The sequence below is a fragment of the Gracilinanus agilis genome, chromosome 5 (assembly GCF_016433145.1).
Source record: "Gracilinanus agilis isolate LMUSP501 chromosome 5, AgileGrace, whole genome shotgun sequence".
Classification (NCBI taxonomy): domain Eukaryota; kingdom Metazoa; phylum Chordata; class Mammalia; order Didelphimorphia; family Didelphidae; genus Gracilinanus; species Gracilinanus agilis.
Window position 1 is genome coordinate 270,912,536 of NC_058134.1, and position 72,089 is coordinate 270,984,624.

The 72,089-nt window shown below is 38.6% G+C and overlaps 2 protein-coding genes across 2 annotated transcripts in view; one reads left to right on the plus strand and one right to left on the minus strand.

Moving 5' to 3' along the window:
* GRIP1 (glutamate receptor interacting protein 1) overlaps positions 1–13,500 on the plus strand; it is a 491,773-nt gene extending 478,273 nt beyond the window's left edge. The window contains exons 19-20 of the mRNA XM_044679204.1: positions 8,718–8,864; positions 13,264–13,500. Coding sequence (XP_044535139.1) covers positions 8,718–8,864; positions 13,264–13,500 — 384 coding nt within the window. The remainder of the gene's footprint in view (positions 1–8,717; positions 8,865–13,263) is intronic.
* A 4,847-nt stretch (positions 13,501–18,347) lies between these two features.
* HELB (DNA helicase B) lies at positions 18,348–60,412 on the minus strand. The gene is made up of 12 exons (XM_044679205.1): positions 60,247–60,412; positions 55,867–56,039; positions 51,155–52,027; positions 46,798–46,999; positions 40,118–40,259; positions 36,091–36,245; positions 34,231–34,315; positions 33,852–33,911; positions 32,516–32,738; positions 31,611–31,745; positions 23,793–24,284; positions 18,348–18,452 (listed from the first exon to the last, which is right to left on the minus strand). Exons 1-12 carry the CDS (start codon positions 60,410–60,412, stop codon positions 18,348–18,350), a joined length of 2,811 nt encoding a protein of 936 aa, XP_044535140.1.
* Between the last annotated feature and the right edge of the window lie 11,677 nt (positions 60,413–72,089).

A 72,089-nucleotide genomic window follows, 5' to 3' on the forward strand; every position in this document is an offset into this window, starting at 1 on the left:
CTTATTCATATGATACAGTAGAAAAAGACGTGTATTCCAAGACATTACTTAGCTTTTGATCCTTGAGAAAGTTACTTTAACGCTTTGGGATTTAATTATTTAATCTGCAAAATAGAATGCAAACTCCTTCGTGGCAGGAATTGTTTCATTTTCTCTGTAATCCTAGCATCTAGACAGTTTTGGACAAATTGGAGGGGATACAAAGATAAAAATGAAGCAGTTCCTGCTTTCAAGAAGCTTATCTTCTCCCAAGCTTATATTTGGGGGGGAAACAGTGAAGAGTACAACCTCCAGAATGAGAGGATCTAGCTTCCACCTCGAATGTTTCCTACTTGGCTGACTTTAGGCAAGCCATTTAAATTATCCAGACCTCAGTTTCCTCCTCTTGAAAATGGGGGAGATTGAACTAGATCTCCTCTCAGCTCCCAATCTACAATACTGTGGTTCCACTCTCAGGATAACTGGGCCAGAGCTACCCAGCACTTGAGCTGAGCTTTACAAAGAGGAAATTCCATGGTGGACATAAGGCTGAACTAAACAAAAAGCCTTTTATTTATTTCTCCCTGGTTGACATTCTAATGCAATGCTGATGGGCCATGTGGACCTTTCGTCTCACATTCTCAATGCAATTTAGGTAACTTACTAAACATCACCTTTTTTTTAACCCTGACCTCTTAGAATCAGTACTGTGTATTGGTTCTAAGGCAGAAGAGCGGTAAGGGCTAGATAGTGAGGGGTAAGTGACTTGCCCAGGCTCACACAGCAGGGAAGTGTCTGAAGCCACATTTGAACCCAGGACCTCCCATCTCCAGACCTGGTTCTCAATCCACTGAGCCATCTAGCTGCCCCCTCAACTTCATCTTTAAAACATCCATTTTTCTAGGTGAAATTTCTCCAAACTGTGAATCAGAGATGGTTGAACAGTACAACCAGGTTTTTGATTTCCTACTCCAGAAACATTACACTTGGAGGGGCAGCTGGGTATCTCAGTGGATTGAGAGTCAGGCCTAGAGACGGGAGGTCCTAGGTTCAAATCCAGCTTCAGACACTTCCCAGCTTGACCCCCATTTGCCCACCCTTACCACTCTCTTCCACCTAGGAGCCAATACACAGAAGTTAAGGGTTTAAAAAATAAAAAATAACAAGCACTTGGGTCATTGTGCTCTAAGGTTTACAAAATACTTCACTGTTATCGAATTTGAACCTTACAACAACCCTCTGAGATGCTGTAATTTCTCCATTTTACAGATGAGGAGACTTGAGGCTGGCTTGCCACACAACCAGTAGTCTGAAGTGGATTTTGACCTCAGATGTCCCTGATTGCTGGTCCTACACTTTATCCACTTTCCCACCTAAATACCACCAGTGTGCTCCAATTAGAAAGCAAGCTCTGAATCTAGCACAGGGCAGACATTCCACATGTAGTTTCACAGTCAGGGGAAAAAGCCCGTTTCCTTTGGGGAAAGGGACATTACTGATTCAAATCAGATTTAACCTTTTTCATTTTTAGGTTTTCTCAGGTTAGCATCTGTTTTCAGTAGAGATTTTTTCTCTTTGGGGTCAAATCTTCTCTGTAGCATGTAAGAGTGGTTCATAAATAAGAAGCTCCTAAACCAGCCTGTGTCAAATCAGGCAAGTCCACCATTCAATTCTATTAAGCAGCTACTCTACACTTAGTCTCACCCTAAGATCAGCAAATAATAAGCATTTAATTAAGGACATCCTATGTGCCAGGCACTGGGTAAGCACTATTTTAAAACATGGCCTCATTTGAGCCTTACAACAGCCCTGGGAGCTGTCTGTGCTGTTATCTTGATTTTTACAGCTAGAAAAACTAAGCACACAAAGGTTAAGTGACTGACTCACACAATTAGTGTCTGTGGCTAGATTTGAACCCAGGTCTTCCTGACTCCTGCTTTAGCACTCTTATCCGCTGTATCAGCAGCTGCCTAGGAATAACACGATTGTAGGAGGTTCCTGAGCGGTGCCTGTGTTTGAGAACCAGAGACCCAGTCATGGATCACAGTGTACAGGACGGGGCATGATCCCCAATGAAAATGGAAAGAGTATTGGCTATACTGCAAAGGGCTTTGAAATCTTCACACAGAGGTTCCCATTGATTTGATCGGAGTCCCAGGCTTTACAAGAAGGCTAAACTGACAGACCACTAGAGAAGACAGGAGAGTAAAGGGTAAGAGTGGGTGGAATCAGAAGGGACAGTCAGAGAGGAAGATCCCTCAGCAATCAGGATGGTGTCCACTGTACATGCTGACTTGTCAGTCCATTGACAACATCCTTTCCCTTTTTTTTTTTTTAAACCCTTACCTTCTGCCCTAGGATTGGTGCTGTCAATCTGAAGGCAGAAGAGTGGTAAGGGCTAGGCAACTGGGGTCAAATGACTTGCCTGGGGTCACCCTGCTAGGGACTGTATCTTTTCTAATAAAGTAAGTCTGGGCTCATTTTATTGATATCTTTCAAGTCATTTGTCTATACCTTCTGGATCATGATTTCCACCCCCTTCTTGCAAATTTGATGAATTTGTTGTTGCTGAGAGGTTGTATAAATCTGGTTGTTGTTTAGTAAAACCAACACCAAAAAGGCAAAGCAGGTAATCATTGACAGTTCTGACATCAACATTTGTTTCAATCACGGTCAAACCTTTTTTTTTAGAGCATAGAGCATATCTGTTTCTGGATAAGATTCACTCCTCTGAATATCTTTTGTGATCAAGTTAAACATTAAAACCAGCCTCATCATCCTATAGATCAGCAGGGTTCTCTTCAAAAACATTACCCTTGAGACCATCAAAGACAACTTTCATTCCTCGAGTCCTGTTGGCAAGCTTCTTATGCAACATACTGAACTTAGTTGTGCTTTGACATCGTACTAATCCTTCTTTGAAAATAGAGCCTACATCTTTCTTCTTGGCTCACTTTCTCACTCATTTTGTCTCATTACTGTCAACCACAACTGTCTCTTGGAAAATGAAAAGAAATGAGAAATTAATAGCTAGGTAAATTGAACCCACAGCATTTCCTTTATTTGCTTTACTAGTAATCTTGTCAGAAAAGGAAATAAGGTTAATTGGGCATGGTATGGCCATTGTCTAGAATCAACACTTCCTTATCTGCTTTTTCTTTAATGATCCATTCTAGAATTGTTCCCATCCTTTAAAAAATTAATACAATTGCTTTGTAGACTTTCTTCTCCCTTGTTTTTAAAATGAGGACATTTGCCCTTCTCAAATCTTATGGCACCATCAGGCTTGTCTGTTTTCTGTGATTTTTCAGGTATCACCAAGAGTGGTTTAGCAGTCACACTGACCAAGTTTTTCAAGGCCTGAGTATATAGTTCATTGGAGACAAGGACTTTAATTCATCAAGGGCAGCAAGATGCTCTTTCCGTATTTATCTTGGGTATCAACTACCTGTTAAGTTGTTTTTGTTGAGTCATTTCTGGTGAAGAGAGTGTATTTTTAACAGAAAACAGAAACAGGACAAAAATCAAGGAACTCTACCTTCTCTCCACTGTCAATTATCTCTTCCACTCAAGACAAAGTCCCTATCTTTCTCTAATCTTCATTTTTCTTCCAATATAGCTGAAAGAAACAAAATGGTTTTTTTTTTTTTTTGGTTTTTTTACTGTCCTTAGCTTCAGGAAGCCCATGCATCAATTATTCAGGGCTTTAGCATTCCCTGACTTTTTTTATACCAAGATATACTTTATTCACTCTCATTCAGCCTTGCTCTCTTCTTCTAATCATTTCATTTTAAAATCTAAGTGAATTCACAATAATTCTTGTTAAATTCAATTTTCTTTTCTCACTGGAGCTGTTTTCCTTTGTGTCTTCAGAATGTAATTCCTGAATTCTTCCCATCTATCTTTCCTGAGATCCCTGGAAACCTGCTTTCCCAAAATCTAGAGTACATATCAGCCTATAACTGGATTTCTTCTAGTTCTAGTAACTTCTAGTCTTACTCCTTCCCCAAGTTCTCACCATTCCTATGCCAACAAACCATTTCCTACACTGTTTTTTTTTTGTTGTTGCTTTTTTTTTTTTTAATAAAACCCTTACCTCCCATCTTTGAATCAATACTGTGTATTGGTTCCAAGGCAGAAGAGCAGTAAGTGGGGGCAGATGGGTGGCTCAGTGGATTGAGAAGCCAGGCCTAGAGATGGGAGGTCCTAGGTTCAAATCTGGCCTCAGACACTTCCTAGCTGTGAGACTCTGGGCAAGTCACTTGACCCCCATTGCCTACCCTTACCACTCTTCTGCCTTGGAACCAATACACAGTATTGATTCCAAGATGGAAGGTAAGGGTTTAAAAAAAAAAAAAAGAAGAGCAGTAAGAGCTAGGCAGTGGGTGTTAAATGACTTGCCCAGAGTCACACAGCAAGAAGTGTCTAAGGCCAGCTTTGAACCTAGGACCTCCCATCTCTAGGCCTGGCTCTCAATCCATTGAGCCACTCAGCTGCCCCACCACTCCCCTCATTTTCTACACTGTTAATAAGAATCAGATGCAGAATAGAATATTCCCTTGTTGGATCTTTTGCTTTTGGAAGGATACAAAAAAAAGTTATTAGCAAAGAGCAAACTTCTAAGATATTTCTGCATAAAATCTTCCATCACTCCTATACCATGCCTATGCCCAAGTATGTGCTGTTTCCCAAATTCCTCATTTCTCTTTCTGTCTATTTGTAGTATCCTCCAATCAGAAAATCACTTGTATCTCTCCATCATACTTCCCCCTTCTAGTTACTCACACGAGAGTACCTTTCTAATATGCAGTGATACTACAATTATTCTTTTTCTTCTGAAAAAAGCATTCCCATCCAGAACCATGTTCTGTGGTCATGGATTTCATCTCATCAAGTTGGCCACCTTGTGAAGGGAACTTCAGATTCTCTTATTCATACAGACACCAATTTGAAGCCATTGGTTATGCTTTTGAACCTTTTAAGGATTTTGTATTTTGTAAATACATTCATTTCAGCAACTATTCTCCTGGTTTTGAAGCTACTCTCTATCGTAATACAGGTAATACAGCTAGGTCCTACTCAGTGTGACTAATGAACCCTCCCAAGTGGTCACATGAATCCAAATTCATATTATTTGGAATTATGTAAAATAATGGCAATTGCTTCTAGCCTAATGGAAATAGGCCATGTAAATCTGAATAATGTGAAAACTTTAGGGGAATAATTGTTTGTACTAATTGAGTCCTAGTTGTATGGTTGTATATGCACGTATGATTGCCATCCTTTTTTTTTTAAAGCTCCATTGATTACATCTGTAAGGCACTTGGCAATCGTGATTTTACTAGGCATTGTCATATGTATTCCTCCTCTGGTCAGGAATCTTTCATCTCTCTTGTAAATCACGGTCCAGAAATCCAAATCCCATTCTTAAACACAACTGTCTTACCCAAATTTATTTTTCTCTTGCACATTTCTTTTCCTCCAGTGGGCAATAGTTAAGAACACACACCTTGTGTCCTGGTGGTCTTCAGTTCTTTGTCCAAGTCTTCATAATTATTGGCAATTTAGTTCTCTTTTCAAAGTGTCGTTTGTACCCAAGGAAATCATCACAAATGAGGAATTGTTATCCATTCTGTTAAATTCCATAAATCTTGAGATATTCTCTGTTATGTCTTGGATACATATACTATACAAACAACCTAATACCTAGTTTGGGAGATGTGTCCAAATCCCCCACACAGTCATCATCACCCACAAAAATCTCATTAGTGCTACCATGGTTCTCCAGAATTCTCTGGTGACATTGGACTTATGTATCATTGATGGTAGGCTATAAATGTATATTCCCTAAGGTCAATCCTTAAGCATTAGAGGAGTTCTAAAACTTTTTCGTGTCCTGGATCCCTTCTCTGAAAAAATGTTTTTAAATGCATAAAATGAAACCAAGAGAAGGAAGCAAATTATGTTGAAACTGTTGTCAAAATGTTTTTCAAAAAAAAATTCAAGAACCCAAGAACTCCTGCATGAAACCACCTCAGATGCTATTGTCATAACTAGTTTACTAATGATGTTTGAAGGTCCTTGCATATAAGTTTAAAAAGAAAACCTAACATCAATCTTGAACATGCATAATATTGCTCAATTGCTATCCATCCCTCAAAACTGGAAGGCTGGCACCCTCCCATGCAGACAAGAATCTAGCCTACCACTGATTCACTAGCAAAGAAGTTGTTCGACATTCATTTCAAAAGGATTCTGCCTCTCACCATTGCCAGAAAGCAGCAGGAAACAGTATGGAAAGCAGCTGGCCTTTTCTTTCCTCACCATGGCTGCCTCAGTCCCCTGCAAGGCTGCAGCTGCGTCCCTTGTCCCAGTTTACCATGTTTGTAAATGAATTTGAGATGCAATGGAAGCTGATGTTCCTTCAAGGGAAGTTTTTCCTCTTGGGCTTAAGAAATGAAACTGAAAAGACAAAACTCTTAAACTTCTCCTTCCCTTCAATAATCTAGAATAGCACATAAAACTAATGTCTTCTTGTCTGGCAAAATGGAAGATGGTGACCCAAGTGGTACCTTAGAATGAATGAGCATAGGTCAAAAAAAGATAGTGTAAGAAAACCATTATCATCGCTGAACAGATGGCTTCACCTTCTTCCTTATGGCTACGGCATCAAAGAGACTTAGCTCAACCTTTGATAGACTATCATAGCTGAGAAGCTATGACACTTGGATGGCTGCTGTTTATTTACTGTCTCAAGAAAATAAATGTAATCGCTCTCATCAAACCAGGTCAGAGGACTCCTAACATTCGGGCTACCTTGTTAGTTAGTAAGCTTATTAAGCATCTCCTAAGTGCCAGGCACTGAGCTAAGACATGGGAATACACAGAAAGGCAAAAGGCAATTCCTGCCTTCAAGGAGATCTCAGTCTAATGGAGGAGATAATAATCAAACTATGTATAAACTATATCTATATGTATATAGACAAGCTTGTTTTATATATACATATTTAGGATAAATATGATATAATTAAGACTGAAAGCTCTAGGCTTAAGAGAGTTTGAAAAAAGCTTCCCATAGAAGGTGGGAATTTGGTTGGGACCTAAGGGAATGCAATGAGGCAGAGATGAGAAAGGAGATGATGCAGATGGGCAGTGGAACTGCCCAGAGTCAGAAGATAAAATATCTTGTTCATGGAACAGCAGGGAGGTCAGTGTTCCTGGATCAAAGAGGAGGTGGTAGGGTGGGGAGTGAGGATAAATAAGAATACTAAAAAGGTAGGGGGTGTGGGGTGGCTAGGTTATAAAGGACTTTGAACACCAAAGGATTTTGTATTTGAACATGGAGGAAATGGAGAGCCATTGGAATTTATTGAACATGGAGTAAAATGTTGGAAACATCACTGGTGGCTGAATGGAAGACGTAGGTTTTTGCAATAATCTAGTCATGAAGTGAAGAGGATCTATATCAGGGTGGTGTCAAATGAAAGGGGGGTGGGCAACTGGGGCCTATAGAAAGAAATGATCAGAAGCAGTGGGTCAGGATCCACTTGGATCTTCCAAATCCATCACTCCTTTGCCTGTGGATAAAATTCACATTTGGTGGAAAGAGAGAGAGAGAGAGTCAGAGAGACAAGAGAGAGACAGAGAGTGTGTCTATAAACACACACTACTATCCTTCCTGGTTAGATGAGGGGTGTTCAATGAAAGGATCAGTGAGGCCAAAGAAACTTTAGATGTTTATTTTGGAAGAAGGCTTGTTGGAAAGGCGTGAAGTTCTACTGTAGATCTCAAAAATAAAAGGGCAGGTAACATGGACCAGTTAGATTTGTTTTAACTTGCCTTCAAAAGGCAGAACTAAACACAATGGATGGAAGTTGTAGAGAGAAAAATTTTTCCAGCATAAGGGAAAATATTCTAACAGTTAGATCTCAGTGCATTTCCCGTCACCAGGTATGTTCAAGCATAGGACAAATGACAATCAGGGATCTAACAGAGAGGATCCATCCCCGTTCACATGTGGGTTGGACTTTTGAGGACTGAGGTTTCCAGTCCTAAAATCTTCTGACTTTCGCTCTAAAACACTTGTCAGTGAATGTTCTGATTCTGTAACCATGGAGCAATACAAACAAATATGGGACTAGAAATGTAATATTCTTGTAACTGTTCCCACATTGGGTGTAGGGAGATAAAGAGAAGGGTTTTTTTTTTGTTTTGTTTTTTATGTCATCACTCTTGACAAAGAGGCTCAGTTTTAAGGGCAGTATCTTGCACTGGAGGGAATGCTTCAGTATGGACTCCCCTAAAAACACATTTGGCAAGACTCGTTTATGTGTCTCTTCATTTAGAACTATTTTACTGAATGCTAATGATTTGTATAAGATACTATTATTCCTTCTTCTGTAAGCTTGAGCAGTTTTGGTGATAATTAAAACTGTTAAAAATAAAACAGGTTTGGCATTGACAGAAAGGTAAAAACCAACCCATTGAGCAGGTGACTAAATTTTTAAGTTGGATACAGCTAACCTCCGGATATTTTTTCTGGAAAAGAAATAAAGTTTTATGGTACCCAACAAAATATACTCAACTCCATAGTAGGTTGTTCTCTGAGAGGAAGGAGAGCTTTCTAATTGTACTTAACATTGTTAAGAATAATTTAAAGAAGGGTCTTTGTATTTTTGAAGCTTTGGAAGCAAAGACTTGTTCTAGGAAATTATTTTTACAGTGTAACATTTTTACAGGTAACCTTGTACAAGGACTGTGACATGGAAGACTTTGGGTTCAGCGTATCAGATGGATTGCTGGAAAAAGGAGTATATGTTAAAAATATTCGCCCCACTGGACCAGGAGACCTAGGTGGCTTAAAACCATATGACAGGCTCTTACAGGTAAAGCCAAATGTGCATTTCCAACCATGCATGTCTAACATGGCACATATGATTAATTTTAAAAGACCAAATGGGCATATTTAGAAGCTGAGAGTGGTGGTCTAGTTGCCTGGTAGAGGGTGATACCACTGATGAGAACTTTTTAGCTCTATTCTTTTCCCCCTCTCTAAGGCCCCTTCCAGATCTAAATGTTCTGAATCCTTCTAACCAGATCTTCTCTCCAAACCTTCATCATCATGACTCTTGAATCATTTTGTCACAATCTCAAAACCTGACTTTACAAGGTGATCTCCTAATGTCAAGAGGAAGGTGGAAGTACTGAATGCCAATAATTTATTCTACTGTAAAAATTATTTTAAAGAAGAAAAGTACAAGAATAATGTTAGTACCTTCTGTAATAGGATCTATCTCAGTAAAGACTTATGCCCTTTAAAAAATATTCAGTGGAATTTATTCATTTCACAAGACTTTTGACTCCTAAGAATTACACTTTCCAGAGAAGCAAGTTAGAGTTGAACTTTTGGAACTAGGCAGGTAAGAGCAATGGTCTAGAGCAGTGATGGGCAAACTACAACCTGTGGGCCAGATGCAGCCCCCTAAAATGTTCTATCCAGGGGAACGACATTATTCCTAATCTGAAGAATACAATGAGTAGGATACAATACAATGAAACTTTGAAAGAGTTGCCTTAGAAACAGACTGACAGATGAGCATTTCCTTTCCTTTGGGCCCCTCTTTAAAAAGTTTGCCCATCACTGGTCTAGAGTGATACGGAACCCAAATTCCCTTTCTTCCTGGATCAACTGAATATTTCCCAAAGGCCCATGACATTCAAGGTAGCTGCAATTATGCCCACTTTATAAAGAGAAAGTCTGCAGGATCCCTCATCCTGTTAATAAGCAGTCTTTCTTTACTGTCAGCCTGGATGTTTCTTATTTGAACTCACCCCCCCCCCCCAAATTATCTTGAAAAACAAACTGTAGGGTAAATGGCCCTTCTTTTGCAATAGGTATTTTCACCTGGGTAACTATTAGGGCCTGATTAGTTCCACCCCAAGTCACAGAGGGTCCAGATAATAGTTTACTGACAGTGTATTCCTTCCTCTCCTAAAAGGAGTGACTCTTTTAAAGTAACAGCACTAACCTAATGGTATTCCCCAAACTTATGAATCGATAACAAAATAATCACTAGCATTCAAAGACAGAGCCTCCTGTTAATCTGGTGGAGTTCAATATAAACATAATATCCTATTCTAGAATGAATTCTAGATTATATTCCCTAGGACTTTCTATTCCTGGAAATTTGATATGAATGCGTTGCCTTGGGAATATTCCCAAATTTCCTTTATCAATGAGACAGTTATTTCACATTGACTTTGCCCCAGGCTTCTGCCCTCCTACACTCAATAAAGATAATCTCTAAAACATCCCTTTTCCATATGTGCTTTTCCAGATAATTGAATAATATGGATAAATCTACCACCCTGAACAATTCCCAACCCAAATGTGCAGTGTATATATATCATCCTATTTCAGATCCCCTAGAGTCCCTCCAACACCATTTTGTCCTTGATCTTGGCCATATATATTGGGCACATATAACCCAAAGTGCTGTTTTTTTCAAAGCTTTTTTCAGAAGTTTCCCTGATGACATCTAAAGGCAATTTCCTTTCTAAGCATCCCTTAAATATTCACAAAGCACTTTTGGATGCTGCCAAGGACCCCTAAGAGCATCTAAGTGATTGAAAATAAAATGCCATGATAGTTCAAATATCTGGCCAAAATATTTCAGTCTCCACAGGAACCATTTCAAACTTTTTCTAACCTCGAACTTCCTATATCACCACTGTTTCCTTCATTCTAAGATGATCATCCAGGCTAAATTAGCTCTCTTCATATTCCCATTTCTAAGAAAGAGATGTCCTTGCTCTTTTCCAAGACAAATCTACCCATTCCTATTTTTTCTAGGATAACACCACCATCCCTTTTTTGTTTTGCTTCCATCCTTCTCTACTGTCAACATAGGTTCTATGAACTTGGTTTTTAAAAATTATTATTTTGATAACTATATTTACAAATAATCAATTTCCTTTGAAATATGTATTTTTTAATGCGTTTGAAAACATTATTCTGAGAAAGAAATATTCTCTGGGCTTCACCAAGATAAAAAAAAAGTTAAGAACTCTTGTCCTAGAGGGACTAGGAAGCTCAGAGGCTAGATTGCCAATCTGGCAAGTCATTTAATTCCAATGACCTAACCCTTATACTTAGTATCAATTCATAGCAGAAGGTAAGGGTTTAAAAAACAAAAAACAAAAACCTGTCCTAAAACTTCTATACTATATTCCCTTCCCAACCACTTTGAAAAAAAAAGGAACATAGCCTTTTCTTCACTATAGCCTCCTATGTGACTTTCACCCCTAATAGCTCAATTCCAGAAGCCTTTATCAAGTATCAGGTACAAGGTATTAGAAACTGAAAAGCATCAAGCAAGCCCCTAAGATTAGGATTATAGTTTATGAGGCAGGAGACAATACAAAAGAAGTAAATGAAAGGTAATTTAGGGATGAAAGAAGCATCAGCAGCCAAGTGGACTCAGAAAAAGTTTTCTTGTACGTTTCACCTAACAAGAACTTTTAAAAAGCTAGTAAAAGAAGGGGCGACATTCTAAGTGTAGGGGGAGAACCAGACTCTATAAAGGCTCAGAATGATAAATGAGTTCAGGGCAGAACAACTAAGATTTGGGAGGGTTTGAAGGAGAATGATTGAAAAGTCTGGAAGGAAAACCTTTTTCAAGAGTTCATAATAACCAAGTGAGTTTATATTTTATCCTCAGGGCAATAGGAATGATTAAAGAGTCTGAACAGGAAAATCAGTTGTTCAAACCTGTGCTTTAATTTTTTTTTTTTTAATATTGGAAGCTGTGCAGAGGATAGATTGGAAAGGAAGGGGAGTAACTTGAGCTAGGAAAAACAATTGTGAGATTACTGCAGTTGGCCAGGTGAGAGGTGATGAGGGCTGCCATTTGAGAAGAGAACAGGATAGATGGGGAAAATAGCATGGAGGTAGAACCCACAAATTTGGTAACTGGGACAGCCAAAGAAGAGAAGAGCTGAGGTCGTAAACTTCGGTAATGGGAAGAATGATGGTGTCAACAGAAAGCAAGAAATTTGGAGGAGAGACAGGAAGATCATGAGTGCTATCTTGGACCTAGTGAATGCAAACCACCCATGAGACATCTGGATGGAAAAGTTTAGCAGAAACCTGAGGATGTAAGACTGGCATTCAGGGGGATAAGAAGTACTGAATATAATTTTGGTAATCATTTGAGATGATTACCAATGAAAAGCCAATGAAATCAAGAGAGAAAGTGAGAGGGAAAAGTATCCAGGACAGAGCCATGGAAAACACTAAAGGTTATATAGGTTAGGACACAGATGAGAATCCAGCTGAGCCGAGCAAGAAAGAGCAACCAAACAGATAGGAGAAACAGGAGATAGCACTATTACATAGAAAGCAAGAAAAGAGTTTAGTCAATCATTCCATCAGTCAACAAATAATATATGCCAATTAGGAATTGGTCTAGGGACTGAGGCTACAAGTACAAAGGCTGCTACTCCTACTCACGATGAGCTTAATATATACAGCATAAATATAAAGTTAATAAATACACCTTCTAAATACAAAGTAATTTGGAAGGGAGGGCACTAGCAGTTGGGAGAGGGTTAGGAAAGGCTTCACACAGAAGACAACATCCAAGCTACATCTTAAAAGAACTCTGGAGGGCAGCGAGGTGGCTTAGTGAGTAGAGGGAAGGTCTTTGGTTCAAATCTAGGCTCAGACACACTTCCTTGCTTTGTGACCACGGACAAGTCACTTAATCCCATTGCCTAAGCTCTTACTACTCTTCTACCTTGGAACCAATACACAGTATTGATTCTAGGATGGAAGGTAAGATTTTTTTTTTTTTAAAGAAGAATTCTGAGAAGCAGGTCAGGAGGGAATATATTCCAAGCATGAGGGACAGCCAGTACAAAACCATGGAGACAGGAGATGAAGTGGGAGGGGAGCAGAGAGAGAAGGCCAGTTTGTCTAGATTGCTGTGATGTGTCTACAGAGATAAAAGCTGATGAGATTTTTTTAAAAGATAAGAAATGAGAAACAACCACTAGACTTGACAATTAAGAGATTGCTAGTACCTTGGAAGGGGGTACTTACCACCACTTGTAACACCTTCTGTCTTCAGACTTTCTCCTTTTTTTACTCATTGCACTGCTTTCTTCTGTCTCCACATTTTAAAAATAACTTCTGGTTTCATCTCAAAGTTGTATATTTGGGGTTCAACTGTGCTGTCTTATGACTCAAACAGTAAGTCAAAACTGACATTCTTGACCTTTCAGGTTAATCACGTCCGTACAAGAGATTTTGACTGCTGCCTCGTCGTACCCCTCATAGCAGAATCTGGCAATAAGTTGGACCTGGTTATTAGCAGAAACCCCCTGGCTTCTCAGAAGGTAGTCCCAGATCAACAACGTACTTTACCGGGTGGAGAATGGGGTGACCAGAACAGAGCTTTCTTTCAACAATCTGGACATGGTGGTAGTCTAGAGACACGAGAACCCACTAATACATTATAGCAAAGATTTTTATAAAACAACAAAGGACAATATATATACATGGTGCTAAAAAAATCCCTTTAAGATATCTGTGACATTTTAAGGCACAGATCAATCATGTGGCATTAATTGTAAAGCACAGGGGCTTTTAAATGTCTCTCATGGCTCATATTCACTATTCTTTTAAAATTGGAGGTTTTTCTGGTGACCACTATGATAAATGGCAGGCCAAGCCCAATGACAGACAAAAAAAAGATAGCATAAAGTAGGTAAGTCTTTTCTTCCCTCCCATTAATAAACTAAAGGATCTTTGAAAAAGTTAATTTCATACTTTCATCTTAATATGACTGGTTTTGAGAAGAAAAATAAATCTCATTTTCTAAACTATCCTTTATGATAGTATCTTATAATTCACTTTTAAACCAGCTGGTTTCTGGCTCTAACCTAACAGTAAACTGTATGAACAAGGCTCTTTGTAAATTTAGCTTTATTATGGGGAGTGTTTTGTGAACTCTTGGTCTGCTACAGTGGGAGGGGCACAGATATAAAATTAAGTTTTATTAAAGTATTTCCACATACATGCACGTAGGAGGCTGTGGTAGGTGATGGTAAAATGTATTGCCCAAGTATAGGAACAATTACTAGGATGTATGTTATTCCCTATGCAAGAAAATACTTAACAGGTCATGTCTTGCAACCTGTAGTTTTTTTTTTTTTTTAAAGGATGGGGATCTTTTTTCTTAAGTAGCTAAAAAATTCTGGAAAAGGACTACAGTCCACTAAAAACTCAATCTGAGGGTTTGTTTTTAAATTCATTTTCCCTTCTTTTTCATAGAAAAAAAAAAAAAAAGAAAAAGACTTAAGTATCTGTAACAAAGAATAAAGTGTATTCAAATGAGGCTAACTTAATGCCAGGCAAATCAAATCCATATCACTACATATGTTGTTTTGACAGATTGAGGGGCGTATAGCACATGTACTTAGAAATTCCACTGAAATATATTTTGTTCTGAGCCATGCCACTTATAGAGATTGTAAATACATTTTACAAAATGCATTGCCAATTCCTACCACCCCTCAAAGCAATAAATGGTGACAATTGCTTCTTATCCTCCTGAGCAACTGTTTTCAGTTGTTCAGATATTTTGAGTAGTCATGGTAATAACTGTTATCTGTTAAATATTAAAAATTAACTAGATCTATATATTGACTGTAGGACCTTCATTAACAAAATAGTCATTTTCTAACCCCTTTGGTTTAGGTTAAAAATTTAAACACCACTTAAAGACAAAATATCACTATCTTCTTTACCCTTTTTTCATGAAAAAGCTCACCTTCCTTTTGTGCACACACAAATGTTTTCTTCATTCAACACTGCCAGGGCAAGAAAAGAAAATTTCAAGTAGAATGATGTTTGAAAGAATCATGAGTCACTTAAATATGTATTTTTATTTGTAACAAACAAGTATTAAACTGTAAAGTATTTTTGTACAAATTTAATACTTTAATAGCATGATATTTATCGTCTATGTATGGTTTTTGGGAACTCAGAATTGTTGCAAATTTGTATGAAAAAAAAATCAAACTGTACACAGTGGAATAAACAGTAATTTAAAAAAGACAAAGCCTGGCATTGAGTATAAACTATCTGAGACTTAAATCCACTTTGGCTGGATACTGCAGAATACAAATCAGATATAAAACAAGATTGACAGTTTCATTTAAGTGAATGAGGTTTAAAAACAGAGGTCTTAAAATAATGCAGGACTTCCAAAAATTTAGTCTAAGTACTTTATATGATACAGATCATGATGGTAAACCATGAAGTAACAGAAAACAGTACAAACTACTATCTACTATGCTATCTTTCTTTAACAACGGCAATTATTTTAACCATGGAAGACTGGTAATTTTTTTCACTTTCAATTCAATCCAACAATTAAGCACTTACTATCTGCAATGCACAACACACCTTTTAGCAAATTTTACACAGAAGCATTTAATTATCTAGTCAAATTCTATTAAAATGAACACAAACTATCCATGTTCTTGACTTTCTGGACTATTATATGTAAATATTACATGGAATTTAATCTATAATCCAAAAAGTGAATGAATCAAAATCAACAAAGATGAAATTTAACTAGAATAAATGTGAAAGTGTGAAGTCCTGAATTTAAGTTTTTTTAAATCAATGAAGTCAGCAAATAACTAGAAATTTTGACTTGAAAACCATTCATGTGAAGAAAAAAACAAAACCAAGGTGATATCTTTTAGAATGAACGCTGTTAATTGGAGTGTATCCAAAGGAAAGGATAAGCAAGATGTTGAAGAACTTTGAGTCATGTCCTATATGGATCAAAAGAGGAATTGAGGGGGGGGCAGCTGGGTAGCTCAGTGGATTGAGAGCCAGGCCTGGAGACAGGAGGTCCTAGGTTCAAATCCGGCCTCAGACACTTCCCAGCTGTGTGACCCTGGGCAAGTCACTTGACCCCCATTGCCTAACCTTGCCAATCTTCCACCTATAAGTCAATACACAGAAGTTAAGGGTTTAAAATAAAAAATAAAAAAAAAAGAGGAATTGAGGATTTCAAAATTTACCCTGCCACAGTAAAGGCTTAGAAAGGACATTAAAACTGTCTAATATCTTAAGGGAACTGTGTTGGATAAGAAATAACAGAATTATCAATGAGGGGGGGAGAAATTAGAGAGAGGTACATTTAGACTTGTAATTAAAAACATCTTAATAATTAGTCATGCAAAAGTGCAATGAGCTACCTGTGGAGGCAGAGGCTTCCCCTCATGGAAGGTCTTCAAGCAAATACAGCATGACCACCTTTCAGGTATGTTATAGGGAAGATTTCTTCTTCAGGCACAGGCTGATCGGATGACCTCTAAGGAGTCTCTTCCAACTCAGATTCTACAAACTCATGTGAGATGGCTGCTAAAAATGCTAATGTAATCTTGGGCTGCATTTATAGAAGCAAAATCATTAGAGCATGATGGTTTTGGCCACAGAGGTAGACCCAGGAATGATGGAGGAAAGCTGAAAAGAGGCAAATTTAAGCACTGGGACAGAAATTTATTAGCCAAGACACCAAAAAATAAAACAAAGTCTCCAAACCAAAAGGAAATAAGTTAATTGAGAGAGGAATCCAGCCTCCCAGTAAGGCCAGCCTCTGGTTAGTACCAGAAGACCTTGAGCCTTGAGAGGAGACCCCTTATGTAGCTAGTTATACAGAGGTGATTGTCCATTACATAACACTATCCAACTCAAGTAATCTGTCCAGTGTTTCTTTATTCCATATTCTGGTCCCTACAATGGCCAGTCATGCCATTGGTGTAACCTCAGCCTTTAGTCAGCATCAAGATGGGCTGTGCTAAACAGTTATGAGGCAGGAACCTGAGGATTGGGCCTAGGTCTTTTTTTCTTTTGTAAGAAAAGCACAGAACCACACGAGAGCAGACGGGAAGGATTTACAGCTTAGCTAGAAATGAATATGGTCACAAGCTTAAACCATTGTGTGGGGGAGGTGGAATATCAGAATGGAATAGCTATATAGTATTACAGAATTATAGAATATATAAAATATAACATCACAATCATAAGGGGTATGGGATTTCACATTCACAGCATAAAAGAAAATTTTATAACAATGAGAGGTATCCCAAATTGGAACTGAGCTGTCTTGGTTCCCCTTACTTAAGGTATTAAAGGAAATATTAGATGATAATTACCACTAGGGGTAGGCTAAGGGTTGGAGTGGATAAAAGACTTCCTTTCTAATTATATTCCATTATTGTAAGCTGTTTGTTTAAAATCCCAACAATTTCTTTCTGGTATTTTAAAAATGGATTTTAACTAGATCTATATTATATATATTACATAATATATATGAATAAGACGTTAGCAATTATGTGGTATAATACATGATTCTACCATAGAAACAGTCACATAACACTCTTTTCTAAAGAAATGTTTTAAAAATCTGTTTATCCATTTATTCAAGATTCATGTCCTAATCCTAGACTAGCTTTTCCCAACATGTTTTTGGGGTTACCTTCTCTTACACCATCAAAGATATAAGATATATCTAAGCTGCCTACGAGATATAAACTTAGTTGTATATTTGCCTAAAGAAACATAAAGTTCCAGAGGTAAGTGTACATTTGGGGAGGAGGAAAAGAACCTTACAATGTATTCTAAATCCTTTCCTCAAAACAGTTTTTGAATGCCATTTTTGACACTGCCTTCAAGCACAGCTTAAGGTCACTCCTTTGTTTCACCTACTAAAAGCAGCATTACCCACAGGCTGATCATCTTCTTGACTCACCAGTCCTGGCTCCAAGAGATTTTGTGGCTCTTTTAAAATTATCCAACCACGAAGAAATTAGCAATTATGTTAGACACTCAGAAGAACATACAACAGATCCTCAAAGCAGTACCCAAAGAAAAGCTCCTGGCATAGTTTGGGAGAAGTATATGGCCTCAACAGTTGGATCATTTTTTTAAAGGAAGCAACACTCCTGTGGTATAACAATTCTCATATGTCTATTTTAAAACCCTATAGTTCACACCTTCACATAATTTGTAATTTTCTGTGCTAATCCAATAACTAAACCATTGATCATCAAAGATAGCCAAACATTGACCATAATTATGCTAGCAATTAAGCCATGATCTTAAAAATATGAAAAAGTTCAAATAAAGCTTAAAAAGTCACTGCTGTGTGACATTCGTTGTTATTCCAGATTCTGTAAAATCCAAAAATTCCACTTAAAACTTGGTCAATTTCATCTTCATAGTGTGATATATATTTCCTCATTGAAGATAAAAATATATTGTAATCATTTTATTCAACCAGAAATTAAGTTCCTTCACTTCCGGCAGTTTTGAAAAGCTGCTTGGGAGTCAAGTTTTTCAGTGTCATATTTTGAAATCTGGCAGATACAAGTGGAGACGTTTCTTCCACCTGTCAAAAAGAAAATAATGTTAATGCCACAAAAGTTAAACCAACTTTCCATATTTATTAGAAATTTTATTTCCCCCCTCCTTCCCCTTAAGCAGTTTCCTTTCTGTCAGCCTAAACAACTAAAAGAAATTAAACAATTTTAGAGTTGTGGGCTAAAACTAATAACTACAAGCCAAGGTATAGGTTTTTGTATGGCTTAACAGAGTGACCACGGATATAATCATTCATGACCTCCAAACTCTTTATTTCTCATGCAACTCCAATCAAACAATTTCTAAACGTATACCTCTAATTTGTGAATATATTCATAAATAAAATCTGTGCTATATAAAATATACACAAAAAAATAGAAGTGCAGGATGTGAAAAACATAAAAACCAATTAATTGAGTTATTTATAAATAATAGTATCAAAAAAAAACTTTTTACTCACTAAAGTGCCAATAATAATGTTTGGTGAAAGCAATGTGATTCACATACTTCATTATTTTAGAAAAATCTCTCTCTATCCTGGGAGAAAGGGCACACTTATAAATAATAACTGCTTTTTAAGTAACTACTTTAACTACTTTAACTAATTCAATCAAAGAAACTTGTTATCCCAAAAAGTGAGTGCCTTTACTCTTTAGATATATTGATAAATAAACAATGCGATAATCAAATATGGCCAGAATAGTCAGGGAATGTGATAGCTAGACAGCAATAATCCTGTTTCTATGCATGATATTCACTATAAACAATGGAAGAGTAAAAGTAAATGGGCTCCGATTTCAACTTTGGTGAAAGTTTTTTTTTTTGCTATCAAGTCAGTCCTTTTAGTGGTTCTGCCTAATGGATGCTATCTGATCTTAATTCCCTCTTCACATTGGGATTTTTTAGTTGCGTTTTCATATCCCCAATCCTTGGCTCCCTACTCACCCATTCCCTTGTTTGTAGTATCCTCAAACCAATGCCATCAAATACCTCTTTCATACCTCCCACCAAGCTCTCTGCAGTGCATACTCCACAGGTAACAAACTAGCTTTCACTTTAATCCTCCTCCTTCCATCTTGTTGCCCTGTGATGGTGACACTCTCCCTAGAATAGGCTCTACTTTCACTCATATTCCCACCCCAGAGTGAGGGAGCTGAAATACTCCTTCCTCCCTCTCCTGGGATCACTCAGTAATCTCTATTCTTGAGTTTCATTCAATCCATGTCTATCACCCAACCAATACTGTCTGGTGATTTCTAGAAACTTTTCCTTCATTCCCCAGAATTCGGTTCCTTTCTAATCTCTCCCCTTCTCAACTTCTGCCCTCATAACATAAGTGTTGATATTCCCTCAATACTCTAACCTCACAGTTCCTTACTTAACTACCTAGAGGCAGTGAAATAGTGAGAGTGGAGTGTTGGGCATGGGATCAGAAGATCCAAGTTCAAATATGGTCTCAGGTGTTTATTAGCTTAGCAATTCACTTGTCTGCCTCCGTTTCCACAACTGTAAAAAGGAGCTATTAGAGAAAGCACCACCTTGCCAGATCGTTAAGGATCCAATGAGATGATAGTTGTAATGAGCACAGTGCCGTCAATAATAAATGCTAGTTTCATTTTCTTCCCTACTATGACTTGTTCCTCAACCCTATTCTCACCTCTACGCAGAGATGCTCATACCTGTGGATCTTGCCATCATTTGCAATTTAACTCTACACCATGTTCAAGTCCCTTGTCCCTTTATCCTACTGAAGATCATGCCCTGCCAATTGTTAGTACTAAATTACTCCCATTGTCTGCTGCCTTTGCTCTTATATTGCTAAATGATAAAGAAAAATCACAAAACAGTGCTAAGTGGTTCCACTAAAAAGTTTATGCTATAAAACTTCTACTAGGCCCTCACCTTAGCATAGCAACCCCTTTAACTTTCTTAATGGATTCACTGTCTCATTCACCACAGTAGTTTTTCTGAACTTGCCATGGCTTTTCCCCTGCTCAGCAGAGAAACTTGTCTCATTTCTCTGGAGAAGTGGGGCCATACTTCAAAGGCCCCCTTTTCTCCCCTAGTCTCATCTCAAAGCACTAAGATACTTCCTCCACTCTACTTTTCACAAGTCTCACAAGAGAGGATCCTTCTCTGCCAAACCGAAGAGATCCCATTCTCCAAGATAGCCCTCCCCATCCCACATTTCCCTGTGTCCCAACTTCCTACAGGCATGCCTGTGTCTTCCTGGTCTAAAAGAGCCTCACTGTGTGCATTGCACTAGCTAGCATCCCTGGGCAGGTCTCTACTTTTTCTGGCTATGCTACCTACAAAAGCTAAATGATGTCTCTACTGATTTTTCTCTCATTCCTTTGAACCCTATAGGAAAGACACTACTCTTTCCTGGTTCTCCTCCATTGCTATAGTATCCCTTCTCACAGCTTCTTTGCAAGATCTTTATTCAGTTCACCCCCACTAATCATGAATGTCCATAAGGCCCACTCTTTGGTCATCACCTCCCTCCCTCTATACAGTTTCACATCTCATCAGTTCTCTTGAACACAAATATGTCTACGCAAACGATTCCCTGATTTATCTGTACAGCCTGAACCTCTCTCCTTACTTCCAAGCTTTATTCTCCACCTGCTTATTCAATGGTCACAGTTCTGGAGAACAAGGTCCATCACATTTAAGGATGGACTAGCAGAGATAGAAAGGCATCCTCAAAGCCAGTTTAAGTCTTCCTAGCTTCAAGGTTAACTCAATTAGCCACTATTCAACACCACCTCTGAGCAGAATAAAACTCAAAGCCAAAATCCCTATTGTTCAGGTACCATCAATTGATGATGTGAGGATAATGAAGATATCTGGGTTTCTGAAATCCCATTTTGCCATCTAGACAAATTCCAGAGCATAAGAAACAAGACAGTTTCAGAAAAGCCCTTAACCTTTGAGATTGGCTCATCTGTTCCATATGGCAGGTTATAAAAGTGACATCTTGGTTACAGAAAAAGGACAGGTATTTCAATAGAAAATGTATATTTGCATGGAAAAGAAAAGAATAGGAAAGGAAGTAGACTTTATCCACTTTTCTTATTATATTTTGCTGCCTTTAGGTGGAAGTAATGATTCAGGATGTCTACAGAACTTCAAAGAAATTATATGCAGTTGCTAACAAGAAAAAGACAAATTGAGCAAGTGATCTTTTCAGATCCTTTCCATTTTTAAGAGGATTAAATTGGGGCAGCTGGGTAGCTCAGTGGAGTGAGAGCCAGGCCTGGAGACAGGAGGTCCTAGGTTCAAATCCGGCCTCAGACACTTCCCAGCTGTGTGACCTTGGGCAAGTCACTTGACCCCCATTGCCTACCCTTACCAATCTTCCACCAAGGAACTAATACACAGACGTTAAGGGTTAAAAGAAAAAAGAGGATTAAATTGTTTTAAGAAAATAATATGGCAAATTAATGTAGTTAGAATTAGAAGGGAAACAATTAACTAGGAAAATATTTTTACTGCAAGTAACTCAAATGATTGTCTGATGTCCAAGATATATTTAAGAACAAGAAATTCTCTAAGACTGGTCAAATGATAAAATACAATGAAAAAATAATTGCTCCAACTCACTAATAAAGAAAAACACAAATTAAAGCAACTCGGGTTTCAACCTCAAATTCACCAAACCGCAAAGATCAGAAAAGGAAATGACAATTGTTGGCAGAGGTATAAGTTGATTAAACCATTCTGGAAAGCAATTTGGCGCTCAATACCCCTAAGGTCATATACTTTGAATACCCTATCTAAGGATGCATTAAAAAGATAAAAAAAAAAAAAAAAAAAAAAAAAAAAAAAAAAGACTTGGGTGTAGAAAAGTACTTAGGTACTACTTTCTCTTATAGCAAAGACCTGGAAACAAAGTAGGTATCCATCCACTGAGGAAGGACTGAACAAATTAAGGCAAACGAATGTTATAGAATATTATTGCAGGCTCAGATATGAGGAAAGGAATGCACTCAGAGAAGCCTAGGAAGTATTATAAGAACTAATTCAGAGTGAAGTGAGGCAGAGCTAGAATAACTGATAAACATAAGACCATAAAATAAAAGCATTTTCGAAGACTAAGAGCTCTAATCAGGGCTGTAATCAACCACGGCTCCAGAAGAGTGATGAGCTGTCATGCTTCCAGCCGTTTACAGAGTAGAGGAGAGATGCGATCAGAGCCTCATGTTAGTGGCTGAATGAAGAACAAAGGAGAGTGGAGAGAGCTGAATCCAGCCATGAGGTGATGACAGCCTGTGTCTGAGAGGTGATGGTAGCACCAGAGAAGAGAAAGGGATGCCTTGGAGAGATGTCAGAAAGGGGAAATCAACAGGCCTCAGTAACAGTTGGGAGGGGTGGAGGTGGGGGGGTGAAGAAGTCAGGATGCCCTCCACAAGAATAAGCAAGGTAGGGAAAGACAATAAATTGTTTTGTATACATTGAGTGGTCTAATGAAATTATATGTAAATATAATAAATAAAAACAAGAACAAAACAAGGAAGAAAAGATCACACCTTTTTTCTTTTATGACCCAATCTGATCATTTCACTGATATAGAGAACTCTCTAGTGTGAAAACTCCCTCTCCAGATGCAGTGTGCAAGTTTGTTGTTCATAGCCAGCCTCAGAGTGTTTGTCGCCTTCAGCTATCTCCCAGGGCCCAGTAAGTCAGGAGTTGTGCCCATGGGCCCTGCCACCTGTGCCAAGGAAATTTACCTTCCCCTCCCTTTCTGGGGTCAAGCAGGAGACATTATCTCCTGTTGACTATCTGCATACCTGGCATAACCCTGAACTTGATCTGGAGGTGAGGATTATGTGAAGTGTCACAAAGATAGAATGGCAGCTGGAAAAAGGCAACAATAAGAGTCAAGAGTTCACAAGAGGGGGCAGGGAGAATGTCCCCTGGGTGGCCCAGACAAAATTGAAAGCCATAGTTAGCTTTTTTGTATGTGTGTGAGTTAATGGGTGGAGAAAAAGTTTGATGAACTGAGACAAGAGCAGATTTTGCTCTCTTTTCTTCCGTGTTTGTTGCTGGCTGGACTTCCCCTGTGAGTGTGGCTTGTGGGGCCTAATGGTGGCCAAAGAAATGAAGGTTAAATGGAGCAAACAGGAAAGTAGCCTATATATATGTATGTATGTATGTATCCTATTTTTCCATCTTTTTCTCTTATTTTTGATTTAATAAAATTACACACCACCTGCACAGTCAGTCTGTGCCAAAGGCAGGACCTGAATCCAAAGCTGCTCCTCCATTCACTCCACTGTGCTGACTCTTCCTATTGCAGGAAATGTGCATTTAGAAAAGCACCAACATTAGCAAAAACACTGAAGTCGGGCAGCAGGACTCTTACCAGAAGTAACTTGTTTGGACTTTCACAGTCATTTGTAGTCCTTCTCTTTGCTCCTCTTAACTCCAATGGATCTCCCTCCATCTCAGTTTCCTCAAATGAAACCAGTTTCTCTCCTCCGCTAGTAATTAATGTCACATCCTTATCTTCAGAGCCACGAATTTCAAGAAAGGTGCTTCCAACAGTTCCAGATAGGAGCAGCTCTGAGGGAGGTGCTGTAGGTTGGGTGCTATAGCCCTTACTTTCTCCATGGCTTGTGGAAGGGGATGATGCCTCCTTTGGAAAGGCATAGCTATCAGCAAACTCCCTTTGCAAAAAATGTTTTAAACGAGTTCTTCTGGGAAGACTGTTTTGCCTCACTGCTTTCCGGAGCTGGGACTCTTCTGCTATGACATACACCTGGGAGCGACCCCGGGTTATAGCCGTGTAAACATGCTGCCAGTGCTGTCGACCAGCTTTTCCAGTGACATAAACCACTGTGTCCTCTTCTGATCCCTGAAATAAAATTTCCAATTAAAAGTTACAGTAGAAAGGATTTTCAGGTAAATCTGGGGTCCAAGAAAAACCAAAAAATCAATGTCACTTCATTCCTTTCTAAAACTTCACTGGGTTAATTTTATGAATTTGAAAATAATTGGGGTATGGAGATTGGCCCTATGATTTAATGAAGAAACTCCCTTTATCAATGAAGGCCACTGCCTCATTGCCAATTTATCTTTTTAGAGCTGCCAAAAGCTCTGAGAAGTTAATTGACTTAACCAATGTCACAAAGCTAATGACCCAGAGGCGAGACTTGAATTCAGGACTTCTTGTCTCTGAGGCCAGCTCTTTATCAAGAAAAGTTAGTTTAGAAGAGATATGAAATAAAATCAGCAAGTAGCCTGGGAAATGTGGAAAACTTCATCTTCTAAAAGGTATAAAAATGATCCAAGACATTTCTGAGGGACCTATGAAAAAGAACACTATCCACATCCAGAGAAAGAACTGTGGGAGCAGAAACACAGAAGAAAAACAACTGCTTGATCACATGGATCAATGGGGATATGATTGGGGATGGAGACTCTAAACGATCACCGTAGTATTAATACAAATAATATGGAAAGAGGTTTTGATCAATGACACATGTAAAATCCAGTGGAACTGCGCATTGGCTATGGGAGGGAGGTGGGAGGCAGGAAGAGAAAGAACATGAATCATGTAACCATGGAAAAATGTTCTTAATAAAAAAATAAATATGCAAACTAAAATAAATAAATAAATGGATGAATGAATGAATAAAAGGTAACAAAGCTAAAGCATCAGAGATAACATCTGTGGTCAGTCTGGGATTTCAGAACTGAGAGATTATAAGAGAAGCATGAGACAGAGAAGTGACCTAAGAGAGGTCTGGACTTATGAAGGCCAGGTCAGAGAACAAACATGAAGAGGTTAGAAACTTGGATGAGATTGAGGAAAATTTGCAGCTTCAGATTCAATTTTCTGATTCGGTAAAAGATGAAGGAGATTCAGAGGTTTCTGAAGGGACCTAAGGGAGAATGCCATAAGCAAGAGAAGGCAAGTAAGGAAAAGTCAATTAATTAAACTGATGAGCAGAATCAATGGTTAGACTAGACTGGTGGGCGGGAGCCTGGTTCAGGCAGGAGGAAGTTAAAGAGTGTGGCTGTCGGATTACTAAGAGGGGAGAATGAGCTGTTGAGGCCTACTATGTGCTGGGCACTGGATGAGCAGTGAGGTGTCCACAAAGGGCAACAAAGGATCCCAGTTCAAGAAGCTCCCAGTCTAAAGGCAGGAGACAACAGGAAAAACATGTGCCAACAAGATATATGCGAGATAATTGAGAGTGAGTGTATAAGAGTGAGGTGGGAGAAAAGGAGCGAGGTGAGAAAGGGGGTGAATGCCAAACAGAACATTTGCACTGGATCCTGGAGGCTGCAGGAAGCAGCCACTGAAGTTTATTGACTTGAATTTTGGAAAATCATTTTGGTGGCTGAATGAAGGAATGGAGGGGGGAGAGAACTGAGGCAGGCAGACCATCAGCAGAAGGAAGACACTAATAGCAAAGGCCAGGGATTGACTAAAAGAGAAAAAACATCAGCTTTTTTTTTAAGACTAAAAATATCCATCAGCACAGCAAAAGGGGAGATTTTTGCATTAAGCATAAGAAATTGCATTTCTGCCATTATATTCCAAAGAGAGGTCAGCTTCCCTTGTAGAAAAGCGAATACAGGATTCCTCCTCATGCTCTAGATTAGTAGGACATAAATGTTTCAAGATTTTTTTAAGGTTTAAAAAAAAAAAAAAGGAAGAAAAACCAAAAAGCAAGAGAGGCTACAATCAAGTGGAAGAGGAAAAAAAACTGGCCTTTGCCAGAAAATGGGAGAGTAAAAGATCACCCGGAGGGAGGCCAGGGAAAGCCAATAAATACTTGGAGCTGAAAGACAAACTCTAAGGCTTTTCCTGAACAGGAAGGAGCTGAAGAGATTGAAGAGGAAGCACTAACTCGTCCTTCAGGAATGACAAAGTAGGGCCCCAAAGAAGGATGAAAAAGCAGCAAAAGAGCTGGTGATTCCCTGCTTGGGTGTTGAGATAGCCATCTGTTAACCTAAGCACAAGAGGGCTATCTGGCTTCCTCTTCACATGCCCAAGAAATAACAGAGAACCTCCCAGGCCTTAGAAAAGCTTCCCTTGGACACAAATGAGATTACCAGGATAGGAAAGGGAAAGAACTGGACCTGTGACTAGCATACAGGGAAAGCCCTGAATAGGCAAACTCCCTACACCAGTGCAATAGGGTCAGTATCCTCTCTGCAACAAAGAGAGCTGCCTCACACTGAGGTGAAGGTCTTGTCCAGACTCACTAAGACAACATGGGTCAAGGGCAGAGCTGGAAGTTCAGTCTTTCTGACTCTCAGGCTGCTTTCTGTCAACCTATCCTCCAATGCAGGACAAATCAAAAAAAGTAATGACATTTTAATCAAGAAGCTGAAGGCCATAGAGACAGAGGCTGTGTTCTCTTCACAGTTTCCCTAGAGGAGATGGGGAGGGGGTGGGGTAGGGGGAATAGCTATCTTTTACATAGAAAGTGGTATCTAAGAATGGGATTTGGGTTTCCAAATCACAGCTTAAATACAAGGATAACAGACTCCTGGCCAGAGAAAAAATACACATTTAACAAAGCCTGAAAAGAAGGCATGTGCTGGGGAGTGTTGCAAATCTAATCAAATGGGCGGCCTGAACTGAAACTGAATGCCCAGTTCTCCTATTCCTACTCCAACAAAACCTACAAATCATATTAGCCTGAATAATGATTAAGAAATCAAATGAGAAGATATAATAAAACTGACTTTATCCACCTCAGAAGCCCACAACCAATAAGAAAAGGGACTGTCGGTGCCTCCAGCTAGCAAACAAGAAGGTAGTCTTTCAGAATGACTAGAGAATACCCAAAGATACTTGTAACCTAAAAAACCCTAAATCTGATGGCAGGTGGGGCATAAGGCTATCCCAAGAAAACTCCAAGGTAGCCAGAAACCCAGATGGGCCACAGAAATGGCAGTGATCAGTCCTCCATGGCAGCATTCAATCAAGAACACTCCAGATCCATGTTCTTAACACTGTGTCCTCAGAAATTAAAGGTGGCCCCAAAGACTATGCACCAGCACTCTAACCCTCAAAGATCCAGGAGTGCCTACTCTTAGGGAGTGGAGATCAGCATAAGAAACCAGCAGACCACAGGGAAACCAAGGAGAGGCAACCACTCCACCCAAAAATGAAACAGGAGGCAGAGCCTAGTCCTGGTTCAAAACTCTAATTCAGGAACTAAGGCTGGGGAATACAAAACAACAACAACAGCAGCAAAAAATACAGATCAATATAAATAGATCTAAAGATGCCTTAAATTGGACCTAAAAGAATACTCCCAAACAACTGCAGGCAGAGATTCCAAGGAAAATATGGATTTTCTACAAGGACTAATACCTAAAAGAAATGAAGCAACTGAAGAAATTAAAAAATGAAATAACAATATTGGAGGTAAGAATTGGAAGGTGACTAAATAGGTTAAACAGAAAATAGTAAACCTTATGTAATAAATAGATTTCCTGAAAATGTTAATATTTCAAGCCAAACTGAGACAGTAAGAAATAAGAAATAATAAAACAAAAAAAAATTTAACACAGGAAAATGTAAGGTATCTTATTTGGATCAGTTCCCCATATATCTTAGAAATGAGACCAATAGCAGAGAAACATGATGCAAAGAGGTTTCGAAGTCCCTTGCTTCCTTTCCAACAACAATCCTCACCAATTACAACTATTGGTGTAGTTTGTGCAAATATTTCCTAATTTTATGTAATCAAAATGATCAATTTTATCTTCTGTGATCTTCTCTATCCTTTGTCTATGAAGTCTTTCTTTATCCATAGATTTAAAAGGTATTTTCTTCATTGTTCCTCTAATTTGTTTATGATGTCACTTTTTATGACTAAGTCTATTTGGTGCTTATCTTGATACAGTTTGAGATATGGGTCTACACAGAAAGAAGAATTTAAATAGCTTTTAATCATTTATAAGGATTCCTCTACAATAGTTTAATAAGTTGTAACTGTGTGATTTAAATAAGATATAATGGTTAGAGCAGTAATATTAAAAGCCTCTGCAAAATCTTGAAATTGGCTATATATATCTCCTTATCTTGCCACATAATCTGGAGGTGGTGACATAAGGAAACCAGGCCAAGTCACCCAAGAAAAGAAGAAGGGAGAAAGAGGGAGTGCCCTGTTCATCACCCTGGGTCAGAATCCTGTTGAAAACACCTTGCCCTGCTCATAACTGCTGCTCATTTGGTTAAAAAGAACTGAGATGCTGCCTATGTTTTATAAAATTTAAGACTCAGGGTTTTAGGGTTTCAAACCAAACTGACTTTTGTAATCTGCAACTCCTATGAAAAAGCCAACTTTGCTCAGATCTCTGCTCAGTTGCTTTTTTTAAAACATCATCTAGTTTCTAACAGATTGCTTTCCATTTTCTGCAAATTTTTCTTAAATAGGTAATTTCCTACAACAAAAGCTGGGATCTCTGGGTTTATCAGACCTTAATTTGTTCCACTGAATGACTTCTCTATTTCTTAACAATGAGGATTACTGCTTTTGTAATATAGTTTGAGATCTGAAACTGCTAGGCCCCCTTTCTTCCCACTCTTTTCCATTAGTTCCCTTGAAATTCTTCACATTTTGATCCTCCAGATGAATTCATTATTCTTTTTCTAGCTCTTTAAAACAATCTTTTGCTAGTTTGATTTCCATGTTACTGAATAAGTAAATTAGATAGCATTGACATTTTTGTCATATTGCTCAGTCCACCTATGAGCAACTGATGTTTCTCCACTCATCCACATCTGGTTTTATTTCTATAAGGAGTAGTTTGGAGCTGTAATAATATGCTTGCCTTGGTAGGCCAGTCTGCATTACTTTAAAATGGAATCTATTTCCCTGCTCTTGGTAACTGTTGGTAACATACAGAACTGGTGATCATTTATGTGGATTTATCTTAGATCCTGCAACTTTGCTGAAATTAATAGTTCTAATTAATTTCAGTTGGTTCTCTCAGAATCTCGAAGTAAACCATTACATCAATTGCAAAAAGTGGCCATTTTGTTTTATCTCTGTCTATGTGTCTTCCTTCAATTTCTTTTTCCTCCCATATCACTATAGCTGCCATTTTTAGTACTACATCAAATAATAGAAAATAGATATTTTGTTTTACCCATAATCTTACTTGAAAGATTACAAAAACTTATTCTTATTACCTCTGGCTCTTAGTTTTAGATAGGTATTATTTAACATATTAAAGAAAGGTCCATTTATTCCTGTTTTTTGGTGTTTTAATAGAAATGGATGCTAAATTTTGTCAAAAGTGCTTCTGTATCTATTGACAAAATCATGAGATATTTTGTTGTTATTAATATGGTATTTTATGTTTATACTCTTTCTAATGTTGAACCAATCTTGCATTACTGTTTTAAATCCAAATGGTCATTGCATATGATCCCTCTGATACGCTGTTGTAGCTTCTTTCCTAATATCTTCACATTTTCTACATCAATGTCCCCTTAGGGATATCAGTTTATAGGTTTTTTTTCCCCCTTCGTTTTTTCTTCTCCTTGGTTTAATTATCAAGACCACATTTTTAATCATAGAACTAATTTGGCTTGATTCCATCATTTCTTCTTTCTGTTTGTATAATTCAAGAATTAATTGTTCTTTGAATGTTTGATACAATTTAATTGTAAATCCATCTGGCTTTAGAGTGTTTTAAAGAAATTTTAAAGAGTTCATTTGGTGCCTACCCAATTTATTTTTTTGGGACTGGGTTATTTGAGATCTCTTTTTTATGATGTTAATATGAACATTTTGTAATTTTTTAATTCTTCAATATATGGAGAAAGCAGGTGGCTCAGTGAACAGTGAACAGAGAGCCAGGCCAGGAGACAGGAGGACCTGGGTTCAAATTTGGCCTCAGACCCTGGGCCAAGTCACTTAACCCCAATTGTCTACCCCTTACTGCTCTTCTATCCTGGAACCAATACTTAATATCAATTCTAAGACAGAAGGTATGGGTTTAAAAAAAAAAACATGAAGAAAGTAAAAAGGTCCCTCATGAGAATGAGGGAGGAGACAAACCACTGTACTGTCCCTTGGTCAGAATATGTATAGAATTCAGTATTCAGTTCTGGGCACTACAGTAAACACATACAAGAATCATTCCCCAACTGATAAATGGTCAAAGGATATGGACAAGTTCTCCAGGGGAAAAAATTCAAGCAAACTATTCATAACCAGTTAATCAAAAAGTTTTTATTAAGCATCTACTATGTGCCAGACACTGTGCTAAGTGCTACGGTTACAAAGAAAGGGGGGAAAGTCTCTGCTCTCAAAGATATCAGAGTGTAATGGAAGCACCATGTACAAGCAAAGATATATACCAGTTACACTGGAGACAATTAACAGAGGAAAAGCGCTAACATTAAAGAAGATTAGGAGAGGCTTCCCATAGAAGGTAGAATTTTATTAGGTGCCTGAAGAAAGCCAAGGAGGCCAGGATACAGAAATGAAGAGGGAGAGGTTCTAGGAATAGCAAAACAGAAAGTGAAAATACAGGGGGAAGATGGAGTGTTTTGTTTTAAAAAATAGGAAGAAGATCAATGTCATTGGATCACAAAATACATGAGGGTATGTATGAGGGATAAGACTTTGAAGGTAGAAGGAGTCCTACATTCTGACGATCATGATAACATCAACCTCAATCTTCCTATATGAAAAAGTCATCCTTTATCACATGTTAACCTCAGCCAGCTGCTAAATCACACTGATAACAGTTTCTCTCTTAACATATTACTTGAAACGGTTAGGATTAGAGTTATGAAATAAGTGAAGATATAAGAAATTCTCAGTAATTTATGAGTAATATGACTACTATACTTAAAATGTGTCAAACCAAGGAGAAAAGAAACAAGTCTGTTACATTTACTTTTTTTTTTTTTTTAAACCCTTAACTTCTGTGTATTGGTTCCTTGGTGGAAGACTGGTAAGGGTGGGCAATGGGGGTCAAGTGACTTGCCCAGGGTCACACAGCTGGGAAGTGGCTGAGGCCGGGTTTGAACCCAGGACCTCCTGTCTCTAGGCCTGACTCTCACTCCACTGAGCTATCCAGCTGCCCCCTGTTACATTTACTTTTAAATAATTAATTCTAAGGCTCAGAATTTATCACAACACACTACAACTGTGCTATTTTTATCAACTAGCTTGCATAGGTTGTCTCTTACCTGGAATGTATGAATTGTTTTTGCCCAAGCATGCCTTATATGACAAATATCTGCTAATTTTTTGAAGTCTACAGTAACCTCTAAGCCAGCCATATTATTAATAGTCAAAAATCTTCCATTTTCATTCTGTACATCCTATAACCAAAGAAAAGAACACTTATTTACACAAATTCCAAAGTTCATCTTCATAATATGTAGCATAAAATAAATTCTAAGCTATATTAGCTGTAAAATTTTATTCAGAAAGCACAAGAGCAAAGAAATAGGTTTGCACCAAATATTATAAACTCAAAAAAAAAAAGTAACCCTGAAAACTAAGTTTCAATTTTGATAGCTTAAGTAACTTTTTTAAAGGATTTTACCTGTTTCCCCTACTAATTTGGCGGGCATAAATTTAATTTTTCACACCGTGGATAGTTGTACCATTCCCTTCTTAGGTAAAGTAATCCTATTTTTCCAGAGGGATTCTTTTCAATGAAATTTAGTCATCTATACAACATGAATATACAAAATAGAATACTTTAGAATTATCTAACTTAATGTTGCAGGATTATAAACTTAGAGCTCAAAGGGACCTTAGAGGTGATCTAAAATAATCCTCTCATTTTGCTGATGAAGAAACCATGACCCAACAGGTTAAGTAACTAGCCCAGGGTCAACCAACTAGCAATTGTGAAATTATCAGCTTTAGAAACACAAAAGAAATTTTCTCAGACTTAGTAATTTCTTGTTTTTTACTTGCTTTTCTCCCTTTAACCGCTAGGATCTGCTAGACAGAGATGCAAAATGACAATTTCATTACTTTGCTTTCTTGACCTATCCAAATTTTGAATATATTCCATTAATTCGTAAAAGAAAAATCATGTAAGGAAGTAGAAATGGTGTGATTCTCTTTTACCACATACATTTGTTATGAAAAATATCTCTCCATTGCATAGCCGGATATCTTTTTCAAAAACATGGGTTTTTTTACTAGGATAAAAAGCATCAGGATCTTCAGCATGAGCCAACTCTAATTCTTCATTTTGAAGGCAATCAGAATTTTGAGTGATCAAGTCTGAGAGGTAAGCATTCCTGGTGCAACAGATTTTATCACCTTTTTGGAAGACAAATCTACGTTTGTGATTTCTGTGTTGGAAAGAGATAGAGATTAGAAATTGTAGAAATTTGGACAAGCATTGCTTGTCTCATACCATTACCTAAATGCTTTTCATTTTCTTCAAACTATTTACTCCCAAGGATACACTGCCCATTAGAGATCAAATTCCCATAAACCTGAAAATGGTAATCCCTTTGAAAGTTCACCCAAGAGGCTTATAAGGAAAATTTGCCTATCCTCTCCATGTAAGAACAGAATGGCTGTTTAGCACCTATGTTTTTCTTTTCCTTTACAAACAAATGTTTTATTTTTTGTTTCTACATCTCCTTTATTTCCTAATATATCCCCTCCCATCTTTACCTATTAAAGAGGAAAAAAAATAGTTCAGCAAAACCAACTAACAGCCATATCTGAGAGTATATATAATATTCCTTATCTCCATGGTCCCTCACCTCTGCAATCATATTTTCTCATCTCTTCTGCAGGGCAAAGCGCCATCATGATAAACACAGGATATTTAGTTTCTTTTTATATTCTTTCCATTTTCATTATTGAAATCTTCCTACAAAATGCTTCTCTGATTCTTCTTACTTCAATCTACATTTGCTTATGTCTTTTTGTGCCTCCCTGTAGTCATTAAATTCATCGTTTCTTATGACACAGAAATATCCTATTGTAGTCAGGTACCACAGTTTGCTTAGCCATGCAGCAATCAATAGTTATCACTTTGTTTCCATTCTTTGCAACCACAGAAAAGGAGCAATGATTTTCAAGGTACAGGTTCACACGGTATACAAGACATTGATTTCCTAGGGCCATACGAATAGCCTCAACATATTTCCAGCACTAATCCCATTCTCACATATGTTCTGGGGCACTGAGAAATTTATTAAGTTGCAAGAAGCCACAAAGTAGGATTATTACTCCAGATTTCTCCATTTACTAAAATATAATATAGAAATAACCAGTTTAAAAGTGATTTTGTTTACTTCCATAGTAAATTCAAATTAATATCAGTATATTTAAATGGCCCATTAAAGAGGTAGCTAAATAAGATGAGAACTGTTATGAAAAATATTTAATGACTAACTTCAAGGCAGTTAAAACTGAGCACTGACAGTTTTAGCTCTAAAAATACTTACTTGAGTAAGTGATGTGAGTAGAATTTGCAACAGCAATCATTTATTAGGTCACAGTCTTGCCTAGAATATACCAGAATACATACAAGTTCACCTTTCCAATATTTCTATTATGTTTTTATCAAGGTATGAATAGTTAAATACAACCCAAAACTACCTTATGTAAATATAAAATAATTTTCAGCAACAGACTACCAATTCAGCCTAAAATTCCTATCGCTAGGAATATGTAAATAAAACATCTCTGAGAAACTGCAGCAAACCATGCCCCAGAAAGAAATTCCTCAAATTACACATTTCACCAAAAGATCTGCTTCATAAATACTTAAATTTTTTTTACAAACCCCAAGAACTCAATCACCTTTAAAAGTTTTTCACATACTTTCTGAATGCAATGAATTGTGATGTTTTCGAATTCTTTAGTTCCGCTGCTCCATTAAGTAAAGTTGTAACTGCAGAATGCAAGTCTAAGACAAAAAAAATTTGTTCATGAAGGCTTTGTCTTCTTTGCCTCACAAATTGTTTAGAAATCAAACCACATTTTTCCACAGATATCATGCTATAAATGGAAGTCAAGTTCCCAGGCTAGCATGTATGTGTATGTATGTATATAGATAAACGTTATAAATGAAGATCAAGTTCCTAGGCTAGCATGCATGTGCATGTATGTATACACAAACCCATTTAATCTACAGTTTAAGCAGTTATTTCCTGCTCAATAATTGTATGACCCTCTTCTCCCTAATGGGATTCAAGACCTTACTAAATCTGACCTGTCTTCCTTTCTGCTCTTATCATCTACTACTCCCTCTTACATGCTCAACAGTCCCATCAAGTTGGATGATTTGCAAGTATACAAATATGCCAAGGGCTTCTCTGCCCCTATTGTTATGCTGTTCTCACAGCTAAAAATGCCCTTCCCTTCCATTTCTATCAGTTAAAATCCTATCCAAGTTCCAAGGGCTATATCAAAAGTCACTTTCATTAATCCTTCTCATATTGTCCCCTTTGAATAATCTTTCCTTGATTTCCTCTATTTGCTTTGTAATATTTATCAATGCCACAATGTGCTGTAAAATATTTCTGTAAAGCTTTCAAAGTCCTCTCCTTAGTACCCTGCAGTGAGCTACTATTAGGCAGTTCAAGTATTATTAATCTCCCTTTCACAAATGAGCAGTATACAGACAAAGGAGGAAGTTCAGATGCAATAGCAATAGAAGATTCGTTTCCAGTATCTAGCCCAGATCACAGAAGAATAATCAGGGCAGGAATCCCAGACCAAAGGGGAGCCCACAAATCTGTCATTTTGAACCATAAAGCTTCCCAGCTGGCTCACAGGAACTGAATCCAGGGAGTGGAATATTCTTGCTCAGGCCCAAATCAAGGTCAGGAACTTGTAAAGCTCAGACCAAGGGAGATCAGAGGTACGTAAGGGGGGCATCAATCATGCTTTGTCTTAGACCACTTTAGGAGCGCTGAAACTTTGAAGGATCCTTGGCCTAACCCTGAATCCTAGAATAACATAACCTAACAAGAATTTATTGAAATATCTTAAAATGCCATAAGTAGGCAGAGAGAGAGAGAAAGAGAGAGAGCGAGAGAGAGAGAGAGAGAGGGAGAGAGAGAGCGCGCCAAGGCATCTGATTTCAAGAAATCAGAAAAAAAGAAAAATGCCCAGATCTCTTAGAACCAGAAGGCAAAATGTAGAATCTGCCAGTTACCTCCTGAAAGAAATCTCAAAATGAAAACTCTCAGAACATCAAAGCCAAAATTCAGATTCCAGGTCAAATTCCTTAAATACTTTAAGTAGCCAGAAGGAAAGGGGCTTTTGTACTAGCAGCAACACAATGATCAGGACAATCCAGAGGAACTAATGAGAAAGAACCCTATCTACATCCAGAGAAAGAACTGTGGGAACAGAAATGAAGAAGAAAAACATATGATTGGTCGATCACATGGTTTGATGGAGATATAATTGGGGATTTTGGTGTTAAAAGATCAAAAATAGAGTTATTGCAAATATGAATAACATGGAAATAGGTTTTGAACAATGATACATGGATAACCCAGGGGAATTGCTTGTCAGCTCCAAGAGGGGGAAGGGAGGAGGGAGGGGAAAGAATATGAATCATATAGCCATGGAAAAATATTCTAAATAAATGAATAATATATACCATATAATTGAAACATATAAATACACTGTGAAGATATTAGCAAGAGTTTTGTCTAAGTTTGTACTTACAAGAGCGATAGTTTCCTTGAGATGACTGAGAGTGACTATTAACTTCAGGCAGTCTGACAAAAATAAACTTCTTATTTTGACCTTGGATAGAGCTGGCCAGATCATCGGAAATTATCAATTCTGCATCAAACTTTGGAAATTGTCGCGTAGAGATTCTTGATCAAAGACAGAAACAAACATACCAAGAATGTTACTATATCCAAAAAGGCTGTTTTCTTGTGAATAGGCCTTATGGTAATCAAATAATCTTTTTTTTTAAACATTAGAAAATAAGACTAGGAAGCTCCCTGAATTTGCAATTATAAACAATATGTGAATTCCACAATTAAGAGCTACTGACTCTAGAATCACATACACATAATATCAGTCAGACATTTAACAGCATCCAGTTAAACTAAGTGAACACATCACAATTACTAAGTATCTTGGAAACAAAAATTCCTGCTACTAACTAGGCTATTTTCCTTATCTACTTACATACAATCTATCCTTTTCCCTTCTCTTCCTTTTAAAAAAAATAACATATCCTCTATTTCTCCAGAATGATCAAATACATTTCTCTCAATCTATTCATTTCTTGCCATTCTTTTTTCCCTTCTCCTTCTAAAGCTAGAGCTCCATTTCAGAAAGCTGAGCTCTAAGGAGCTTCTCCCCAAATTTCCTAGAGAAATGGCGCCTGATTCAGTCCTGAACACTATCTAGGGAAACAAGGAGAAGTCAAAGTAGCACCTAGGGGAGAAGGCTGCATGTAGCTGAAGCTGACCAAAGCATTGTGGGCCTCTCTGTTGAGGGCTCAAAGCCACCAAAGACTGCTAAACAGATTTTCAACTACTACCCAAGTTTTGGATGGTCTTAAAAAAGATGCACATCAGGTTAGCATAATCCTGAAAGGAGTCACCTAAACTAACCTCAAAAAACATCCTGACCCAAAAAACTTAGACATGTCTCCTCGAGGTCTTGTAGATGAGGAATGAGCAAGGACAAAATGATCATAGTGAAAACAGCACATACATAGGAGCCTCTTAAGGCTGACAAAATATTTTCCTTACAACAGCTCTATGAGGAAGATCACAGATACCACATAGGAAAGATACCACAGGGAAGATACCACATAGGAAAGGAGACTACAAGGTGGCATAGAAAAGAGTGTTGGACTTGGAGTCAGGAAGGCTGACCAATCTTAGATACTTACTAGCTGTGTGATGCTGAGCAAGTAATTTAACCTCTACTCGCTTCAGTCTCCTCATTTACAAAAATGGGGATAATTATAGCACCTGACTCACAGGGCTGTGAGGATCAAAAGAAATAATTTCTATAAATCATTTTTCAAGCCTCATAGGATTATCTAAATGCTAACCCATCATTATTTATGGTACTATCTTGTGAAAACAAGACTGACTGAAAATAGATAAATGTAAACAATTTGGCAAACAGTCAAAATGAAATCACAAACTAGTAAATTTCTAAATACATAATATATATGAGTAAGAAAAACAATCAAGAGTATCTATATTTCATCCAATTTGTTTTTCTTTTTCTTTTCTTTTTTTTTTAAACCCTTACCTTCCATCTTGGAGTCAATATTATGTATTGGCTCCAAGGCAGAAGAGTGGTAAGGGTAGGCAATGGGTGTCAAGTGACTTGCCCAGGGTCACACAGCTAGGAAATGTCTGAGGCCAGATTTGAACCTAGGACCTCCCGTCTCTAGGCCTGGCTCTCCATCCACTGAGCTACCCCAGCTGCCCCCTTTTTTCTTTTTTTACCTTGATGGTGTGGTAGCTATAAAGATACCCTGGAAGTTCGGATGATTAGGGTTTTAGTCCTTTCTCTGACACTAGCATTGTGACTGGACCAAATTAGCTTCTCAGTGCTCTATAGAATTCTCTAGGAAGAAGTTGCAAACAGTTAACCATCTATATTGGTCAAGGGAACTCCTCACCAAGAGCCCATTAGACTGATTAAATTACTCATTCAATTAGAATTAAAATTTTTAAAGTAAATTTTTAAACAGTGAGATGAGAACTTTGAAGCTTATATCATGCAGATTTCAGGATTTTATGAGTTAGTAAATTTATTGCACTGATTTGCAAAATATATATTCTTCAGATCTTCCATGGGCCTGTGCTTTGCCGAGGAATCCCCGCATAGATCCTCCAGAGTATACATATACCATGCAAGGCATTAGGGATACAAGTACAAAAAATAAAAATTCTTATGTGTAAGGAGCATATGTTCTACAGTGAAACATCTACATCCACACACACATTTATGTGTGTATATATGTATATATACACACACACACACATACACATACGTGTGAATCTATATGAATGAACTTGTGGAAAAGGCATTTACTAAGCATTTGCTACATTCCATGCCAAGTACTCAGGATACAATCAGAAAAATATACCAGGTATTACTCTCAATCTCAGATTCTGATGGGGAAGACAACACATTTGGAAGGTTTTAGCTGCAAGTTAGTCCTAAAGGTTCAGCAGCACAGAAGACGTAAATGCTTTTGTGTTATTTCCACTACTAAAATCATGTTGTTTCTGATACTGAACCACTGGCAGTGCCAATTTTCCTTTCTGGGTCTTTGGTAGCTTTGCTGTAGCACCCACAGGAGCAGCAGCCAGGATGCATCTATATAAGGGCTACACCAGAGGACAATGTCTCTAAGTACTGGGGCAGACAATGTCTGAGTACCGGGGCAGAAGCACTGCTATTTCCAAGGCTCCTGAGGGCAGGGTCCTGGACCACTAGATTCAGGTGAGATGCTGACAAGATGGTGGTGGTAGTATGACTTGCAAAACATGCCCATGATGTCTTCCAGCTCTTCTTTGGGGTGCCCTGACACTTCAGCTAGTTTTTGCCTGCCCTATGGGTGACAGCTGGTTGGTAGTTGGTCGGGATGACTCACCCCTTCCAGACAATGGCTGCAAAGGTTGGGCTCTCAAGACATAACAGGTTGTATAGAGGATGCTGCCACTCCCTGGACTCCTGAGCAATCTGCTGCTTGATAGCAACTGGTCAGCAGTTTTTGCTTATGGCGATAAGAAGGTGGGCTTCTTCTCTATGATTTCTCCCCTCAATAATGCTGGAGCAGGGCAGCTTGGTGGCTTAGTAGAAAGACGGCCAGGCCGAGGGTTAGGAGGTCCTAGGTTCAAATCTGACCTCAGACTGACTTCCTAGCTGTGTGACCTTGGGCAAGTCACTTTACCCTCAGTGCCAAACCCTTACCACTCCTCTGCCTTGGAACCAATACATAATATTGATTCTAAGACAGAGGGTAAGAGTTGTTTGGTTTTTTTAATGGCTGAAGGATTGAACTGGAAGCAGGTTTGAACTCCTTCATGATTTAGAAAGTATTGATATTTCCAAGGCTTTGGGGTTCAAGATTATCAAGATCTGAAGGGAGAGTGGTCAGGATGGTGGTCATCTGCTTTGAGATGACAGTTGAAATCTGGGGAATTAATAAGGTTCCTAAGAGACAATGCATAGAGAGAAAAGAAAAAAGCCCAGAAAAGAAGCTTAGGGGAATCCCCTCAGTTAGGTCATGTGATATAGAGAATAAGCCAGGAGAGGAGGCTAAAGAAGAACCAGGAGGCAGCAGTGTCACGAAAATAGAAGTCAGCAGGGGCAGTGCTGGAAAGAACCTTACAGATCATTCTGTCAATTAAAAATCTAAATCTAAAGTAAACATACACATCTTTTATTTTTAAACAGATCAAATAAAAAATGCAAAATTTAAGTAATCTTAGCCAAAATACTTTGTTTCTTTGCATTTATTCTGTACAAACTTAAATATGTATCTGTGTACTCATTAGAAAGGAAGCTCCTTGAAAATAGATATTGTTTCCCTTTTTGTATTTGCATCTTCAGCTCTTGGCACAGTGCCTGGCATGTAAATGTTCATTGACCAATGATTAAATTTTAGAGCAGTTACAAATATGAAAGTTATGAGCATAATATATGGTATTGCCTGAACTGCCTAAGTCTTTTCTGATGGCACACACAGAACACATACCTTGCTGCGTTGTCTACAATAAGCTGAGATTCTGCTCTATGATTAGTTTTTAGCTCCACAGCACAGTTTCTTAATCTGAGGATCTCAAATAAGTCCTTTAGCAAGTTACCAGGCTCAATGCTGGGTAACTGTCTGATATCACCTGAAAGAGAGAAGGATGAAAAAAGAAAGAGAAACTTCAACACTATGTATTGGTATCTGGACTCTTAGCAATCAAGTCATTTTTCCTATTGACCATCACTTTAACTTTAAAAATACATTCCCACAGGGAGGGCAGGGAGGGGGTTGACTGAAATACATTTAAAAGCTCAGAAAGCCTTTTAAAATCTTACTTCAATGAAAAATAAACCCCTCTAAACAGACCCTGGGTCTCATTACATCTTGTCTTCTCTAGCAAATTGTCCCCTCTGTCATTCACAAATCTTCAGTCTTTCCCTGCCTAATGGCTGCTGCTCATAAGCATGACACCTACCCCGTCCTTCAAGATACCTAATCTGATCCCCCCATACCTGCTATCATCATCCTGTAACTTTCCTTTCTTTTATGAGAAAGAAGAAAGGAATAAGCATTTATATGGCACTTTATAGACATAATTTATATATTATTATATATGTGTATAGTTTATAAACTAATATAAACATGTGCCAGGCCCTGTGCTAAGTGCTTTACAAGTTCTATCTCTTTGAATTATCACCATAACTCTTCAAAGTAGATGCTATTATCATCCCCATTTTACAGCTGAGAAAATAGAGGCAAATAAAGGTTAAGTGACTTGCCCAGAGTCACACAACCTGTAATTATCTAAAGTTAAACTCCAGGCTCTATTTACTATACCACCAGATACCTCTACATCATCTAAAAGCATTGACTGTTAATGCTTTCACATCCTCTCAAATCTCCTTAATTTTTGAGAGCCTGGTTTCTAATCTTGGCACTCAACTGAAACTATTCTCTCCAATGTCACCACTCATCCTTAATTGCCAAATCTAATGGCCTTTTCTTAATGCTCATCCTTTTTGACCTCCCTCAAGCCTTTGCTACTATTGATCCCTCTTTTCTCCCAGACACTCTCTCCTCTTTAGGTTTTGTAAAAAAAGATGGGGGCACTGGGGATGTTAAAATATAACCTAAATGGTTGTGGGTACACACACTGGGTTGAAGGAGAGACAGAACCAACCAGGATAGGGAGACCAGAGTTCACTGCTAGGCTGGTAACTGTCAAGAATGGCAGTTGGCCCAGCTCACCCTAAGCCAGGGTCTATGGAACCAGCAGGCAAGGTAAAAGTTTTAAACAGTTTAATTATGATTAACTAAATAAAGGTAGGATAGGGGATTCTGTACTTAAAAACCTAAAGGGCAAATCACAGGGGCAAGGGGAGGACTTATCTATTCTAATTATAATTGACCTAGGCCAGACTGGGCTCAAAGGGGCAGTACTGGAGTCAATGAAAGGCTGCTTCAAACCTGGTTCCAGCCAGGTTAGCCAGCACAGCTAAAGGGCCTGGGGTGGCTTTGAGGGTTCTCACGGTAATCCACAGATGATCACAGGATGCCAAAAGCCAAGGTGGTCCAAGGTATCCAAGTAGTGAGAGTGTGCTTGAGATGCTGTCCACCAGATCCCAAACCCCTCCTCCACTTGGTGCAACTCTGCAGGTCTTGTCCACTTGCTGAAAGCCTCCACCACTCAGGATCCCAGGGAATCAGGATGCAGGGTGTCCTTAACTCTGAGATCTCCCAGGGCTAGCAACAGTTTGTGCCAAACACTAATGGAGTCTCTCTCAGAGCACAAGCAACTTCCTGCTCCTTCATTCCATCTTGGAATGCTCCAGCCCTTCCAGCTAGGTCCATATAAACTATATCTACATAAATTGCTAAATAAATCTTCCTCACAACAGTTTTCATACCATTAGTCTCTCCCCCTTCAGTCTTCTTTATTGGATCTTTATCCAGGCCATACTTATTAACCACAGGTATCTTCCAAAGTCTGTCCCAGGCCTTCTTTTATCACTACATATTAGCTCACTCAATGGAATCATCAACCCCAATTATCATCATCATGTAGGTGATTTTCAGGTCTATACCTGACCTCTGCAGATTTCCAGTCTCACATCACCCCCCTGAACATCTCAAACTCAACATGTCCAAAACAATTCATTAAAATTGCTCCTAGCTCAATAGGACTTGGGTTCAAATCTGGTCTTGGAAATTTTCCTAGCTATGGGACCAAGCAAGGGGGTTAACCCCTACTGCCTAGCTGTTACCACTCATCTTAGAACTGCTCCTAAGACAGAAAGCAAAGATTTAAAATAAATAAAGTCCTATACAATGTAGTTTCAAACAAAAAACAATAGGACTTGTGCCCTGGATCCTCTCTGCCAGCACAACATCCTGTCCTGTCCTGTCCTCACTCTACCATTATGGCAATAAGCACCAGAACTCAGTTCTGTCCTCACTGCTTTGCTTGAGTCACAGTGCCTGTGCTACATAGCACTTACACCATCCTCATTACCAGGAGAACATTTAAACCAGTCATGGGACAAATCTCTTTAGTATAACTGTCAACTTCCTTTTGGCCTGGACTTCCCTCACAAACTTTTCTGTTAACTTTCAAGGCATTATATGCATACAAACAAAGATTATGTTACTTACAAAAAGTTTCTTTTTCAAAACAGATATGTTCAATGGATATGAACATAAGATTACAAAAGAAATCCGAAGGTGTATAAACATCCAGATAGTTTTAAGTGAAGATAAACTTAAGAAACGTCAGTTTCTTATAGTCACCCATTAGTCACCCAAGTTCCCCAAATTAAATTTAAGATGGTAAATCCCAATGCTGGCAGTCTATAGAGAAACAGGCACAGTCTTACATTGCTAGCATAAAGTCTAAAGGGACTACTGCTCTTTAATATTCAACAAACTTTTGTCAAAGACCTATCATGCAGACACCACTGGGATATAAAGAGAGAACAGTTCCTGACCGCATGATAGCTATACAAAATATAATACAAAAGGATATATGAGAAGTCATGAGAGATATAAAGTGTTGCTGTGACCTCTGAGAGTTGGTCACTGTTGGAGGGCATCAGAAGTCAACATCTAAGCAGGACTTCAGAGGAGAATGACAGGCCTTTATCTTCTATTTAGCTACTCTGCAGCTAGACCAGTGTCCAAAAAAAAAAAAAAGCCCCAATTTTTGTGGCCTACCAGCTCCTTTCCAGAAAAAATATTACTTAGCGCCCCTGGAAATTAATTTTTTTATTTTTAATAGCAATTAATAGGAAAGATAAATGCACCTGTGGCCATTACCGCCCCCCTGGCTCGCTGCAGCACCCACCAGGGGGCGGTGGCGCCCACTTTGAGAATCACTGTTCTAGACCCATGGTGGTGAATCTATGGCACACATGCCCGGGGGGAGGGGAGAGGGCACTCAACCCAGGCACAGAGTTTATCAGAGTTTGTTACTAGAAAGACAGAGGGACATTGCCCTCCCCATCTCCACAGGTGCCTGAGGACATTTCCCACATTACCCGCCCCTCTTAAAGGTTCGCCATCACTGTTCTAGTCAAACCTATATCTGAACAAGAATTCTCTCAACTCTCTTCCCAACAAGTGATAATCATCACCTGATTTTTTGCCTAAAGACATCTAAGGGGCACCTACTTAATTTTACTTAGCAATAATTAATAATTAGGAGGTTTTTCTCTCATGTCAAGTCTAAATCTGCCTCTCTGCAAATGCCTCTCATGACTCTTAGTCTTACACTCTGTGGCCCAGGAAAACCTAATCCCTTTTTTGTATGGAAGACCTTCAAACATTGGAAGACAACTATCTTTATGCTTCTTTCCCCTCCTCCACCATCAATCAAGTCTTCTCTTCATCAAGCCAAATATCCTAACTCCTATCAAATGATACTGAGATGAGGTCAAGGCATTTTCAGCCCTTTTATGGCCCTCCTCTGAACTCAACACATTACTCTAGGTACACCCTGATAATGGCCACATTTATTATATATTGGAACAATCATTTCATTTCTGGAGGTTGTGCCTCTCTTAATGGACCCTACGAACCATTAGCCATCTTGTCTGCCACACTATACTGTTGACTCATAATGATCTTATAGATTACAAAAAGAAAAACCCTAATCTTTTTTCAGACTGTTTTCTTGACAAGACACATAATTATCAATAAAGTGCATGTAATTCTCTCTCAGAGACACACGCACACACGCACACATGCACATGCACTTACTTTTTCTCTCACTCTGGGGGAAAAGTGAATAGGGTTTCAGTTGTTGTAAAGAGTGAAAGTAAAGAAACGGATGCAATGGGTAATATAATTTAGCTTCAGAGCACACATGGAAAGTAACTGAGAAAGCTAGAAAGAGATCGGGACCAGAATGTGCCATAACTTAACCAATTAACAAGTCTGGACTGAACTTTATTTTACATGGGTTCACTAAACTTTCGAGCAGAAGTGACAGACTGAGATCTGTTCACAAGGAAGGTTATTAAAACAGCATTTTATCAAAGAAGAGTTGGAACAGATAAGAAAAGGCAAAAAGACCATTTAGGAGGTGACTATAATCACCTAGAGATGGTCACAATTGATAGCTGCAGAGTAGCTAAATAGAAGATAAAGGCAAGATATTATGGAGGAGGAATCAACAGATTGGGAACTGATTGGATATGAGAGACGAAGAAAGTCAATTATCACCATCAAACATAAGTCAAAAAAGGGGTTGTCTTGAGGGATAGAGATGAGTTCAGATTTGAATATACTGAATTTAAAATGTCAATCAAAAGACAAATCAAGTTTAGAAAGAAAGATCAAGGAGATGTGTATTACCTCCCCTTATTAGAATGTAAGTTCCTTAAAGGGATTGTCTCAGTTTTTATATATATCCCCAGTACTCAGCACACACTTGGCCTGTAGAAAGTATGTTGTGTTATCTGCTTGACTTAACTCTTATTAATATAAATTTGATGCATATATCCTAAGAGAAGGAGCTTAGGCTTAGAGAGTTACTTAGAAAACAACTAGTCCACTCTTCCACCATCTTGCTAACTGTATCATTGCCTCTCATCTAGGCCAAGCCTAAGTTAAGCCCAAGAGTGATTCAACTTCAAGAGTTCAAATGCAATGAGGTAGTCATGATCTGTAAAATGCAATAAAAATAATCTTACTCATAACAAAATTAAAAGAATTCACCTTGTTGTTACAAGAATATAAAATGTCATTTCCTCTTTATTTCTATAATCACTGTAGTAATTAATCACATTAGATCAGAAACTCAGGAATGACCTACAGGCAGTAGGTGGCTCAGGTATAATCCCTGACCTGAATTCCTACTTGATTGACTATTTCTGTGCCTGAGATAGCAAGTAAAATCAAAGACCTCCATCTTATCCCCATCAAGAACTGGCCCAACACCTACTATTAGCCCCTCCTCTTGGAATAGCATCAAAGAACTGAAAGTGAAGATCCCATTCACTTTCTACTCCCAGCCCACTCCCCCAAAATAATCTCACTGTTCATATGTCAAAGTTAGGTCGAGGGGGACTGGATCCTGTCTGGCATCCTCAAAGACTTAGTACACCAGGCAAGAAGAAAATATTAATTGTATTAGGTACAAAAGGAAAAGAAGCATAATGTAATGGGGATAAGGTGAGGTGCAAGGTAGGTGGAAAGCAGATTGCAAAGTCTATTAGAAAGGAGGGCACTTCAGTGCTAATGGGGAAAAAGGAATAGAAACAAACCTGGCCGGTGTTAGCTCTTGCCCTGTGGAGTTTATTCTAGACAGGGGATTCAGGCCCCAATCCTCCCCCAATTCAAGAAAGCTAAGGATGCCCTTTTCTTCCTTAACACCAACTACCCTCTTCCATATGCCCATTAATTCAACTGATTTAGTTTATTTGTGAATTCACTTCACATTATCTTGCCTCCAATTCATTGTTCCAACTTTCCTTATGCCTAGAATAAGTCCCTAAATCACCCCCAACCCTACTCATACCCAAATCTCCACTACTTAAAATCCTATCCACCTTTTAGAACCCATCTCAAATACACAGGCTAACCAAATCCTTACCCATCTAATCACTCTAAGCACTACTATAAAAAATGAGATTATTATAGCACTTTATATCTTTCATGCCATTTTTTCACATTATAAGTTTCATGGGATCATTTGTTTCAAGCTAAGAAAAGTTCAAACCCTTCATTTTACAGATCAGGAAACTGAGGCAAAATGAGATTATTACTTGACCAAGGTCATACATACAATAGTAGTCAGGACTTCAAGTACCAAATGCAGTAACCTTCCAACTACATTGCTTCTGTACCTCTGCCTAGCCTATACACACGTACTAGAGGGCAAGGATCATAGCTCATGAATCACTGTAACTTCCTTAGCATCTAAAACAGTTATGCTTTCTACGTGGTAGAATTTCAGTAAAGGGTCACTGCATTGTATTAACCAATCTAGCTTTCACATGACCCCCTTAGACACCACTAGGATGTATGATAACTCCTGGACATGGACCTGACATACTAGCAACTTCAAGTTTTCAGCTGGCCTAGAAGAGTATTGTATCTGTATTGAGAGTATCATAAAGTAGCTAACATACAAAACTACAACTAATTTAAAAGTGCATTTCAGACTCTATCCATTTTTGACTTACCAAGGATAATCAACTTCTCAAGTCTGGCACGCTTACGCAACAAGTTTAAAACTGATCTGAAGACTGTTATGCCAACCAAGCTCCCTTCGTCCACAACAAGAACTCTCACTGAAGAAAACTTCCATGGGATTTTCTTCCCCGATTCCATATTTTCCTTCAACTTCTTAACTATTTTCTGCCATGAACAGAAGCTGTATTTTACCTACAAATAAAGAATATAATACCAAATTTAACACAAATTTTAAAATCACTTTTAAAATTTCTCCATACAATGTCCATCTGACATGGTCACAAAAAGGACAAGAAAAAGTCAGGGAAAAGAATATAGAGATTCACAACGACATTCATAAATTTGACATTCTGGACACATATGGGCATTGAACCCTTTAAATATTTGAAAATGACCATAATATACCCCATTCCTAACCCGTTTTCTCTTCCTAGTTTCTTTAATGATCTCCATATGATGCAAACTCAAGGACCCTCACCATCCTTGGGATACTCCTTAGCTTACCAATAATGTCCTTCCTACAGTGTGGCCCCTAGAACAGAATACGATTAAGTCAGATGTGGTCTATTCTTTTAGAATGTTCTACTCTAGACAATATCAATCAACAAGTATATTAAGTGCCCTTATCATCAAGGAATTTAATATCTAAGTGGGGGAGATAAATGTGTACATCATATGTATATTAAAAACAGATGTGAAGTAATTTTAGAAGGAAGACTCCAGCACAGAAAAGGGGAAGAAATATCAGGAAAATGCCATGTAGAAGGTGGGACTTGAGTTAGGCCCTAAGGAAACTGGGGATTCTAAAACCAGAAGTCAAAATGGGAGAGAGAGCATTTCAGGTATAAGAGCCAGAGAACATATACAAAGGTAAAAAGAACAGGAAGGTGAGTGTCTCATATGAATATTAAAAAGGCTAATTTAGTGTGGTGCATAAAGGCAAATAATGTCACAAGACTGGAAAAGTTAGAGTCATACTGTGAAAGACTTTAAATAGCAAAAAGAGTTTATATTTCATCTTACATGAAAACAGGGAGCAACTCCTACAGTAAGAAGTCTTAACCTGGGGCCCATATTTTTCTCTCAATATTCTGATAACTCGAGGGTAGATCAGTGGATTGAAAGCCAGGCCTAGAGACAAGACGTCCTAGGTTCAAATCTGGACTCAGACACTTTCTAGTCTGGCAAGTCACTTAACCACCATCACCTAGCCCTTTCCATTCTTCTGTGTTGGAACCAATACTTAGTAATTCTAAGATATAAGGTATGGGTTTAAAAAAAAATTCTGATAACTCTATTTCAATAGAATTGGTTACCTATATTTCACGCATTTAAAGATACTATTCTGAGAAGGCTTCTCCAGACCATGGCCAAAGGGGTCCAAGACACAAACACTGCCCCTGCCCTAGAGTTTCCTGAACAGGAGAGAGGCAGTATCAGCCCACACTGTAGTAAAAGTAATCTGGCAACAACAGAGGACAGATTGGAGTGGGGAAGAGCTGTGAGGAGGAGATCCAATGAAGAGGCTTTTGCAATGATCCAAGTAAGAAGTGACAAGGCTGGCAGGCCTATGAATAGAGAGAACAGAACAGATATGAGGGATGTTTTAGAGGTAGAAAAACACAAGAAGGAAAGAAATAAGCATTTGATAAGTGCCTGTTATATGCCAAGAACTGTGATAAGCATTTGAGAAATATCTCATTTGATCTTCACAACAACCCTAAGAGGTAAGTACTCATTTTACAGGTAAAACAAAGATTAAGTGACTTGCCCAAGGTCACAATGTTATTCAGTATCTGAAGATAGATTTGAACTCAGATCTTCCTGACTCCCAGGCCCAGCACTCTAAGCTGCCTCTGGTTGTACATGTGGTACCAGTAAAAGGTACTGGGAAGAGGGACGGGGACAAGGAGGGTAGAGAGGGCACACCTGCAATTAGGAGGATATATATAAACATTAATCTTTAGTTTCTTTTAATCCTATATATTTTGTTTTATGTATTTGAAAATGTTATCCTGAAAAGTGGTCCATAAGCTTCACCAGACTGACAAAGGGGTCCATGACACAAAACGAGCCTCATCTGGGGGCACAACTAAGCACAATGGTGATAGCTGTAGAGATGCAGATTTCAAATTATTCTAAGAGAAAGCTTCTTAACAATTCAAGTTGTTTACAAATGCACTGGGTTGTCTTAAGTGGTAGTAAGTTCCTTGATATTGGAGCCTTGTAGGAGAAGGCCAGATGACCACTTGTCAGGGATGTTTGTAGTATCTACTATTGGTAGTACAGAAACCACTGCATTCTGAATCGGTTGTTCTTTCTCTTTTTCCTTTTGCCCCAAAAACTTTGATTCTACAATTTCAAGTTGCCAGATGGTATGCTTATCAAGTTCCTTCCCTTCCCGTAATTGCCTCAACACTTGGAACAGTAGTTTGATGTTCTCTACTAGTTCCTTGCTATCATTATCTTGTTTTGGATGAGATGCCTTGTAATAATTAAACAGATGAGCCAGGACCGCTTTTGAAATTGCCAAAAAATGCCATAGAGACAGAACAATTGCTACTGCTGTTGGTATGAAGCATACGCATTCAGCTAAAGTGAATGCAAACCATTTGTAATAGTCATAGCTTTCAATTAATTGTTGTATCAAGTTTGGTACTTTTATCAGCCAAAACGTATAAAGTCCCTGCATAAAAGACCAAATAAGCAGTGATAGACTGCTTAATACAAAAATCATTCTTGTGAAATTCATTTTCTTTTTCTTCAGAAGATAGTAGATTTCGTTTGACTTGGCTCGCCAGATGTAATGGGGATAATTTGAGGAAAGGTGTGTGGGATAAGGGAATTTGAAAGGAGGTTGTCAGAGACTTGCTAAATGAGTAATCTAGGTTACAGGTAGGCTGGGATTAAGGAGTTTCAGAATATAATAGGGCTGAAGTCAGGAGTATAACACAGAAGGGAAACAGAGATCTTCAGGGAAAGGAGAAATTAAACTAAACAGACAAACAGCAGGCTTTACAGACTGGGACTTAGACTCAAACAGTGGCAGAGGGAAATAGACTAAACTGAAATTAACAACAGGTTTAGTTAATTTCACAGGAAGGGACTTGTTTTGAAGTTATACCTTCCTCCAAGATGGATACCCGGCTTCCCTTCAAGCCCAGAGTATGTTGGTTCTTTCCCTCTTCTTCCCTCTCTTGATAACTAACAGACAAATTATACTAATAGTTCTGTTGAAAACACAAAAGGGTTTATTATCTTTAGAGGATGATTTGTCAGGAAAGTGGATTGAAGGAAAGCCCTAACAGTTGTCTCAGGAATCTCTCTAAAGAACGATCCTTGATATGACTCTAGTAGCATGTATGCTATTGTGGCCCATTTAAAGTCTTCTCAAAATTTAAAATCCTTGTTCTTTCACCTGATAAACTTCATTATGTCATGGCTCCCACTTCCCTCCCATTCCTGTTTCTCTTCATCTGAATGCAGTTAGGCAGCATCTTTCCTAAAACGTGGCTCCTGGAGCCGAACACAGTTTGCCAAAGGAAATCTAACCAAATCAAAGTACAAGAACCTCTGGCATTCTGAACAGTATGCCTCTATAAAGGTATTGAAAGATGATATTGAATTTTTTTGGCAGAAATATCATGCCACTAATTCATATTCAATTTGCAATCGTTTTCACATGAACAACTGTCATCATCATGTAGAACTGAGTTTTTAAACAGTGTAAAAATGGATATTGGTCTGTTATAATCCTTATTAGTTTTAACCCATAGTAGCCTGGAAAAGTTATTTTGGCTCCTGACTCTGGCAAGACACATTTAGGCAAACCTCCTCTCCCAACTTCAAGTGCTCAATCAAGAATGTTACCATCTAAAACACTTTAAAAAAAGTTTTAATGCCAGTAGGACCATGGGCAAATCCCTGAAGCCTGCCACTAAATGATTTCCCTCAGGCTGACCTGAAATATCCTCTCCTCCTATTCTACAGCAACCTAAGTCCTACACACTGTCCAAGGGCTGGTTCTTATCTTACTTCTATCCTAGATACTTAACCTTTTTCACCCCTATAGATCATTTAGTCCAACCTTCTGAGTTTAATATCTCTTCTAGATTTAAATTCCTGATTTTAATTCTAGATCAGTGTGCTCATGAATCATCTCCACAGTTCTTAAAAAATTCATAATTTAAACTTCAGTCTCCTTCAGTCTCACGCATTATAGAACCAATAACAACTCCTCCCTAAATGTTAGCTGATTAATTATAACTAAGAACAGCTCTTTTAAATCTTTTGCATCTTTTGCTTTGCCTAATGAGGGAGTTTTCATAGGTATATAAAAGTTTTCACCTGATGTAATGTATAAGCAGGAAGGCAAGTTTTCTCTCTCAGTAAACTAGCAGCTTTACCAGTGGGTGCTGTGAGCAATACTTCTATACGTTTATTATCCTTCCATTTACTTTGATGAACAAAAGTGTCCCACTCTTCTGGTGTACCCAGGTCTTGCGCAAAATCTTTGCAAGCTTTCCACACTTCTGCCTTTTCCATTTGCTCCAGATGCTTAAAGAGATGGCTAACAACTGTGGTTTTTCCACAGCCACCTTTTCCGCTGATGACTGTCACTGCATTAGAACAAATCATTTCCAGGGCAGCCATCTGATCCTGGTCTACTTGTACTTGGCTTGGCATTTCGAAATCATTTTTATTTTCATCAGAATGAAAAACTTGGTTCTGCTTGTCCAAAGCATGACCACAATTTTCTGATTTTTCTTCCTGAGGTTTACTAGTGTTTACTGCATTGTCTCCTTCTGCACACTTAGATTTCTTTGTCTCTATAGATGCAAGAACTTTTTTCACGTCCACTTTTAACTTCCATGATGATGTGGTCATAAGTTCATGTACCAAAGAAGCAATATCTCTTTCAGCCTCATAAAGCTCAATAAGAAAGATACATTCTTTCTCATTTGTCACTACTTCAATATCTTTCAAAAACTTCAGAGACCACCAAACATCTTGAAATGCTATTTTTCCAGACAATTGAGAGGTTAAGTCATCTTCTTTAACATAAGTGTGTCCATACATTCTACATATCTGTTTCAGCTGATTATATGTTATCAAAGCATTCTTCTCTACATTATTAATCTTTTGCAAAAGAAATTCACATTGACAAAATGCCTGCCAAGTTGCTTCACACCCAATGAGCTTCAATTCTCTGTAGTTTATCTTTAAAGAAAAAATACAAGCAAAATAAAAATTTAAGTTCTTTTATAAAACATCATGTAAAAACCCCATTTCTTTTTAAACATATATAAGTCATATTAAGGCACTCAATTATGCTAAGTTTAACAAAAGAAAATCCATCTAAAACACCACTTCTTAATATATTACACATATACATAAAAGCCTCCTAAATCTGGGGCAGACATGACTCAGGCCAATGAAGGTTCAGGCTCAGAATCAAATTGAAATCAACACTCAAGAAACTCAAACATTTAAACAAAAGGACTTAATAGAAGAACAGAAAAGACTCAGTCTGGCTCACTTGTCTCCACATTGCCATGATGACAACAGCAGGTTAGAAGCTGGAAGAAGGCTCAGAAATTTGGAATTCCTTATTTGCTGGGCTTTTGTGCATGGGATTTTTGCCCTACTCCAACAATGGTAGTCTTAAGAAAGGTGCATTTGCTTTTTAAGATGAAACTAGATGTCTCTCCTACCACATCCAATAATCTTGCAGCAATTATATTCCTGGGTATTTGTAGAAGAGAAGGTTTGTCTGCCAAATCTTTTAAGTCTTATGATGATGATATTATTATTAGGGGGAGGAAGAGGAAGCTAGAATAAAAGCCATAGAAGATGCAGCACAATGGAAAGCAGAAGAAACAATAAGAGGTGGGCTCAGTTAAATGGTCAAAAAAAAAAAAAAAAAAAGACCCGAGGCTCTCATGCCTATAACCAGCCTATAATCCACATTCACCCTTGGGTCAGAGGGATGAAGACTGTTCAGTTTACAAAGACTCCTTGTAAAGGTATCAGTAAGAAATGACACATATATTTCAAGGTGTTTGATAGAATATTCGTTTAAATTTATAATTTTGGTAGAGAGATACAATTTTCTTCCATTTTTCTAAAATGGATGAGTGATGTTAGTTATTCCCCAAGGTCTTTTAAAATTATAGATCCTTTTGTTTTAAAGATGGAAAAGAACATTAAAGAACAAGGACTACAAACAAAAGCAATGCAACCAAAATTAGAAGGGAAGCAACAAATTGGGGGGAAAATCTTACTCAAATATATGAGTTAAATCAATTGTACAAAAAAAATCAAGCCATTCCCCAAATGGGGACATGAACACGCAAAGAAATCAAAAGTATCAATGAGCACATGAAAAAGTGTTCTAAATCTCTTATATTTAGAAAAATGCAAATCAAAACAACTCTGAGGTACCACCTCACATCTAGAAGATTGGCTAACATGACAGCAAAGGAAAGTAATAAATGTTGAAGGGGATGTGGCAAAATAGGGACACTGATGCATTGCTGGTGGAGTTGTGAATTGATCCAATTATTCTGGGGGGCAATTTGGAACTATGCCCAACGGGCTTTAAAAGACTGCCTGCCCTTTGATCCAACCATACCACTGCTGGTTTTGTACCCCAAAGAGATAATAAGGGAAAAGATTGTACAAAAATATTCATAACTGTGTTCTTTGTGGTGGCAAAAAATTGGAAAATGAAGGGATACCCTTCTATTGGGGAATGGCTGAACAAATTGTGGTATCCTTTGGTGATGGAATACTACTGTGCTAAAAGGAATAATGAACTGGAGGAATTCCATGTGAACTGGAATGACTTCCAGGAATTGATGCAGAGTGAAAGGAGCAGAGCCAGGAGAGAACATTATACACAGAGATGGATACACTGTGGCATAATCGAATGTAATGGACTTCTCCACTGGCAGCAATGCAATGATCCAAAACATTTCTGAGGGACATATGAGAAAGAATGCTATTCACATGCAGAGAAAGAACTGTGGGAGCAGAAACACAAAAGAAAAATAATTCCTTGTCCACATGGGTCAATGGGGATATGATTGGGGATGTAGACTCTATACGATCACCCAAGTGCAATGAGCATTTATCAAGTAGTTATTAGTAGTTATTATTAAGTCAGGCACTATGTTAAACCCTAGGAACATAAATAAAAAGAATAAAACAATCTCTTCTTAAAAGAAGCTTACTTTCTAGGAGGGGAGACAACAAGGCCATACATACATACAAACAAATGGGCTTAGTTTTATATATGCATATATATGCATATATTCAACACATAAATACAGAATAAAAACAAATAAAAACAGAGTAGTTCACCTGATAATAATTAGGGAAAGAGAACCCTTGCTAATAAGGAGTAGGCAGTTATGGGGAGGACGTGGACATGTGAAAATGTATCAAGTTGCTCAGAGGCCTCTTGTAGGTAGACAAGTAAAGTGCCTTCCAAGCACAGAGAAGTAAATGAATTGTCCAGGTCCTTTCCATCTTTATGGGTCAATGTTCCTCCCATTATACTACGTAGCCTCTCATCGAAACAGAGACTCTCAGATCCGAGAATTGTGGTCTATAAATCCACCCATTCCTTAGCAGGCCTCTCTCATCCTTTGGATCTGCCCCATCTTGCTCTCCTGGGTTCCTAGCTATTCTTTTTTCCTCTCTCCATAGTCTTCTCCCCAAACTGCATTTCCTCTCCCTTTTTTCTCATTTAAATAAATATACAAATTAAAACCTTGGTTATTTTATCTTAAGTTTTTAAAAAGACAAATCCAACAATAAAATACTGTTGGAAATAGTCAAACAAGATGGACTACAAATATTATTTTATGACCAATTTTCTACCAGTGTTGTATGGCCATGGAAAAGAACAGTATCCAGAGAATTTAAAATGAGTATATACAAAGGGCAATGGAAAAGGGCACAGTGATTGTGAAGAGATTGCAACATTTAACCAACAAAGAACTTGAAAAGAAAAAAAATCAGGAAAATTAATGATAAAAAAAAGACAAATTAATCCTGAGGCCAGGGTAGGAAATGTTGAGTCAGTGTGCCATTGGCATCCATGTCAAAAGACACAGAAAGAAACCTGTAGCACATCATTTATTTATAAGTGGCCAAAAAGAAGGGTCATACAAGATGAGTGCACATCTGCATCATTGGATGAGATACCCAAGTTAATGAAATCACAAATTTGAGAGAATCCCAAAGATCCCCAATCATAAAAAGCTGGACAGGACCTTAAAGGTTTTCTGATCGAATGCCCTCATTTAACAGAAAGGAGGCAGATAAGTTTAGAGAAGGTAAATACCTTCCACTTCCTTGTTACTCACTTCTCCAACCCAACTATGGTGCCTCCCAAGTTACCTGACGCTTCATTGTGTCAGAGATGTGACCATGGAAGGCGGCTTTATCCAGTGGATAGAACCCTGGTCTTAGAGTCGGGAAGAATGGAATAAATTCAAATCCTGCCTGAGACACTTATTACCTAAGTGGTCCTAGCTAAGTTCAGCACTTGGCTCAGGGATATAACACAAAGTGGGCTCTTAATAAAATGCTTATTGACTTAACTTCTTTCTGCCTCAACGTACTCATCTGTAAAATGAACAAAAGAGCTACCTCACATTATCGTAAGATCAAGTGAGATAATATAAGCAAAGAATTTTACAATCTTTTAAGGCACTATAAAAATAGTATAATTATTAATATATTATTCACAAAAATTATGTCAAAAGGATTCCAGTATGGCATGTCACACCATGTTGAAAAGGTTTTGAGTTTGGTCCCAATGTCAGATGAAGTGTGTTATTTGAGGAACAACTTAGTAAAACAGAGGGAGGGGATAGCAGACTGGCTGTAAAAGGATAAAGACATTTTGGCCATATCAACTCTATGAAACAAAGAAAAAATGTTAATGGCTCTTTTCACAGTCCTAACAAATCTTGGCCCAGTTTTAACAACTATAAAGATTACCACAGTAATCAGTTTAGCTAACCAAGGGTTTGTATCCTACTTACTCTACTAAAGCCAAGTTTCCATGGGCAGGTATTTAGGATCTCTTCCAAGTTTCTGTACAAGCTTTCAGGATGTTCCGAGTTCAGAAGTTTGTGAAAATGCCGGGGCAGAAGGACTGGAATGAACTCCATTATTCTTGGAAACCTCAACGCTATCATTACAATTTTTAAAGCGACTATAGGAAACCACAAATAGAAACTGGTTAAAGCAAAACATAAAAGGGTTTTACAAACAATCATCAACAGGTATCAACTTTCCATTTGTTAAAAAAAAAAAAGAGCAAGATACAGAACAGTTTTATTAACACAACTAGGAGAAAAAAATCAAAATTAAAAAAAAGATTGCTAAAGATAACAGTGGACTTGTTCTATTCAATGTCACTTTGGTCACCTGAAAATTTTAAGCTTTCATTTTGCAAATTTAAACCAAATTACATTTTATTTAAAGCAGTGATTGAAACTTATTTTGGGGGGCTTTTTCTCTTCCTATTTTCCCCTCAAAATAAATTACTAAGAAAAGATTCAATTTCTATCAGATTTGGGCATTTAAAATAAAAGCTTTTATCTAAAAATTAATTTAAATATGCATATGATCATTTATCATCTACTTGGGCTGCTCAATAGTTTTTGGCAGATTTTCTGGTTCCAGATATTTGACATTACTAACTAAATGACTTTTGGTCATGAAGTTTTACTGTAATGAGACAACTAAATCCATTTTCCCCTAAAATTTACTTTTAATTTTCATAAAACTGGATATCTTTCCAAACTAGATCATATCCTATGAAAGTGACACTTTTTCTCCCCCTCAAAAAAACAACATTCTAATTTACATTATTCTTCCAAAAGTAATGCTGTATTTTATATTATGCAAATAAAAGCTGAAACATTCCTGTCCTAAGAGGCTGTAATGGCTCAAACTGAATCTGATGTTAAATTTACACTTACTTGGAATTTTGCTTAATAAACTTTCAACTTGATCCTCCTGTGAAGAACTTCCATCTTTTCCCTGTGAAGATTCTTTTTGCCATTCTTTAAAATCTCTGAGTGCTTCTTGAAGATTTGCAAAGCTCAAGTTGCAAAAACTTGGATATACCCACTCTAAAAACTTTGATATAAACTCATCTGGAAATTTACAAGTCTGAAGAAAAATCGAACAAACGTCTTTTTGATCGGGTGGTAAGTCTGTCAGTAAAAAGTAAGATGGCAATCCAAAGGCAAAGTATCGGGATCCCACAGGTTTTACTCTGACTTTAACTTTCCACCAAGGACCAACCAATGGAAACCGTCCAAACACATGAAACTCCTTTGTGGTGTTTTCATCTTTAATTACAACTTTAAAATAATAAACATGAGTAGGATTCATTGTGAGCTCATTTAAGACATATATAACTAAACTTAAATGTTAAACTTATTTTTAAAATTACTTTATAAATTAAATTAACTTTCAGGTCCAGGAAGCATGCAGTAAAAGAACATACAAAATCTGTCACTCATCAGCTTTTATCAGCAATTCCCACGCTATATTCAGCTTTTCAAATAAGCAAAACAATCTTTAAAAAGGCTTTTCACAGGAAAATGAGAATATGTATTTATACGTGTATATGTTAAAGTGAATTGAGAATAAATATTAAATGAAGTTCATAGAATCATGGTTTTAGAGTTGTTAAAAAATCTCATTCAACTCCCTCATTTTACAGATGAGGAAATGGATTTATAGAAGGTTCTATTTCTTGTCCCTTGTCCAAGAACATTCAGGTAGAAGCAGAAACAGGATTCAAACCCAAATCACTCCAACACTCTTTCCACTTGACCATAGACTAGATTTTCTTTTTGGCTCAAAATCCATGAGGTTTAACTATGACTCATTTTACAAATCAGGAAACTTAGAATCAGTCAGTTTAATCAACTGTCCCCAAACCAACTTGTCTCTTTAACTTCCTTATTTGTTCAGGTTCCCAAAGTCATAGCCATTCTAGGCTCTTTGGTCCCCTGCACTCCACACCCAATCTTTTCCAGCTAGCCTCTCTTCTCTGTTTTCACCACAACTCTCCAAGGTCCTCATTACATTGGTGATTTTCCTTGAAGTGTATCAGTTTTCTCCTCTCTCCTGGCCGTCTTTCAAACAGCTGCTGAAGCGATCCTCTAAAAGAATCAGGTCTAAGCAGTCACTCCCTTGCTTGAGAACCTTCACAGTAGTTATCCACATATATTAGCCAAAAATAGGAACTCCTGTGTTTGGCATTTTAGAGGCCTTCAGAATTTGGCTCCATACTACCCTTTCAGGCTGATTGCAAATACTTCCCGCCTCCCTTCATACACACATGTTTATACTCATCAGCCTAATGGGCAGACTTGATGTTCCTTGTATACCTTCTTCCAGCTACTGCTTAAGTCCCTTGGCACAGGCCCTGTCCCCATGCCTGGAAAATATTCCCTCCTCACCACCTTTTAGAAATCTCCCTTCTCTCAAAGTCCATCTCTTCAAGAGTTGTTTCTTGGAAACTCCTCTCCCAAATTACTTTATGTTCAATTTGCATTTTTTAGGCCTACTCTGGTTTTCTGCTTCAGAATCTAAATTTCTAGAGGGCAGACCATTTCCTTTGTTGATTGACTTTGTTTTGCAGAGCCCAAAATAACAGTATAATGATTCAAACATAAGCTCTCATCTCCCACTATACTAAACTGACCCAAGTGTCCTTGAGCAAGGGTCTAGGGTTAGGATTAAGGTTTGTTTGGGTTTTTTGCACCTCTCTGGGTCCATTTCCTCATCTGTAAAATGGGGGACCTGCATGAGATCTTTTCCAGCTTCACAGGGATTCACTCCAAGACCCCAGCACATAGTGTGCATGCTCATGCCTTTATTTCATCCACTATTTCTTTCCTTTTTTTAAATCTATCTTTTATTTATTTGTTTGTTTGTTTATTTATTGTTTTTAAGGCCCTTAACTTCTGTGTATTGGCTCCTTTGCGGAAGAGTGGTAAGGGTGGGCAATGGGGGTCAAGTGACTTGCCCAGGGTCACACAACTGGGAAGTGTCTGAGGCTGGATTTGAACTTAGGACCTCCCTTCTCTAGGCCTGACTCTCAATCCACTGAGTTATCCAGCTGCCCCCTAAATCTATCTTTTAAAAAAAATTTTAACCTTCTATCTTAAAATTGATACTTTTTAAAAGAATTTTATAATTCTTTAACCTTCTTACAATTGATACTTAGGCTTTTTTTTAAAAATCCTTATGATACTAATTAACTAATTATAACACCCTTATGATACTAAGTATCTGGTTGCAAAGCAGAAGAGTCAAAGGGTTAGGTAACTGGGGTTAAATGACATAGCTAGGAAGTGTCTGAGGCCAGACTTGAAACCAGGTCCTCTAAGCCTGGCTCTCCACCCTAGAGCTGCCCCTTACCATTTCTTTAAACTCTAAGCAGGAAGGTAAGTGCTTACAATTTTTGTAAGTCAGACATTCCCCGCCCTAGAGGTGTGTACATTCCAATAAACAATGGAAAACTTTAAATCTACAGCCTTCAGGGTTGGATGTCTTTCTTTGAAAAAAAAAATTTTTTTTTAAACCTTACCTTTGGTTTTAGAATCTATACTAAGTGTGTGGGTCAAAGCAGAGTCCTGAAAGTCACCTGTCAAGAATCTAGGAAACCAGGGACCAAGTTCTTGCTGGGATAGGGAGATTGTGGGGTGGGGTTGGAGAGTGGAAATTGTGTCTAGTCCAGGGCCACCACAGCTCACATTTGATCCCAGGATCTCCCATCTCTAGATCCCACTATCCAAGGAGCCAACTCCCTGCCCCCTGGGATGCTCTTTCATTGGAAAAGAAAGCCAGGGAAGGGAGTACCCCTAGCCAAAGACCAGATCCTCTCTAGGAGCACTTCCTGTTCACCTAGCCCAACCCCTTCCCCAGCCCAGGCTGGGTCCCTGGCTCTCCAGAGTGACAAATGCCCTCTCCTCCCTTGTTCGGCCTGCTTTTCTTTTTTTCCTGCAGGTCTCTCTCTTTATTGAACTCACACAGTAAGCACATAAGTGCTCAGCTTTCAATGACAGTTACATAAACAAAGGGGCTATCCCCACTCATCAGATCCTCATCCGCATCAGATTCTCATCCGGACGGGGCTTTCCTGGGCCACCCACTCCGGAGGGTCCTGGTTGCGGGGAGGGGCCTCGGCCACAACCCATTCCAGCCCTGCCGCCCTCCCCCGCCCAGCTTTTAGAGATGGGGAAACTGAGATCCAGAGAGGTCAAAGATCATGCTCGGAGCGCAGCTGCCAATTGGCAGGATTTGAACTTGGGTCTTGCTGACTCTCCCCGCACCCCCACAGCTGCCTCCTCCTGGCAAGTCCGGACCTTCGAGGTCCTTCGGGCCGGCTTTACCTGAGAGGCGCGAGGGGAGCCCGTCGGCGTGCAGCCCATCACTCAGAGGCTCCTCCGAATCTACGAAGGGCACCTCATCCTCCTCGTCCTCCATGTCCAAGTCGTCGTCCTCCTGCAGGCTTTTCTCCGGCAACAAACGCCCCTGCAGCACCAGCCGGGTCTCCATCCTCAGGGTCGTGAAGGGAGAGCCCCAGAGTCGTTCTGCAGCCCAACTCAAAACAGCCGTGGCGCGCGCCAAAAAATGCCCGGCCAATCAGCGAGGACGCGGAGACGCCCTGCCAATCAGCGATCGCAGCGTGGCCACGCCTTCTCCGTGAGAGCAACAAGCCTGCGCAGCACCACCAGCACCACAACGCCCCCTTTCCGGGTTTTCCCGAAATTCGACAGTCTGGGAGTTTTCACGTAATTCCTAGAGCCTGCTGCTTCCGTCTTGGGATAGGATACTATTGGGAAGGCGGGGTGTTAAAATACCAAAGTATGTAAGAGGCCCCACCCCAACTAAGATCCCACGGAGGTTGGCTGAACTCGTCCCGGAGAAAGAAGCAAATGAAACGATCCCTACCTTCAACAACCTTACATTCGCGTGGAGAAAACGAGTGCCTGCAACACCCGCACGGAGAGAAACTGAGACGGGGAGAGAAGAGGCGAGAGGAAGGAAGGAAAGGAAGTGAGTAGGAAGGAGAGAAGAGAAATGGGGAGAAGAAAGAACCGGAGGGAAGAGGAAAGGCAGGTTAGGAACACTTAGGTAGAAAGGAGAGAGAAAGGCGGAGTTGAGAGGAGGGAGGGAAAGAAGGGAGGAGGGTTGTCCCAGGTTTGTGGGGGGGAGAAGGGGGAAGCAGGGTTTTGTCTTGGCTATTCATCCATTTCAGTAAATCAAATAAATTCCTCTTCGGCCAATACACGCGGCATCAGGGATTGATGGAACAAATCCGAGGTTAGAGAGTAATAGGGAGGAAAACCGTCTCTATCTCGATCAGGCGTGGAACCCGGAGGACTTAAATTCAAGTCTTGCCGCTGTCACTTACTAGTTGTGTGACCCTGGGCAAATCGCTTAATCTGGGACCAAAGACTACGCTTAACAATGAAAGGAACAGAAGTTGTGAGCCTGCGTTGGTAGGAGGAGTTCCTACACTACCAGGGAAATTAAGCAAGCTAATTCCATACAAACTTCCAAGCCCTCCTCAAGCAGGAAGTTCTTAAGAAGGGCTGTAAACCATAGTACAGAGAATCTTCTGATTGAGTCTTTCCCAGAGTGCTAGAAAAATCCAATCAAAAGGCAGAGAATGATTCTGAGGCTCATTCCCGGAATCTTAATTGTGCCCGTTGCCGATGACTGAATCTGAAGGAGGACAACCAAATCTAATGAACACAAACCAACATCAACATCAGGCTAGTGCCATCTTACTCAAGGTTCTGTGAACTCACATGACCAAGTTATTTCCCTCCCCCCCCTTCTAAAATCACTCCTCCACCTCATTGGAGACCCCCAAGCACCAAATTGCAACCTTTAGAACCACCATTCTAGACCCTTTATTATGACTCCTTTGATGGATTTTTTTTTCAGGGTGACATATTTGGAGATTCTACCAAGATTGAGGCCTCTTGTCCAGCTCCTGACCTCCCCTTATCCTCCCTAACCCCCACCCCATGTGGGGCCAGCAGAAACCTCTTGCATTTCACCCTGGATTTGATTTCACAGGTTGGCCTGGGTAAACAAACTCAAATTTCTGATCTCATCTTTTTTTGACTTGAGTTTTTGATTGACTCTTTAATTTGTGGTTCTGCTAAAGACCCATGGACAGGTTTCAGGTCCTTTTCTGACAGGTTCTTTCCCCTCCCCCCAACCCCTTTAAGGGATGGCTATAGGCTATATATTTTTAAATTATGGTCCCTATACTTGCTGGTATCTGATAATGCCCCCCCCCCCCCATTTTCCCTCATCTCCACTCCTTGAGGTCTCTACCTGGTTCTGGTTAGCTATCTCTTCCATTGTTGGAAAGGTCTTTAGCTCGCCTCCAATCCAAATTCATCCAAATCCCTCTCAGTCTTTCTTTCCCTCCTGCTTCTCTCCAGAGAAGCAGTGGAGGGGATAAGGGCCCTTGGGACCCCAACCCCAGCTGCCTCCTTTCAGTTCTTTTGTGAAACATATGTGACCACTTGGTACATTTTGTATTTGTTATTTTATGTAGTAAACATGTATATGTGTGTTGGTATGTCCAAAACAATTCCCCAGACTTAAATTGACCATAATTTACAAATCTCAATTTGAGGTTCAACCTAACCAGAATTTACTATCGTATGATCAGTTCCCAATTAAAGTTTCAATTAGTTTCCCAAACTGATTCTTTCTCACTTGCTCTTTGTAGCTAGCCTTATCTAATCCACATTGTCCCCTTCAGTAAGACTGCAGATAGGGGGGGGGGGGAGGAGGGGAGGGGGGGAAGCACCATTTCTCTTTTTAACTTTCCAGGCTACTAAATACTAGTAGAGAAAGTATTGAAAATATTCCAGTAGGGAATTGCGCATCAGCTAGGGGGGGTTGGGGGAGAGGAAAAGAACATAAAATATGTAACTATGGGAAAATATTCAAAATAAAAACTTTAAAAAAAAAAAGAAAATATTCCAGCAGGGCTATAGTAAAACCATCCAATTTAGCATCTGCTAGGCTCAATAATTCTTTCATTCACTTCTTATAGGTTGTCAGTTTCCCCAGGGATGCTATTTCAAGCTAACCTCAAACTTCCATTATCACCACTACTTCCCCAGTCCTTTCCAAGACAAGTCCACCATTCCCATTCCTAGCCCTTCTAGGATACTATTCTATCATCATCTCTTTTCTTTGACATTTTCACCTTTCCCCTCTTTACTACTTTACATTCTCCTTGCCCTGTACACATACCTTGTGATTATACTCAGCTCTTATTCATCTTAATTTTTAAAGTTTTAAATTCAAAAGTTTTTATTCAGGTTCGCCTGCTAAAATAGGGGTTCTTAGCCTCAGATAGATACATGAACTTTTAAAAAAATCATTATTTAGATAACTATATTTCAATATTTGTTTTCATTGTAATATTATATATTTTATACATTTGAAAATATTATTCTGAGAAGGGGTCCATGGGCTTCACCAGGAAAGTGTGGGAATGGTAACCTTCATAAAAAAGTTTAAGAACGCCTGCCCTAAAAACTTCTATTTTCATTTTCCAACTTCTTTTTTTCTTAAACCCTTTCCTTCCATCTTAGAATCAATACTGTGTGTTGGCTCTACAGCAGAAGAGTTGTAAAGCCTATGCGGTGGGGTTTAAGTGACTTGCACAGGACAACACAACTAGGTAGTGTCTGAGATCAAATTTGAATCTAGGACCTCTTGTCTCTAGACCTGGCTCTTTATCCACTGAGCCACCTAGTTGCTCCCTTCCAACTTCTTTTTTTTTAAAAGAGTATTATAACCTCTTTTCCACCCTCTTAATTTTCAGCCCCCTAAAATGTGGCTTCCGCCTCTGCCAAGCAAGTTTTAAAAGCCTTTACCAAGTACCCGCTGTGTACAAAGTATTGTACCAGATGGTGGAAACCTAATAACAAAAGTGAAAAGCAAATTAAACCCTGTCCAAGAGGCTTACTTATTGGTAGGAAGTAGGGTGGGTGGAGGGAGGATACAATTCAGAAGTAAATAAAAGGTAACTTAGGGATACAGGAAGAACTAACAGTTCCAGGAAATCAGGAAAGTTTTCCTGTTAATTTCACCTAATGTGAACTTTGAAAGAAGTTAAGATTTCTATGATTAGGTGGCAAGAAGGGGCTACTACATTCAAAGGGTAAGAGGAGAACCAGACTGTGTAACGGCCCAGAGATGGTAGCCAAGTGAGTTCAGGGAAGATCCAGAAAGGGTTTGGAGAATTTGAAGAATGATTGAAAAGTCTGGAAGGGAATGAATGCTGCAGCCTCATCTTCAAGAGTTATAAATAACAAAAATATTTAAAAATTTATATTTTTTTCTAAAGACAGTAGGAATCATTGAACAGTCTGATCAGGAAAATCAGTTCTTTAAAACTGTGCTTTAAATTTTTTATATTGGCAGCTATGTGGCAGCTGGATCAAAAAGTGGAGGTAACTTGATTTAGAAAAACCAACTGTGACAAGGGACTAAACTATTTTAGTTTATTTTATTTTAGTGGCTATTTGAGTAGAGAAAAGAGAATGGTGGGAAAGATAGTGTGGAAATAGAACTCAAAATTTGATGGATACAGGGATCAAAGAAGGGAAGAAGAAGAGTTAGGGTTCTGAACTTTGCTAACAGGAAGATTGATGATGTCATTAACAGAAATCAAGAAATTTGGAGGAGAGACTGGAAAATAATGAGTTCTATTCTGGATCTGTTGAATGCAAAATAACTATGAGATATTTAGATGAAAAATTCTAATACATAATTGAAAATGAAAGATTGGAATTTCAGGGGAATAATAAGTGGTGAATATGTAGTTTTGGGAATCATCTACATAAATTATTGAACCCACGATTGCTAATGAAACCAAGAGAGGTTGTAGAACAGGCAGAGTCTCCAGGACAGGGTAATGGAAAACGGTCATTGGGTAGGAAACAGAAAAGGATCAGCTAAGAAGACAAAGAAGGAGCAACCAAACAGTACCAGAAACTAGGTACTAGTCTAGGTCTGGGGCTACAAGTATAAAGACTGAAATATCTACTCACAGTGAGCTTAATATATACAACATAAATATAAAAATAATTATACATATACGCTATATACATATACAAAGAGCACCAGCAGTTGAGAGAGGGTCCCAAAAGGCTGCACACAGATGATGATGTCTGAGCTGCACCTTAAAGGAAGAACTCTTTAAGAAGCAGGTCAGGAGGGAATGCATTCCAAGCCCGAGGGAGGAGACAGGAAATGAAGTGAGTGGGGAACAAAGAGAAGGCCAGTTAGTCTGGATTACTGTGATTTGTCTAAACAACCACTGGATTTAGGAATTGAAAAGATTGTTAATACCTTAGAGGGACAGCTAAGTGGCAAAGTAGATAGAGTGCTAGAACTGGAGTCAGGAAGACTCTTCTTCCTGAGTTCAAATCTATCCTCAGATACTTACTAAATATGTGACCCTGGGCAAGTCATTTTACCTTATTTGCCTCACTTTCCTCATCTCTAAAATAAGCTGAAGAAGGAAATGGCAAACCACTCCAGTATCTTTGCCAAGAAAACCCCAAATGGGGTCACAAAGAGTCAGACATGATGGAAACAACTAATCAACAAAAAAAGTAGTTGGGAGAGGAGTACTTACTACCTGTCTATGATAACTTCTGTCTTCAAAATTTCTCCTTTTTCAGGATCCTTTGCACTATACAACATCCTCTATCTTTTAAAGTAAACTTTTAAAAATAACTTTTGTCAAATGAACAATATGGAAATATGTTTTGTGTGATAATACATGTATAACCCACTTTGAATTGATATCAGCTCCAGACGGGGGAAGGAAACAATTTGGATCATATAACTGGAAAACTTTTATGGAAATTTATTACATGTAATTGATAAAAAAAATAAAATAGAATTAAAATAACTTGTCAGAAACAAAACATTTGTGAAGATAGGCAAAGTGAAAGGAGAAAGAGACTAAGATAAACAGGAGGAGAAAAGGGATGGAGTAGAACTAGCCGGTCTCCAGGGTCAGAACCCAATAAGGTGCCAAACTTTCTCTTTTATACTGTTCCTGACACCTCCCCCAAGGGAAGTGGGAGGTGTCGGAGGAAGTTGTAGCAGAGAGAATCCTGGGAGACGTAGTCTTCCAGGGCTTACAATAATTTCAAATGACACAGGAGAGAATTTGGAATTTAAGAAAACAATTTTAAGAATTTTACATGTAATTCAGAAAAACATTAAAAATAAATAAAATAATCCCTGATTTCATTTCAAGGTTGTATTTTGGATTTGGTGCATTGTTTTATGACTAAAATAATAAGCCCCAAATGACAGAATGGCCATTCTTCACCTTTCACGTTAGGCATTACCATCCAAGAGCCTGACTGCTATCTCATTTTGCTCCTCTTGCAGCACCAGGGAGGAAGGTAGAAGGAAGAATGGATGGGAGAAGGGAGAGAGGAAGGTAGAGGAAGGGAAATTAAGGTAGCAGTCCCCAGCCCAGCAGGGGGAAATTGACCAGAGCCCTTTGGGGTTCAAATAAAAGATCAGAGAGCAACTTAGAGTTTAGAACAGCTATGTTTTATTTAAATTAGAAAAGGGAAGGTCTAGGGAAAATTAGGAGGTAGATAGAAGGGAAAAAAGGTGCAGAGAGAGAGAGAGAGAGAGAGAGAGAGAGAGAGAGAGAGAGAGAGATCAGGATCCGAGAGCTTCCAGGCTCCAGAGCAGAAAGGGCACCAAACTTTCTCTTTTATACTTTCTACAATACCTTCCACAAAGGAAGTGGGAGGTGTCTGGGGAAGGTGTAACAGGGAGCTCTGGAAGTTGTAGTCTCCCAGGGCTTACAATAATTTTAAATGAAACCCCACCCCCTTCAAAAAGTCTCCCTCTTGGCAGCCTGAAGTTGACAAAATCAAAAGTCCTGTACCTCCAAAGTTGTAGAGTAAATTAACTGATGACTATAAGCCAATGTAGAGTGTCTAGTGCCCTATAGAACCATCATAGATGTACTAGCAGTCATAATCTTCAAACTGTCTTTTATGCACACCTACAAGTCACTTTTGAGTGTGTACCTTCAGTATATGTTACAAATATAGATATGTATTATATATAAATAAAATACATAGGCTACTCTGCTTATGTACCTTATAAAACATACCAAAATAAGAAATGAAAATAAAAATGATAAATACAAATTTTTAATGTTTTCATTTATTAATGATACAAAAAACCTTTGAGATCTTACTAAAATATTAGTAATATTTTAGTAAAACTAAATTCTTTGCTTACTTATTTTTGAAAAATCCATCTTTGTTTTGGGAGATAGGGTACACATAAAAAGTCATTGTTTGGTAGTAATTACTTGTTCAAATCATCTAAACAGTCTACCGGTCTAAACTCCAAAACCTAGTCTTCATCTTTGCCATAGCCACCAACCTCTTTACCTCTCAGCTTTCTCAGGACGTCAACCCTGATCTATCTACACTCTCTTTCCTTCTTCATCCTGAAATTTTGGTGAACTATTGCACCATTCTGTTCTCTTGAATCCCTTGTCTCTTTAACCTGTTAAAGATGTTGCCTTGCCAAAGACCTAGATGACTCTGTCTGTTGCTTTCATTCCTACTCACATGCTGCTGAATGAAGACGGAGAAAATGACCAATCCAGGTTTTTGCTAACTTGATCCATTATAAATCTGTGTAACGTAATCTCAACTGGGCCCTCACTCTGACAAGGCAATGTTATCACTATTTCAATAGTGATCAATAGTAAATCAATATTTTACTTAAAAAATGAGGCCGTTCCCAAGAATTGCTCTCTTTTCCTCATCTCATCATTCAGATGTCTTCTGAAACTATCTTCTCCATTACCCTTGTCTCATTTGAGGTGGTCCTTCTTGCCAAGGCAAACTCATCTACACATTCATAGTTGTCTACCCATTCTCTGCAGCAGAATGCCTCATCTGTTATCCCTACTATTACTTTTTTCAGACTCACCCAACCTATTCACCTACTAATATGCTCATATCTCCTCCATTCTCAAAAAAATACATGATCCACCCAATCTTATTATTTATTATCCTATATTTCTTCTCCCACTTATGACTAAACTTGAAAAGACTGATGTGTTTCTACTTCCTTTCCTCCTATTAAACTCTCTGCAATCTGGTTTCCAACTTCATCATTCAATTAAAATTGCTCTCTCCAAAGTTACCAATTGCCGAAGGCCATAGAGTTCATGTCGATGACAAGGTCACATGTGAACCCTGAAATCTGTAAGGTAAGATTTACAGGAGGATGGATTTCTACCTAGGCCTCCCTGTGTGACTCTTTTCTTATTCACACTCCCTAATTAGTAATCAATATCCCCACTAAGCCCCAGGATAATACAGAAGAACACTATAGGTTATTATTAGAACCCTTACAAATCCCCTACAAACTCCTAGGAAAAGTCTCACCTTTAAATGTAATAATACAGAAATTCCTCTAGAGTCTCCCTATAACATATCAGCAAATTGTGAGTTAATGTTAAAGATTTAAAAACCTTAACTTAGATACATAAGTGCCTGCAAAAACAGGCCAGAATAGTCTCCAAGTTTCCCCCCTCCCTGATCCCTGATTTGGTAGTTAACAATGGATGATAAATGGAGAAATTGCCCTCAAAGGCTGATACATCCCATTCCACTGACTGGACTGCTTTCTCCACCCCATAGCCAAGGAGACAAGTAAACACACTTTGAAAAGTTGTTAGTAACAAAGTTGTTAGTAACGAGGTTGTTGGTAACAAGGTTAGTGTGTGACTCGTTCACTATCTCCAAGAAAAAACTTATGTTGATTATGGAATATCCATGCCAACCCTGTATGTAACCGTAAGAAAGAAAAAGTATAAAGAAAGAAGTCACAGCTTCTGTGAATACCATCTCAATCTCTGATTGTGCTCATTCAATGGCACCAATGCTGCCATGCCCCCAAATTTCCTGTCCTATGAAAGCAGGTCTTTTGCAACCAATGATTTATTTATTGTTGGATATAAGGGTCTTTTCTCAATCTTCATCTTTCTTGACTTTTCTGAAGCTTTTAATATTGTCAATCACCCACTTCTCCATGATACTTCCTTGATCATGCTCTCTCTTATTTCTCCTTCTACATTTCTTACTCCTTCTTTTCAGTCTCCTGTATTAGATCTCCATTGAAGTCACCAATCTACTAATAATGGATGTCCTAAAAGCCTCTGTTCTGATTCCTCTCTTCTCCCCCTATATAATTTCATTTGGATATCTCATCAACTGCCCTAGATTCAACTATTGTCTCTTTATCGATGATGCTCAGATTTATTTGTCCAGTCTTAATCTCTGTACTGACCTTATGTCTCAAATCTCCAGTTGCTTATTCATTGATCACCAATCTGGAGAATAAAGTCTGCCATTGAACAGGTGCCTACTACAGCCAAGAGTATAGGGTAATAATAAGAATAATAATGCCAGATGCAGTTGTGTTGGAAACAAGCCTGGGGAGGGTGAAATATTTACCATCATCCCACTCTCTTATTGGCTAATCACGAAACTCTTGGATTCATGTCCCAGTGATCTAGACAGTAATTTCTGTTTCTAGCACCTTAAGGGAGAAGTGAGCAAGGGAGAAAATGTCAAATTTTTGCTCTACTGGGCTTAGGCTGATGTAATAGCTTTCCAGGTACTGTTTGAATCCATGCCAATGGAACAAATATAGGAGGTAGCATCAAAATGGTGACCTCTTCCTTAGAAATAACAAATGCTTGGGGTTAAGATGGCGGCAGAGTAAAAAGCAACTGCTTGATTTCTCCTAACCCACGCATATACGACTCCTCAAGAAGACATAAAAACAAATCCAGAGGAAAGAAGGGACCCCACAACAGGGCGCAGCATCGAAGGTACATGGAAACGGGGCATTTCCACGCTATAAAGGGGTGAAACAGCTCCCACAAAAACATGAGTGGAGCAACCCCCTCCCCCACCCTACACCACCTACAATGCCAAAACCAGCGCACGGGAGTCGGACCAGGTTTGGGGCACCCATTGGGTCATTGGCAGCTCACCAGGGCTTGTTCCTGGGAGCAGCAAGACTTGGGACCCCCCGGGAGGCTGAGGAACTCGCGGACTCTGAGCGCAGAACCTAAGCCCAGACCCTGAGCCCAGGCACAGGTGAAGGGGCTAACATAGGCGCAGGCTGAGGCATGGATTAAAGTGCCGACTGGTGCACAGATGAAGGGGCTGATTCTGAGTGCAGGAGCCGACCTTAAGTGGGGACCCAGTGCAGAGAGGTGCTTGACTGCAGAAGCAGCTCCCTGAGACTGTTAAAGGAGCTTCAGGCAGAAAAACAAGCAAGGAGACCACCAGGAGGCTTGTCCCAAAACAACTAGACCTGAGACCTCAGGAGTTTAAAGACCGCAGACAGATCCTGGGAGCGAGCATAAAGCTGAGAGGGAACTCAGCTTACAATGGCAAGCCAGAATTATCAGGAAAACCAGAAGAGAAAGATGAAGAAGAAAAAACCTTTAACACTTGACAACTTTTACATAGAAAAAATCCAGACAACAGAAGAAACAACTGAGGAGAACACACAAGTAACCATATCCAAACCTTCCCAAAACAATGAAAACGGGTCACAAGGTCTTGAAGAGTTGAAATTGGAGATCATGAGAAGGATGGAAGAGATCTGGCAAGAAAATAACAGTTTAAAAGGCAGAATTTCACAATTGGAAAGTGAGGCAAGTAAATCAAAGAAGAGAAAAGACCAGACTGAAAAGGAAAACCAGTCTCTAAAGGCTAGAATTGGGCAATTAGAAAAAGATGTCCCCAAATCAAAAGAATTAATAAGCAAATTGGAGACCAAAATCAAACAGCTGGAAAACAGGTGAGACCAAACTGAAAAGGAAAATCAAAAGCTTATAGCAGAAAACCAGTCTCTAAAGACAAGAATTGGGCAAGTAGAAGCCAATGATCTATCAAGACAGCAAGAACAAATAAAACAAAGTCAAAAGACAGATAAAATAGAAGGAAATATGAAATATCTCAATGAGAAATTGATAGATCAAGAAAACCGGTCTAGAAGAGACAATCTGAAAATCATTGGTCTTCCTGAAAAACCAGAAATTAATAGAAATTTGGACTCCATACTAAAAGAAATTATTCAGCAAAATTGCCCTGAAGTTCTACAACAAGAGGGCAATATAGACATTGAAAGGATCCATAGATCACCCTCTACACTAGACACTGAAAAGACAACCCCCAGGAATATAATAGCCAAATTCAATAGCTTCCAACTAAAAGAAAAAATTTTACAAGAAGCCAGAAAGAGACAATTCAGATATCAAGGAGCACCAATCAGAATCACACAGGATCTGGCAGCCTCCACACTAAAAGAGTGCAAGGCTTGGAATATGATATTCAGAAAGGCAAGAGAACTGGTTTACAACCAAGGATCACCTACCCATCAAAACTGACTATATTCTTCCAGGGGAAAGTTTGGTCATTCAACAAGATAGAAAATTTCCAAGCATTTGCACAGAAAAGACCAAGACTAAAAGTTCAATATCCAACCACAAAAATCAAGAGAAACATGAAAAGGTAAATAAGAAACAGAAGGGAAAGTAAGAAAACTCATATTTTTTAAATTTGCCTCTTTAAGGGCTTCAATAAGATCTAATTATTGGTACTCCTATGTGGGGAAATGTTATGTATAATTCTCTGTAGTGAATTCTGTTCACCATTATAGCATTCACTATTATAATAATTAGAAGAATTATTCATAGGGAGAGGTTGGAATACTAAATGGTCTAACATAATATGGGTGGGAAGGTTGTGATTTCTGACAAAGCCAAAGTAAAAATAGATATGATTAAAAAAGACAGGGAAGGTCATTACATCCAGATTAAAGGCAGTATAAACAATGAGGAAATAACACTGCTCAATATGTATGCACCAAGTGGTATAGCATCCAAATTCATAAAGGAGAAACTGGCAGAGCTCAAGAAGGAAATAGATAGTAAAACCATACTAGTGGAAGATCTAAATATTCCTCTTTCAGATCTAGTTAAATCAACCCAAAAAATAAATAAGAAAGAGGTAAGAGAGGTGAATGAAGTCCTAGAAAAATTAGATCTAATTGATATGTGGAGAAAAATAAATAGGTACAAAAAGGAATACACCTTTTC

Excerpts from the sequence above, each read along its gene's own strand:
- HELB (XM_044679205.1), bottom strand. The coding sequence starts at position 60,412 with ATGGAGACCCGGCTGGTGCTGCAGGGGCGTTTGTTGCCGGAGAAAAGC. Across the intron at positions 36,246-40,117 it reads ATTGTAGACAACGCAGCAAG|AATCTCTACGCGACAATTTC; the intron begins GTATGTGTTCTG and ends TCTTTGATCAAG. Across the intron at positions 32,739-33,851 it reads TACTCACATCACTTACTCAA|AAATCACAAACGTAGATTTG; the intron begins GTAAGTATTTTT and ends TTTCCAACACAG.